This window comes from Aquarana catesbeiana, linkage group LG01, assembly GCF_042186555.1.
Source record: "Aquarana catesbeiana isolate 2022-GZ linkage group LG01, ASM4218655v1, whole genome shotgun sequence".
Taxonomy (NCBI): Eukaryota; Metazoa; Chordata; class Amphibia; order Anura; family Ranidae; genus Aquarana; species Aquarana catesbeiana.
In genome coordinates, this window is record NC_133324.1 from 1,572,707 (window position 1) to 1,644,795 (window position 72,089).

A 72,089-nucleotide genomic window follows, 5' to 3' on the forward strand; every position below is an offset into this window, starting at 1 on the left:
CCCGCTCATCACACAGGAAGAGGATGAGGAGGAGGAGGATTGTGTCAGTATGGACACTCAGTATCGGCACTCAGCATCAGCAGCAGTCTTTAAGGGATCAGTCCGAAGAAACCCATGGACTTGTACGTGGCTGGGAGGAGGTGGCTGTGGACCATGTCGTCCTTAGTGACCCAGAGGACTCCGGACCGAATGCTTCAGCAAACCTATGCTGCATGGCCTCCCTGATCCTGCAAAGCCTGTGGAAGGATCCTCGTATTCGTGGTATCAAGGAGAAGGACCAATGCTGGCTGGCAACCCTCCATGATCCACGTTACAAGGGTAAGGTTGCGGACCTTATCTTGCCGTCGCAGAGGGAGCAGAGGATGAAACATCTTCGGGAGGCCTTGCAGAAAGGTCTGTGCAAGGCGTTCCCAGAGACTGGGAGGTTACAAACTCCTGTTTATAGACAACGTGTTGCTGAGGCTTCGGTCAGTCAAAGAAGGAGCGGTGGAGAAGGTGGCCGTCTGACCGATACGTTCAGACAATTCTTTGGTCCGCAGCCCCAAGGTATGATCAGTTCCAGCAACCATCGCCAGCGTCTGTTTTACATGGTGCAGGAATACCTAGGGGCAAGATCTGACTTGGACACCTTTCCCACCGAAAATCCTCTGGGTTACTGGGTCTTGAGGATGGATCACTGGCCAGAGCTTGAACAGTATGCAATTGAGCTACTGGCCTGTCCTGCATCCAACGTTCTTTCGGAACGCACATTCAGTGCTGCTGGAGGCTTTGTAACCGATCACAGGGTGCGTCTGTCCACCGACTCGGTTGATCGACTGACCTTCATAAAAATGAATCAGTCTTGGATCACCACCAGTTACCAAGCACCTGATGCTGATGTAACCAAATAATTTTTTTTGAAATCTCAGATCCCTTCAAAGACTGCCTATGCTGATGCTGAGTGACTATCCTGAGTAATTATCCTCTTCCTCCTCAATCATCACGCTGATAGCTTGTAAGAACATTTTTGGTTCTGGGCGCCGCCACCAGTGCCTAAGGCCCAATTTTTCAGCCCCTGTTTAACAGGGGCGTGTAATTACAATTTTTGATGCAATACTTTGCAGAAGGGCTCGTTTCTGCGCCCACCAAGAGCGAGTGAGGACTTACAGTGTTGTGGCACCACCACCACCAAAGGCCAATTTTTCTGCCCCTGTTCAACAGGGGCGTGTAATTACAATTCTTGATCTAATATTTCACAGCAGGGCCCTGTGAGGGCTTACAGTGTTGAGGCCACAGCAACACCTAAGGCCCAAATTTCTGCTGAGTATATAGGGCAGGCCCCTACTTTCAAACATCTAACTTACAAATGACTCCTACTTGCAAACGGAAGGAGACAACAGGAAGTGAGATGAAATCTACCCCTAGGAAGGGAAATTCTCTCCTGTAAGAGTTAATATGGGAAAAACATTTCTCCTTTCCACTGATGCTTTATCACCAATCCTTGTTTCACTAAAAACCCAAAATTTTCAAAAAACATTTGTCATTGGGACAGAAAGTGAGGTGAAATCTTCTGAAGAGGAGCACAGACCACAAAACAAATGTCACAGGGGTGATAACCCTTCCCTATGTTTTCCAAAAAGCTTAAAAAAGATTTTTTGGCTGGAGCTAAACACGTTAAAAATGTACCCGTTCAAAATGACAAACAGATTCTACTTAACAACAAACCTACAGTCCCTGTCTTGTTTGCACCGCCTGTATACTGCTGTTCAGAGTATATAGGGCCTGGTGGCCCCACACCTTTCCTTATTTTAATTTGGGTGCGGGGGTTCCCCTTAATATCCATACAAGACCCAAAGGGCCTGGTAATGGACTGGGGGGTACCCATGCCGTTTGTCTCACTGATTTTCATCCATATTGCCAGGACCCGACATTACATTAAACCCGCAAGCAGTTTTAAATGACTTTTTCTCCTTTAAAAATGACATTTTGTGCAGGGACTGTTCTAAGCACGGGAAACACACAGGCATACCATAGACATCCCCCAGGTACGATATTTAAAGGGATATTTCACTTTTATTTTTACTTTAAGCATCATTAAAATCACTGCTCCCGAAAAAACGGCCGTTTTTACAACTTTTTTTTGCATTGATACATGTCCCCTGGGGTAGGACCCGGGTCCCCAAACCCTTCTTAGGACAATACCATGAAAATTAGCCTTTAAAATGAGCACTTTGATTTCGAACGTTCGAGTCCCATAGACATCAATGGGGTTCTAACGTTCGTGCGAATTTTCTGTCTGTTCGCAGGTTCTGGTGCGAACAGAACCGGGGGGTGTTTGGCTCATTCCTAGTTGTGGCTATGCTATCCCTTTTGGATACATATCTGCTTTTATAAGAGGACATTGATATCTGCCTTGTTGCTATACTCGTACCGTATATTGACAACAGCAGTAGCAATGTCCCCGCAGATCTTCTCAAGCCTGTAATAACAAGTAGAATGATCTTACTAGATACTGGTTACTCTGAGCAGTATTGAGTGGGCTCCATACTGACCAAGATGGTGGATGTGCATGCATGTGGCTGGGTGGGGGGCAGTGTACATGCCTCAAGTGGGTGGGACATGGGCACTCCCCCCCACTCCTGTGAAAGCCCTCCCCTTTATTGTTGATATTTCCTGTGTGGTCATTTCCTGTGTTGTCATTTCCTGTGTGGTCATTTCCTGTGCTGTCATTTCTCATGGAGGAAGCGATTGGCTGTTGGGGCCATGACTTCCTGTTTGTCATTCCTTTTGTTGCAGATAAATAAAAACGAAGGGCTGGGCTCGTGAAGGCAGACAAGTGAGCTGTGGAGCTGAGGATGTAAGAATGGTGGTCATGTCTGTGTTACTTGGGAAGAAGCGGGAAACAAGGTCGTATTAAGATGCATTATACCATAAGGCTGAAAGTGACATGGATTTGCAGCGGATAGCAAATTTTCCACATCAGTGATGGCGGGCCAGGATATTATGGAGCGAACAGGACCTCCTTCTCGCCGGAAGAGGAGGGGGGAGAGCGGATCCCAGTCCAGGACATCAAACCATTTGAAATACGTTGTTGTCGTGGGCAAGGGTGTGTTAGGGAGGTTCTGCTTTACAAAAGAACTCATTTTTCATCTTTTGGTATAATGGCGGGATTTTAGTTGTATGTTTGTCAGCATTTTTTGGGATACTTACCTCCTCTAAAGGACCTATTTAATACAACCTAAAATGTTTATGTAAGAAACTGTATGTTGTATATGACTGAGCAGGTTGGTAAGTAGGGATGAGTTTCGAGTTCGAGTCGAACTCATGTTCGACTCGAACATTGGCTGTTCGCCATTTCACCGAACAGCGAACAATTTGGGGTGTTCGCGGCAAATTCGAATGCCGCGGAACACCCTTTAAAAGTCTATGGGAGAAATCAAAAGTGCTAATTTTAAAGGCTAATATGCAAGTTATTGTCATAAAAAGTGTTTGGGGACCCGGGTCCTGCCCCAGGGGACATGGATCAATGCAAATAAAAGTTTTAAAAACGGCCGTTTTTTCAGGAGCAGTGATTTTAATAATGCTTAAAGTCAATCAATAAAAGTGTAATATCCCTTTAAATTTCGTACCTGGGGGGTGTCTATAGTATGCCTGTAAAGGGGCGCATGTTTCCCGTGTTTAGAACAGTCTGACAGCAAAATGACATTTCAAAGGAAAAAAAGTCATTTAAAACTACAATTAATGAATTGCCGGTCCGACAATACACATAAAAATTCATTGATAAAAACGGCATGGGATTTCCCCACAGAGGATCCCCGCGCCAAAATAAAAAAAAGGTGTGAGGTCCCCCCAAAAATACCAGACCCTTATCCGAGCACGCAACCTGGCAGGCCGCAGGAAAAGAGGTGGGGACGAGAGGGCATCCCCCCTCCTGAACTGTACCAGGCCACATGCCCTCAACATTGGGAGGGTGCTTTGGGGTAGCCCCCAAAGCACCTTGTCCCCATGTTGATGGGGACAAGAGCCTCATCCCCACAACCCTTGCCCGGTGGTTGTGGGGGTCTGTGGGCGGGGGGCTTATCGGAATCTGGAAGCCCCCTTTAACAAGGGGACCCCCAGATCCCGGCCCCCCCTGTGTGAAATGGTAAGGGGGTACAAAAGTACCCCTACCATTTCACAAAAAACTGTCAGAGGTTAAAAATGACAAGACAGTTTTGACAATTCCTTTATTTAACGTCTTCTTTTTTCCATCTTCTTTCTTCTATCCTCTTTCTTCTATCTTTTATCTGCGTCAGAGGGGGCAGGGTCACCAGGTGGCCCCGCCCTCCATTATTTAAGAACCGTCAGAACACAAGAAGCGTCACATAGCAGGAGCCTCCCGTCATGGATGCGGAGCGGCCCGAGAGGAAGGGAAGAAGAGGCCGCAGAGGAAGATGCCGGACGAGAACACCGGAGGAAGAACCAGAAGAAGAAGAAGAGGGAGGAAGAAACCGAAGGAAGATAGAAGATAGAAGAAAGAAGATGGAAAAAAGAAGACTTTAAATAAAGAAATTGTCAAAAACTGTCTCTTGTCATTTTTAACATTTTTGACAGTTTTTTTGTGAAATGGAAGTACCCCCTTACCATTTCACACAGGGGGGGCTGGAATCTGGGGGTCCCCTTGTTAAAGGGGGCTTCCAGATTCCAATAAGCCCCCCACCCGCAGACCCCGACAACCACCGGCCAAGGGTTGTGGGGATGAGGCCCTTGTTCTCATCAACATGGGGACAAGATGTTTTGGGGGACTACCCCAAAGCACCCTCCCAATGTTGAGGGCATGTGGCCTGGTACGGTTCAGGAGGGGGGGGCGCTCTCTCGTCCCCTCTCTTTTCCTTCGGCCTGCCAGGTTGTGTGCTCAGATAAGGGTCTGGTATGTATTTTTGGGGGGACCCCATGCCATTTTTTTTTCAGTTTGGCATGGGGTTCCCCTTAAAATCCATACTAGACCTTAAGTGTCTGGTATAGATTTTGAGGGGGACCCCCACGCCATTTTTTTTTAAATTTTGGTTCGGGGTTCCCCTGTGGGGGAATTCCCATGCCGTTTTTATCAATGAACTTTTATGTGTATTGTCGGACCGGCAATTCATTAATAGCCGCGGGTAGTTTTAAATGACTTTTTTTCCTTTGAAATGTCATTTTCCTGTCAGACTGTTCTAAACACGGGAAACATGCGCCCCTTTACATACTATAGACACCCCCCAGGTATGAAATTTAAAGGGATATTACACTTTTATTGTTTCACTTTAAGCATTATTAAAATCACTGCTCCTGAAAAAACGGACGTTTTTAAAACTTTTCTTTGCATTGATCCATGTCCCCTGGGGCAGGACCCAGGTCCCCAAACACTTTTTATGACAATAACTTGCATATAAGCCTTTAAAATGAGCACTTTTGATTATTCATGTTCGTGTCCCATAGACTTTAACGGTGTTCGCGTGTTTAAACAAACTTTTTTCTTGTTCGCATGTTCTGGTGCGAACCGAACAGGGGGCGTGTTCGGCTCATCCCTACTGGTAAGTAACTTTATGTTGTTGTGTATTAAGTTTGTGATGTATATATGAGAAATAGAAACGTATAAATTGTGATTTTTACCTTTGTATGGGGCCAAGCCAGTAGATTGTTTAACTGATGCAAGACACAGGTCCACATAAATGTAATAATATTTTTCACCTACAAATGATTTAGTGAACTTTGTGTTTGAAGTTGCTTTTGAAAATGGCTGCCGCATATTCAAGTGGCCATGTGGCTGAGGGGGGAAGGGCGGCCATGCATTGCTGGGACATCACTTACAATAGGAGCTGTTTCTTGAAATGACTACGCCCTGTGGGTGGTCTCAGGTTTATGGACATAGCATGGGGGAACAATAGTATATGTTTGAGCCGTATTATTTTGTGTTTTATGTAACTTTGGCATTTTCGGATGTGTTGTTTGGTTGGAGAGCCTGTGTTTTAAGCCTTCTATGGGCCCTAGTTCATGTGGCCTAAAGTGTTTGGCTACGGTTGATGCCGTGTACACACGAGCGGAATGTCCGATAGAAAAAGTCCGGAGTCTTTTCATCGTACAATCCGGTCGTGTGTAGGCCTCATCGGACCTTTTTTTTTTTTCGAAAATTCTGACGGACCTAGAAATAGAACTAAATCTTTCCTATCGGGAAAACTGCTCATCTGTATGCCGTCTGTATGCTGTTCCGACAGACCAAAAACGACGCATGCTCTGAAGCAAGTACGAGACGGAAGCTATTGGCTACTTGCGTGTTGTACGTGTTACGTGTTGTACGTCACCGCGTTCTGGACGGTCGGACTTTGGTTGGACTTTGGTTTGACCGTGTGTAGGCAAGGCCGCTTGAATGGAATTCCGTTGGAGTTCTGTCGGAGAAACCTTTGGAGTTTAGTCCACCAGCAAAACAGGTTGTGTGTACGCGGCATAAGTGTTCATTTGGTGTCTCAATTGTGTAGTCAGTAGTAATCACCGTGGACCTCTTGGCTCTTCTCTGATGAATGCTCTCCTTGCCCGGCCGGTCAGTTTAGGTGGACGGCCATGTCTTGGTAGGTTTGCAGTTGCGCCATACTCTTTACGATGATGGATTGAACAGAGCTCCGTGAGATGTTCAAAGATTTGGAGATTTTTTTTTATAACGTAACCCTGCTTTATACTTCTCCACAACTTTATCCCTGACCTGTCTGGTGTGTTCCTTGGCCTTCATGATGCTGTTTGTTCACTAAGGTTCTCTAATAAACCTCTGAGGGCTTCACAGAACAGCTGTATTTATACTGAGATTAAATGACACACAGGTGGAATCTATTTACTAATCAGGTGACTTCTGACATGGGTTCCCCCCCAGGGGCATACCAGGCCCTTAGGTCTGGTATGGATTTTAAGGGGAACCCTCTACGTCGAAAAAAAAGGGATGGGGTCCCCCCAAAATCCATACCAGACCCTTATCTGAGCACGCAGCCCGGCCAGTCAGGAAAGGGGGCGGGGACGAGCGAGCGCCCCCCCTCCTGAACCATACCAGGCTGCATGTCCTCAACATGGGGGGTGGGCACTTTGGGGCAGGGGGCGCCTTGCGGCCCCCCCACCCCAAAGCACTTTGTCCCCATGTTGATGAGGACAAGGGCCTCTTCCCGACAACCCTGGCCGTTGGTTGTCGGGGTCTGCGGGCGGAGGGCTTATCGGAATCCGGGAGCCCCCTTCAATAAGGGGGCCCCCAGATCTCGGCCCCCCACCCTATGTGAATGAGCATGGGGTACATCGTACCCCTACCCATTCACCTGGGGAAAAAAGTGTCAATAAAAAAACACACTAGACAGGTTTTTAAAATAAATTATTAGGCAGCTCCGGGGGTCTTCTTCTGACTTTGGGGGTCTTTTTCCGACTTCTCCGCTCTCTCTGGCCTCTTCTCCCGATGTCTGGTTCTTCTCCCATTCTCCGGCCTCTTCTCCCGTTGTCCAGTTCTTCTCCCGCTCTCCGGCCTCTTCTCCCGGTGTCCGGTTCTTCTCCCGCTCTCCGGCCTCTTCTCCTGGTGTCCGGTTCTTCTCCAGCTCTCCGGCCTCTTCTCCTGGTGTCCGGTTCTTCTTCCATTCTACGGCCTCTTCTCCCAGTGTCAGGTTCTTCTCCTGCTCTCCTGCCTCTTCTCCCGGGGTCTGGTTCTTCTCCCGCTCTCCGGCCTCTTCTCCCAGTGTGCGGTTCTTCTCCTGCTCTTCGGCCTCTTCTCCCGGTGTCCAGTTCTTCTCCCGCTCTCCGGCCTCTTCTCCCGGTGTCCAGTTCTTCTCCCGCTCTCTGGCCTCTTCTCCCGGTGTCCGGTTCTTCTCCCGCTCTCCGGCCTCTTCTCCCGGTGTCCGGTTCTTCTCCCGCTCTCTGGCCTCTTCTCCCGGTGTCCGGTTCTTCTCCCGCTCTCCGGCCTCTTCTCCCGGTGTCCGGTTCTTCTCCCGCTCTCCGGCCTCTTCTCCCAGTGTCTGGTTCTTCTCCCGCTCTCCGGCCTCTTCTCCTGGTGTCTGGTTCTTCTCCCGCTCTCCGGCCTCTTCTTCCGGTCTCCGGTTCTTCTCCCGCTCTCTGGCTCTTCTCCCGCTCTCTGGCTCTTCTCCCACTCTCTGGCTCTTCTCCCGCTCTCTGGCTCTTCTCCCACTCTCTGGCTCTTCTCCCGCTCTCTGGCTCTTCTCCCGCTCTCTGGCTCTTCTCCCGCTCTCTGGATCTTCTCCCGCCCTCCGGTTCTTCTCCCGCTGTCTGGTTCTTCTCCCGCTCTCTGGTTCTCCTCCCGCTCTCTGGTTCTTCTGCTGGGCTCCTCCACTGTCTTCTGCTCTTTTGCCGCTCTTTTGCTAGCGGTGGCCCGGTCTTCTCCGTCATCTTCTTCCGATGTTGACACAACGCTCTCTCCCGCTCTAATGCTGTGCGAGGTGCGCAACGACTTATATAGGCATGGGGTGACCACGCCCCTTATGACGTCACAGTCCCATCATGCCCCTGGAGGGGAACCCATGCCAGTTTTTTATTTACAATTTGGCGCGGTGTTCCCCCTCAGCAATGCTTGTCGATTGTCGGGAAAGGAAAAAACACAGTTTTCCTTTCCCGATGAGCGAGCCAGCGTGAGATGTACAGTACCCTGTCGCCGAGAACCAGCGCGATGGGATCGCGCTGGAAACACATTCTCGCGGTCAGGTACTGTATGTGCCACTTTGTGTCCATCACATAAAATCCCAATAAAATACATTTACGTTTTTGATTGTAACATGAAAAAAATGTGGGGAATTTCAAGGGGTATGAATACTTTTTCCAGGCACTGTAGAAGTGTGTATATATATATATATATATATATATATATTATATATATACATATACATATATATAATGTATTGTGGTGGTGAAGTGGGCGGAGTAGTCTCTCGGCAGTAATGGAGAAGCTCCAATCACAGAAGGTGGGTGTGTCCACGCATGCTAATTATATAAAAAAAGGAACTAACCACTTCTGTGTGAAAATCCATTTTTTTTTTTGCTATAAAATGACTTTGAACCCACAGACATTATTATTATTTTTTAAAGCAGAGACCCCGGAGAATAAATTGGTGGATTTTTCTATTTTTTATGTCTCACGGTTTATGGGCTGCGGTTAAAACGCCATTTTTGGGGGGTGAAAAAAAAATATATACTTTTTTTTTTTTAAACTTTAATGCAAAAACATAAAACAAAACAAAAAAAAACCACACACAATGAGTGACCCAATTTTTTTTGTAAAGTATAAAAGATGATGTCACAGCGAGTAAATAGATACCGAACATTATTGTCACTCTGACAACATGTGACATGTGTGGTGCGATCACCGGACACATATGTGTGCGATGGCACACGAGACCACTGGGGGGAGGGGCTCTAAAAATTTTTTTTTTTTTTTAGCTTAGCTTTATAGCTATCACAAGGAGTGAACAGCGCCCCTTGTGGTGGCTTTGGGTCGGGACAGGTCCGCTTTATATAGAGATCAGAGGAGATCTACACAACGGAAACATTCGCTCATTAAATGAATCATTTCCCTTCATATTCGTTATGTTGGAATCATTCGATCTGCCAAAGGTCAGGGTCACAAGCAGACAGGGATAGTCGAGAACAGGCCAAGATTGGTAACTGGAATCAGATGTAGGAGACACAGCAAGTAGCACACGAAAGCTAACACACAATGGTTGATCAGCCAGGTTGGCTTGCACTGCACAGGTTAATATAGTGTTCCTAATTAGAGGCTGAGGTGGAGCTATGCTGAGGGAAGGTTATATAAGCAGTCAGGTGAGGGTGGCTGGTCTCTAAAGGTGAACACATGGAGAAGAGGTAAGCCGACAGACAAAGATTACTGCATAACCATTACTTTGGGCTGAAGCCCCCCCTTTTTGCCACCTAGCAACGCCCCTGTCGTTAAAGTCTATGGGACACGAACATGAATAATCAAAAGTGCTAATTTTAAAGGCTTATATGCAAGTTATTGTCATAAAAAGTGTTTGGGGACCTGGGTCCTGCCCTAGGGGACATGGATCAATGCAAAAAAAAGTTTTAAAAACGGCCGTTTTTTCAGGAGCAGTGATTTTAATAATGCTTAAAGTGAAACAATAAAAGTGTAATATCCCTTTAAATTTCGTAGCTGGGGGGTGTCTATAGTATGCCTGTAAAGGGGCGCATGTTTCCTGTGTTTAGAACAGTCTGACAGAAAAATGACATTTCAAAGGAAAAAAAGTCATTTAAAACTACTCGCGGCTATTAATGAATTGTCGGGTGCTGGTAATATAGACAAAACTCATTGAAAAAAATGGCATGTGATCCCCCCCAGTCCATTACCAGGCCCTTTGGGTCTGGTATGAATATTAAGGGGAACCCCGAACCAAAAATTAAAAAATAAAAATGCTCAGGGGTCTCCCTAAAATTCATACCAGGCCCTTCAGATCTGATATGGAAATTAAAGAGAACCCTCCGCCAAATTAAAAAAAAAATGGCATAGGGGTCCCCCCAAAATCCATACCAGACCCTTATCCGAGCACGCAACCTGGCAGGCCGCAGGAAAAGAGGGGGTGATGAGAGAGCACCCCCCCCTCCTGAACCATACCAGGCCACATGCCCTCAACATGGGGAGGGTGCTTTTGGGGTCTGACCCCAAAGCACCTTGTCCCCATGTTGATGGGGAGAAGGGCCTCATCCCCCAACTCTTGCCCGGTGGTTGTGGGGATCTGCGAGCGGGGGGCTTATCGGAATCTGGAAGCCCCCTTTAACAAGGGGACCCCCAGATCCCGGCCTCCTCCCCGTGTGAATTGGTAATGGGGTACATTGTACCCCTAACATTTCACAAAAAAAGTGCAAAAAATGGTAAAAAAGACAGGAGACAGCTTGGGACAATTCCATTATTAAAAAATAAAAAAACAAAAATGTCCAGCGATGTACATTCACGCCGCCTGACTGACCAAAAAAGAAAATAAAAAAAGCCACAACGGATCCGCCTCCATGGGAGGCTCCCACCGACTGACGCATCTTCTCTGTGACAGTTCTTATATAGCTGAGGGTGGGGCCACCCAGTGACGTAAATGGGTGACCCCGCCTCCTTCTGACGCCACGGGGGCTTCCCCATGGCATCAGAGGGGGGGCGGGGTCACCTCTACGCCATTTTCTTTTAAATTTCGGCACAGGGTTCCTCTTAAAATCCATACCAGACCTGAAGGGTCTGGTATGGATTTTGGGGGGACCCCCATGCCATTTTTTTTTAATTTGGCGTAGGGTTCCCCTTAATTTCCATATCAGATCTGAAGGGCCTGGTATTGATTTTAGGGAGACCCCCCCCCCCCACACAATTTTTTTTTTTAAATTTTGGTTCGGGGTTCCCCTTAATATTCATACCAGACCCAAAGGGCCCGGTATTGGCCTTGGGGGGGACCCCATGCTGTTTTTTTCAATGAGTTTTATCCGTATTGCCGGGACCTGACAATTCATTACAGCCGTGATCAGTTTTAAATTACTTTTTTTCCTTTAGAAATGTCATTTTGCTCTCGGACTGTTCTAAACACGGGAAACATGCGCCCCCTTACAGGCATACTATAGACACCCCCCAGCTATGAAATTTAAAGGAATATATCATTTTTATTCACTGTAAGCATTAAAAAAAATCACTGCTCCCGAAAAAACGGCCGTTTAAAAAAAAAAAAATTGCATTGATCCATGTCCCCTGGGGCAGGACCCAGGTACCCAAACACTTTTTATGACAATAACTTGCATATAAGCCTTTAAAATTAACACTTTCAATTTTTTACGTTCGTGTCCCATAGACTTTAAAGGTGTTCTGGCAGCTTTCGAATTTGCCGCAAACACCGCATATTGTTCGCTGTTCAGCGAGCAGACGAACACCCGATGTTTGAGTTGAACTTACGTTCAACTCGAACATTGGGCTCATCCCTAGTCGCCACCTTTAGTGGAGTGGGAACCGCCATCAGGATGATTGAGGTATATACGTTTCTTAGCCTGCTTACCCCCCTTCCTTCACGCTTTAATGTTCCTTGTGATTCCTCCTCCATAGAAATCACTGACTCACCACCAGAAGAACTTCCACCCTCCACCTCAGAAAACACCTCAAAAGTATTTGCCACCTCCGCCCTCCCAGGTTCAGGAGCACTGACATCCTTCTTCCTCCTCCGCCTCTTACCCTTTTTCCTTTTAGCCTCCAACTATTCCATATCCTCATTCAACAATCCTGGCGGCAGAAATCCCCCCACCCCCCAGGACATCCTCATCCCTCCGCCCCGCCCCCCAGGACATCCTCATCCCTCCGCCCCGCCCCCCAGGACATCCTCATCCCTCCGTCCCGCCCCCCAGGACATCCTCCGCCCCACCCCCCAGGACATCCTCATCCCCCCGCCCCACAGGACATCCTCATCCCTCCGGCCCCAGGACATCCTCATCCCTCCGCCCCGCCCCCCAGGACCTCCTCATCCCTCCCCCTCACCCCCCAGCAGCACCTTGCAGAACAGCACCACCTGGTGGAGAAGCTCCTCTGGTGCAGAGACTGTTGTGACTGGCTCAGTGATCTCTGTACAGCACTGCGGTATATGTCAGAGCTATATAAAATGTATAAAAATAATAGTGTGTGACACTGGGGGAGGGGACATTAGAGTGTAAGCTCCTCTGTATAGAGACTGATGTGACTGGAGTATAAAGTTCATTTTGCTTATTTTTAAACTTGAGTACTAAATTTGAAATATCACTATACTTATTTTATGCTCTTTCTCTCTTTTTTTAATCTTCTTCCAGCTGTGATCACCTGATGAAACCAAAATGTGGAAGTGTTATACAAACACGTTCTGTGCACTGTCCATATTTATTTGCGTTGTCATTACTTTCTCCTACTTCTACCATGTACAATTCAGACATTTGAAGATGAGATCTCATGGACTTCCCATTGCCACAGACACCATTACAGCTCTGGATAATCGAACATTTATCATCTCTCCGTATTATGAGCCTAGACTTGGCCAATCAGTCCGGGTCATCGCCATCATCCATGAATCTGTGAAAGAACTCTACTGTATCTTCCATTGTTCCTCTAATCAGATTGTATTTGTCAGGGCAGAAATAGATCTTCACAGTGACAGATTTGGGTTCCCATATGGAACAGCAGATCTTCTATGTGCAGAACCTTCTGGGTGTAATTACACTTATATGTCTTTCTCTAATTCCACAAATACATTTCAGGACCTCCTGTTTGAAGTCAAGAACCGTCCACCACAACCCATCTCATTCAATTTCACTGTCTGTATTTCTACTTTATATGGAAACTACAACAATGTCCTCCAGATGATCCAGAGTATTGAGATGTACAAGATTCTGGGGGCCTCTAGAGTGACTATCTATAACACCAACTGTTCCCAGGATGTAGAAAAGGTGTTACGTCATTACATTGATGAAGGAACTCTAGAGGTGGTGCCATGGCCAATAGACCGCCATCTTCAGACATCAAAAGGATGGAGTTATTCCAAAGTACCCACCGCTGAGATTGGATATTTTGGACAAACTGCAACCTTAAATGATTGTCTATACAGGAACATGTACAAAAGTAAGTTCGTTCTCTTCAATGACATTGATGAAATTATTCTTCCAGTCAAGGACTGGGACTGGTCATCACTGATGGAGAGGCTCCAGAATAAACATCCAGATACAAGTGTCTTCCGCATTGAGAATCACATCTTCCCGAATTCAGTCAAAATCTCTGGATTTGACTTGTGGTCTCATATTCCCGGGGTCAATATTCTCCATCATTCTGTCCGGGAACCTATGGACTGGAAACTCTTCAATGGCCGCAAATTGATTGTGAATCCTCGAGATGTATTTCAGACCTCCGTACACTCAGCTCTGAAACAAAGAGGACACTGGAAGAATATAGAATCAGATATGGTCCTCACCTTCCACTGTACACATAAATATAGAAGGGACATCACCGCAAAGGACCTCATTCCAGATGATGTACTGAGGAGACACAACATGTCCTTAGTGCCCAATGTAGATAAGGTCATTCAGAGACTTTTCCCTCAGCAATAGATCCCCCCTGTATGTCCTGTAATGTAGAGTGAAGACTAAAATTCTGTGTGTTCACGATTTAAAAACTCAAGTTTATCAGTTTACTAATTAATAAAGACTGCTTGGAACGTGGGTGCTCAACCTATGGTCCTCCAGCTGATGCAGAACTCCAAGTCCCATCATGCCTCTGCCTTTGGGAGTCATGCTTGTAACTGTCAGCCTTGCAATTCCTCATAGGACTTGTAGTTCCTCAACAGCTCGATGGCTGCATGTTGAGCACCCATGGCTTAGAATAGCCTTGTTCTCGGGGCTGTTCTTCAGCTGTAACTTGGAGCTAAGTTCCACCACTTTTGTCTGAGGCTCTCTGCTCCCCGCTTACCACTATCACTTCTAAACACAGAAGTTCAGCCTCCGTGTGACAGCTTGTCTACCAACAGCTCCCACAGATCTGATCTCCTGAGCGGCTCCCACTGAGTGCAAGATGGGGACAAGGAAGATGCAGGCATCTAGGGTGCAGTGCGGATGCCGACACCCCCACTGGAAATTTCCTCCTAAAGGGTGCTGGGAGGTACTAAAGCCGACTGGGTGGGTTCCACCACATCCCAAAGGTGCTCTATTGGATTGAGATCTGGTGAGCGTGGAGGTCATTGGAGGACAGTGATCTCATTGTCCAGTGGTGAGATGATTGGAGCTTTGTGACATGGTGCATTATCCTGCTGGAAGGAGCCATCAGAAGATGGGGACACTGTAGTCATAAAGGGATGGACATGGTCAGCAACAATACTCAGGTAGGCCATGGTGTTGAAACAATACTCAGTTGGTACTAAGGGGTCAAAAGTGCACCAAAAAAATATCCCCCACACCATTACACCCCCACCACCATCCTGAACCGGTGATATCCCATCCCCCACACCATTACACCCCCACCACCATCCTGAACCGGTGATATCCCATCCCCCACACCATTACACCCCCACCACCAGCCTGAACCGGTGATATCCCATCCCCCACACCATTACACCCCCACCACCAGTCTGAACCGGTGATATCCCATCCCCCACACCATTACACCCCCACCACCAGCCTGAACCGGTGATATCCCATCCCCCACACCATTACACCCCCCACCACCAGCCTGAACCGGTGATACCCCATCCCCCACACCATTACACCCCCACCACCAGCCTGAACCAGTGATATCCCATCCCCCACACCATTACACCCCCACCACCAGCCTGAACCAGTGATACCCCATCCCCCACACCATTACACCCCCACCACCAACCTGAACCGGTGATATCCCATCCCCCACACCATTACACCCCCACCACCAGTCTGAACCGGTGATATCCCCATCCCCCACACCATTACACCATCTCAACCAGCCTGAACCGGTGATATCCCATCCCCCCACACCATTACACCCCCACCACCAGCCTGAACCGGTGATATCCCATCCCCCACACCATTACACCCCCACCACCAGCCTGAACCGGTGATATCCCCATCCCCCACACCATTACACCCCACCACCAGCCTGAACCGGTGATACCCCATCCCCCACACCATTACACCCCCCACCACCAGCCTGAACCGGTGATATCCCACCCCCCACACCATTACACCCCCACCACCAGCCTGAACCAGTGATATCCCACCCCCCACACCATTACACCCCCCACCACCAGCCTGAACCGGTGATATCCCATCCCCCACACCATTATACCCCACCACCAGCCTGAACCGGTGATATCCCATCCCCCACACCATTACACCCCCACCACCAGCCTGAACCGGTGATATCCCATCCCCCACACCATTACACCTCCACCACCAGCCTGAACCGGTGATATCCCATCCCCCACACCATTACACCCCCACCACCAGCCTGAACCGGTGATACCCCATCCCCCCACACCATTACACCCCCACCACCAGCCTGAACCGGTGATATCCCATCCCCCACACCATTACACCCCCACCACCAGCCTGAACCGGTGATACCCCATCCCCCCACACCATTACACCCCCACCACCAGCCTGAACCGGTGATATCCCATCCCCCACACCATTACACCCCCACCACCAGCCTGAACCGGTGATATCCCATCCCCCACACCATTACACCCCCACCACCAGCCTGAACTGGTGATATCCCATCCCCCACACCATTACACCCCCCACCACCAGCCTGAACCGGTGATATCCCATCCCCCACACCATTACACCCCCACCACCAGCCTGAACCGGTGATATCCCATCCCCCACACCATTACACCCCCACCACCAGCCTGAACCGGTGATATCCCATCCCCCACACCATTACACCCCCACCACCAGCCTGAACCGGTGATATCCCATCCCCCACACCATTACACCCCCACCACCAGCCTGAACCGGTGATACCCCATCCCCCACACCATTACACCCCCACCACCAGCCTGAACCGGTGATACAAGGCAGGATGGATCCATGCGCCAAATTCTGACCCCACCATCAGAATGTCGCAACTGAAATCCAGACTTATCAGACCAGGCAACATTTTTCCAATCTTCTATTGTCCAATGTTGGTGATCCTGTGCCAATTGTAACCTCAGTTTCCTGTTCTTATCTGACAGGAGTGGCACCCGGTGTGGTCTTCTGCTGCTGTAGCCCATCAGCTTCAAGGTTGGATGTGTTGTCTGTTCAGAGACGGTAACTTGTTATTTGAGTTACTGTTGTCTTTCTATCATCTGGAACCAGGCTGCCCATTCTCCTCTGACCTCAACAAGGCATTTTCCTCCACACAACTGCCGCTCACTGGATATTTTCTCCTCTTCCCACCATTCTCTGTAATCCTGGGAGATGGTTGTGTGTGAAAATCCCAGAAATGCAGTACCTGACCGCGAGATTGTGTTTCCAGCGCGATACCATCGTGCTGGTTCTTTGCGACAGGGTACTGTGCATGTCACGCTGGCTCACTCATCGGGAAAGGAAAACTTTTGCGATGAGTGACAGGCAGTGCTGACAGGTGTCTGGTATGAATCCTGAGGGGGAACGCCGCGACAAATTTCAAATAAAAAAGGCGTGGGTTCCCCCCGGGGGCATACCAGGCCCTTAGGTCTGGTATGGATTGTAGGGGAACCCCCTACGCCCCCCAAAATCCATACCAGACCCTTATCCGAACACGCAGCCCGGCCGGCCAGGAAGGGGGGTGGGGATGAGCGAGCGCACCCCCTCCTGAACCGTACCAGGCCGCATGCCCTCAACATGGGGGGGGTGGGTGCCTTGGGGGAGGGGGCACCCTGCGGCCCCCCCACCCCAAAGCACCTTGTCCCCATGTTGATGAGGACAAGGGCCTCTTCCCGACAACCCTGGCCGTTGGTTGTCGGTGTTTGCAGGCGGGGGGCTTATCGGAATCCGGGAGCCCCCTTTAATAAGGGGGCCCCCAGATCCCGGCCCCCCACCCTATGTGAATGAGTATGGGGTACATCGTACCCCTACCCATTCACCTAGGGAAAAGTGTCAATAAAAAAAAAACACAGTACACAGATTTTAAGAGTAATTTATTAGGCAGCTCCGGGGTCTTCTTCTGACTTCGGGGGTCTTCTTCTGACTTCTCCTGGTGTTCGGCCTTTTCTCCCGGGCCCCTCCGCTATCTTCTTTCAGCTCTTTTGCCAGCGGGGGCCCCGGTCTGCTGCCGCTGTCTTGTCGCCGCTGTCTCGTCGCTTCTTCTCTTCTTCCGATGTCCCTGCGCATGCTGGGACAGTGACGTCACAAGGGGGCGGGGTCACCGCCTATATAAATGGCTCCGCAGCTCACACACAGCATTCCAGCAGGAGAGAGCGTTGTGTCAACATCGGAAGAAGAGAAGAAGCGACAAGACAGCGGCAGCAGACCGGGCCCCCCGCTGGCAAAAGAGCTGGAAGAAGGTAGCGGAGGGGCCCGGGAGAAGAGGCCGAACACCGGGAGAAGTCGGAAGGAGACCCCCGAAGTCAGAAGAAGACCCCGGAGCTGCCTAATAAATTACTCTTAAAACCTGTGTACTGTATGTTTTTTTTTTTATTGACACTTTTTCCCCCATGTGAATGGGTAGGGGTACCATATACTCATTGACATAGGGTGGGGGTCCGGGATCTGGGGGCCCCCTTATTAAAGGGGGCTCCCAGATTCCGATAAGCCCCGCGCCCACAGACCCCGACAACCAACGACCAGGGTTGTCGGGAAGAGGCCTTTGTCCTCATTAACATGGGGGGTCCTCATTAACATGGTCCTCATTAACATGGGGACAAGGTGCTTTGGGGTGGGGGGGGTGCAGGGCGCCCCCCTCCCCCAAGGCACCCACCCCCCATGTTAAGGGAATGCGGCCTGGTACGGTTCAGGAGGGGGGGGGGGCGCTCGCTCGTCCCCACCCCCCTTCCTGGCCGGCCGGGCTGCGTGCTCGGATAAGGGTCTGGTATGGATTTTGGGGGGGACCCCACGCCGATTTTTCAGCGTAGGGGGTTCCCCTTACAATCCATACCTGGGGGGAACCCACGCCAGTTTTTTATTTAAACTTGGCGCGGTGTCCCCCCTCATGAATCATACCAGACAGCTGTCAGCACTGCCTGGCGCTCATCGCGAAAGGAAAAAAAAAAAGTTTTCCTTTCCCGATGAGTGAGCCATCTTGGCGCTGGCTCCCGCGACGGGGCTCGCAGGTGTCAAATCTCACTGAGAAATGCGGCGAGATTGACACAATATCGCGGTCACCTACTGTACTCAGATCGGCCCGTCTGCCACCAACCACCATGCCATGTTCAGAGTCACTTCAGTCCCCTTTCTTCCCCATTCTGATGCTCGGTTTGAACTTCAGCAAGTCACGCATTGAGTTGCTGCCATGTGATTGGCTGATTAGAAATTTGTGTTACCAGGCAATAAAGTGTCCGGTGGATGTATATTCTATAGTCTCCTGTTAGAATTTCTATGAAGAAAAAAAATTATTTAATGTTATATTTTCATAATTTTCCTGGTTTGAACCATGGAAGAGTTTAAAGCAAATAAGCCCCAAGAGAGCAATCGATTATTATTTGGACGCACATGATCTACTGTAATATTGTAATCATACAGAATGATAATAGGTACTTATTGTGGTTATATGTGATATTATGTGAATACTTACATTGTCAATACAGAGCCTGGAAAAAGTATTCATACCCCTTGAAATCTTCCACATTTTGTTACAACCAAAAACCATAAATGTATTTTATTGGGATTTTATGTGATAGACCAACACAAAGTGTCACATAATTGTGAAGTGGAAGGAAAATGATAAATGATACAAATAAATATGTGAAAAGTGTGGGGGGAGGGACATTTGTATGGCGCCCCCCGGAGTCAATACTTTGTAGAACCCCCTTTCTCTACAAGTCTTTTTGGGGATGTCTCTACCAGCTTTGCACATCTAGAGAGGACATTTCTGCCCATTCTTCTTTGTAAAATATCTCAAGTTCTGTCAGATTGGATGGAGAGCGTCTGTGAACAGCAATTTTCAAGTCTTGCCACAGATTCTCGATGTGATTTAGGTCTGGACTGTGACTGGGCCATTCTAACACATGAATATGCTTTGATCTAAACCATTCCATTGTAGCTCTGGCTGGATGTTTCGGGTCGTTGTCCTGCTGGAAGGTGAACCTCCCCCCACCGGTCTCAAGTCTTGAAAAGTGGGTGGAAATGAGGCGCCAACTATAATAGTGAGCAGCCAACGTAACAATTAGACGGATTGCGAAGTGACAAATGAAACGAAGAGTGTGGCGCTAGGTGTTGTCTGTTTATTGTACGAAAAAAACCTAACCAGGACGGAAATCTGGAGGTAAGCTGCACTATAAAAGTTTTACTGAAAGACTCGAATGAACGGGTGTAGAATAGTTCTGAAGAAACGGAAAACTAGGAGATACGTAAATAGCCGTGTACACTTAACACTTATATGGCATAAACCATCAAATGTGTTAGGAACACGCATTATAGAAATGTAAAAAGGTAAATGGGAGTATTAAACACCTATCCGGTAATATGTGGCGCTAGACACAAAGATGAAAATAGGTGGCTACTAACCGACGAACACAAAAGAAAATGTATCTCCTGTGAAGGTGCACAAACCACGTGTAATAACCAGTATAAGATAAACTGAGTGCTACTAAAAAGTGAGACATATGTATACAACCCCTGGCAAAAATGATGGAATCACCAGTCCCCGAGGACGTCCCTTCACTTGTTTATTGTTGTAGAAAAAAAAGCAGATCACAGACATGGCCAAAAACTAAAGGCATTTCAAATGTCAACTTTCTGGCTTTAAGAAACACTAAAAGAAATCAAGAAAAACAATGGTGGTGGCCAGTAACAGTTAGATTTATAGAACAAGCACAGGGAATAAATTATGGAATCACTCAACTCTGAGGAAAAAATGATGGAATCCTGAAAAACAAACAAAGAAAATAAATAAATAAATAAGACTCCGACACATCACTAGAACTTTGTTGCACCACCTCTGGATTTTATAACTGAGGCATTGACTTCATCATGAGTGATAAACAGAACTCTTCATCAATCTGGCTCCAGCCTTCTCTGATTACAAATCATCTTTGCAGGTTGGAGCCTCGTCATGGACCATTCTCTTTCACTTCCACCACAGATTTTCAATTGGATTGAGATCCGGACTGTTTGCAGGCCATGACATTGACCTTATGTGTCTTTCTTCAAGGAATTTTTTTCACAGTTTTTGCTCTATGGGAAGATGCATTATCATCTTGATAAATGATTTCATCATCCCCCAAACATCCTTTCAATAGATGGGATAAGAAAAGTGTCCAAAATTTCAGTGTAAACCTGTGCATTTATTGAAGATTTAATGACAGCCGTCTCCCCAGTGCCTTTACCTGACATGCAGCCCCTTATCATAACTGACTGTGGAAATTTGCATGTTTTCTTCAGACAGTCGTCTGCATAAATCTCATTGGAACGGCACCAAACAAAAGTTCCAGAATCATCACCTTCCCAATGCAGATTGGAGATTCATCACTGAATAGGACTTTCATCCAATCATCCACAGTCCACGATTGCCTTTCCTTAGCCCATTGAAACCTTGTTTTTTTGTGTTTAGGTGTTAGAGATGATTTCTTTTAGCTCTTCTGTATGTAGATCCCATTTCCTTTAGGCGGTTTCTTACAGTTCGGTCACAGATGATGACTTCAGTTTCCTCCCATTTGTTCCTCATTTGTTTTGTTGTACATTTTCTGTTTTCAAGGCATATCGCTTCAAGTTTGCTGTCTTGACACTTTGATATCTTCCTTGGTCTACCAGTATGCTTGCCTTTAACCACCTTCCCATGTTGTTTGTATTTGGTCCATGTTTTAGACACAGCCGACTGTGAACAACCAACATCTTGTGCAACACTGCGTGATGATTGACCCTCTTTACCTTCATACTAACAAGCAGATTTCATCTCATGCAGGTGTTCGTGTTTGTAATGAAAATTTACAGGGCGATTCCATCATTTTTTCCTCAGAATTGAGTGATTCCATAATTTATTCCCTGTGCTTGTTCTATAAATCTAATGCCGCGTACACACGAGCGGACTTTCTATCCTACTTGGTCCGGCACACTTTCCGACGGACTTTGTCCGCCAGGTGCGCCGGACTTTAAAACGGACGGACTTGCCCACACACGCCGGGACTTTCCGGCGGGCTAAGTCCGCCCGTCTTTCCGACGGACTTTCGCCGGAGTTCCGGCGGACTTTCAGAATGAACGGACTTGCCCACACACGGACAAGTCCGTTCATTTTGAACGTGACTCAGGTGCGACGGGACTAGAAAAGGATGTCAATCTTGCCGCTTTTATCGGCGAGATTGACACCTTATACTAGCCCCGTCGCGGGGCATACCAGGCCCTTAGGTCTGGTATGGATTATAAAGGGGAACCCCGCTACGCCGAAAAAACGGCGTGGGGTCCCCCTAAAATCCATACCAGACCCCGATCCGAGCACGCAGCCTGGCCGGTCAGGAAAGGGGGTGGGGACGAGCGAGCGCCCCCCCCCCTCCTGAACCGTACCAGGCCGCATGCCCTCAACATGGGGGTGGGTGCTTTGGGGGAGGGGGGCGCCCTGCGCCCCCCCCCCCAAAGCACCTTGTCCCCATGTTGATGAGGACAAGGGCCTCTTCCCGACAACCCTGGCCGTTGGTTGTCGGGGTCTGCGGGCGGGGGCTTATCGGAATCTGGGAGCCCCCTTTAATAAGGGGGCCCCCAGATCCCGGCCCCCCACCCTATGTAAATGAGTATGGGGTACATGGTACCCCTACCCATTTACCTAGGAAAAAAGTGTAAGTAATAAAACACACTACACAGGTTTTTAAAATATTTTATTAAACAGCTCCGGGGGGGGATCTTCCTCCGGCTTCGGGGGTCTTCTTCCGGCTTCGGGGGTCCCTCCGCTTCATCTTCTCCCGGCGTCCGGTTGGTTCTTCTCCGCTCTCTTCTCCCGGTGTTCCTGTTCTTCGGCCGGCTCCTCTGCTGTCTTCAAGTAGCTCTCTTGCCAGCAGAGGTCCGGACTTCTGGGCTTCTGGGCTTCTGGGCTTCTGGGCTTCTCTTCCCCAGATGTTGACACGACGCTCTCTCCTGCTGGACTGCTCTCCGAGGGCTGCGTTGTGACTTATATAGGTGGAGACCCCGCCCCCTTTTGATGTCACAGTCCCTGGGCATGCTGGGACTGTGACGTTTTAGGGGGCGTGGTCACTGGGTGATGTTACACTTTTTTCCTAGGTAAATGGGTAGGGGTACCATGTACCCCATACTCATTTACATAGGGTGGGGGGCCGGGATCTGGGGGCCCCCTTATTAAAGGGGGCTCCCAGATTCCGATAAGCCCCCGCCCGCAGACCCCGACAACCAACGGCCAGGGTTGTCGGGAAGAGGCCCTTGTCCTCATCAACATGGGGACAAGGTGCTTTGGGGGGGGGGGGCGCAGGGCGCCCCCCTCCCCCAAAGCACCCACCCCCATGTTGAGGGCATGCGGCCTGGTACGGTTCAGGAGGGGGGGGGGCGCTCGCTCGTCCCCACCCCCTTTCCTGACCGGCCAGGCTGCGTGCTCGGATCGGGGTCTGGTATGGATTTTAGGGGGACCCCACGCCGTTTTTTCGGCGTAGCGGGGTTCCCCTTTATAATCCATACCAGACCTAAGGGCCTGGTATGCCCCGCGCTCGCCGCAATAGGAAAATGTGTTTTTCCTATTGCAGCGAGCGTGAGATGCAATACCCTGCCCTCGTGTTGTATTTGGTCTGTCGGACCAGCCTACACACGAGCGGGCTTTCCGTCGGACCAGCACACACACGAGCGGACTTTCCGTCGGACCAGCACACACACGAGCGGACTTTCCGCCCGAAACTGAGTCCGGCGGAAAGATTTAGAACTTTCTTCAAATCTAGGTCCGGCGGGCTTTTGGGAAAAAGTCCGCCGGAAAAGTCCGCCGGTGCCTACACACGGGCGGATTGTCCGGCACACTCTGGTCCGCCGGACCAAGTATGCCGGAAAGTCCGACCGTGTGTACGCGGCATAACTGTTACCGGCCACCACCATTCTTTTTCTTGATTTCTTTTAGTGTTTCTTAAAGCCAGAAAGTTGCCATTTGAAATACCTTTAGTTTTTGGCCATGTCTGTGATCTGCTTTTTTTTCTACAACAATAAACAAGTGAAGGAACATCCTCAGGGACTGGTGATTCCATCATTTTTGCCAGGGGTTGTAGATGTGTAGGGTAATGATGGTATTATACAGCTGTGAAGAGGCGTTGCCTCTAACAGAAACCCGGCATAATCTGTACCCAGTGTCCGTGTAAAAACTATGTGACTATAAAAAAATCAATAATAAGTACAGTCAGGTCCATAAATATTGGGACATGGACACAATTCTAATCTTTTTGGCTCTATACACCACAATGGATTTGAAATGAAATGAACAAGATGTACTTTAACTGCAGACTTTCAGCTTTAATTTGAGGGGATTTACATCCAAATCAGGTGAACGGTGTAGGAATTACAACAGTTTGTATTTGTGCCTCCCACCTTTTAAAGGACCAAAAGTAATGGGACAGATTAACAATCATCCATCAAACTTTCACTTTTTAATACTTGGTTGCAAATCCTTTGCAGCCAATTACAGCCTGAAGTCTGGAACACATAGACATCACCAGACGTTGGGTTTCATCCCTGGTGATGCTCTGCCAGGCCTCTACTACAACTGTCTTCAGTTCCTGCTTGTTCTTGGGGCATTTCCCCTTCAGTTTTGTCTTCAGTAAGTGAAATGCATGCTCAATCGGATTCAGGTCAGGTGATTGACTTGGCCATTGCATAACATTCCACTTCTTTCCCTTAAAAAACTCTTTGGTTGCTTTCGCAGTATGCTTCGGGTCATTGTCCATCTGCACTGTGAAGCGCCGTCCAATGAGTTCTGAAGCATTTTGCTGAATATGAGCAGATAATATTGTCCGAAACACTTCAGAATTCATCCTGCTGCTTTTGTCAGCAGTCACATCATCAATAAATACAAGAGAACCAGTTCCATTGGCAGCCATACATGCCCACGCCATGACACTACCACCACCATGCTTCACTGATGAGGTGGTATGCTTTGGATCATGAGCAGTTCCTTTCCTTCTCCATACTCTTCTCTTCCCATCACTCTGGTACAAGTTGATCTTGGTCTCATCTGTCCATAGGATGTTGTTCCAGAACTGTGAAGGCTTTTTTAGATGTTGTTTGGCAAACTCTAATCTGGCCTTCCTGTTTTTGAGGCTCACCAATGGTTTACATCTTGTGGTGAACCCTCTGTATTCACTCTGGTGAAGTCTTCTCTTGATTGTTGACTTTGACACACATACACCTACCTCCTGGAGAGTGTTCTTCATCTGGCCAACTGTTGTGAAGGGTGTTTTCTTCACCAGGGAAAGAATTCTTCGGTCATCCACCACAGTTGCTTTCCGTGGTCTTCCAGTGTTGCTGAGCTCACCGGTGCGTTCTTTCTTTTTAAGGATGTTCCAAACAGTTGATTTGGCCACACCTAATGTTTTTGCTATCTCTCTGATGGGTTTGTTTTGTTTCTTCAGCCTAATGATGGCTTGCTTCACTGATAGTGACAGCTCTTTGGATCTCATATTGAGAGTTGGCAGCAACAGATTCCAAATGCAAATAGCACACTCGAAATGAACTCTGGACCTTTTATCTGCTCCTTGTAAATAGGATAATGATAGAATAACACACACCTGGCCATGGAACAGCTGAGCAGCCAATTGTCCCATTACTTTTGATCCCTTAAAAAGTGGGAGGCACATATACAAACTGTTGTAATTCCTACACTGTTCACCTGATTTGGATGTAAATCCCTCAAATTAAAGATGGAAGTCTGCAGGTAAAGCACATCTTGTTCGTTTCATTTCAAATCCATTGTGGTGGTGTATAGAGCCAAAAAGATTAGAATTGTGTCCATGTCCCAATATTTATGGACCTGACTGTATCACCCTTAAAAGGGTACCCCAACCTCTCCTCTACCATTTTAAAGTTTTGACCAGTATTACTTAAGTGCCTATCCCAACACTGAATACACTGATCAGATAAACTTTAGATGGATGTAGAAGGCATTGAAGCCATTTATACGAACGTTTGATATACGTTCATGGAGACTCAATGCCTTCCCTTTTAAGGGTGATACTTATTGATTTTTTATAGTCGCATAGTTTTTACACGGACACTGGGTACAGATTATGCTGAGTTTCTGTTAGAGGCAACGCCTATTCACAGCTGTATAATACCATCATTAACCTACACAATTTTCAAGTCTTGCCACAGATTCTCAATGTGATTTAGGTCTGGACTGTGACTGGGCCATTCTAACACATGAATATGCTTTGATCTAAACCATTCCATTGTAGCTCTGGCTGGATGTTTCGGGTCGTTGTCCTGCTGGAAGGTGAACCTCCGCCCCAGTCTCAAGTCTTTTTCAAGTCTCGTCCACATCAGTGCCTGACCTCACAAATGAGACACCCTCCTAAACCTTGTGGACGGCCTTCCCAGAAGAGGTGAAGCTGTAATAGCTGCAAAGGGGCGGAGCCAACTCAATATTGAACCCTCCGGACTAAGACTGGGATGCCATTAAACTTCATGTGTGTGTAAAGGCAGGTGTCCCAATACTTTTGGTAATATAGCATATGTGTGTGTGTGATATCGTAGCCATACTTAAGTAAGAAGTTTATAGGGGTTGTAAACCCTCGAGGTTTGCATTCTATGCATTCACGTGAAAAACCTTCTGTAGTGCAGCAGCCCCCCCAGAGCCCCCTTTTTACTTACCTGAATCTGATCGTTCCATCGACGGGAGTGAGCACAGCAGCTCCAGCCGCTGTCTCGGGTCCTCATTGGATAGATTGATAACAGAGCAGCTATTGGTTCCCACTGCTGTCAATCAAATCCAGTGAGACGGGAGCCAAGGGGGGGCGGGGCCGAGTCCTGCTGTCTGTGTCAATGGACGCACCCGCGCAGGTGTCTCCTTGGAATTTCGGGTCTCCGAGGGGGGCATTCGATGTGGGGAGGAGCCAGGAGCTCCACTGAGGGACCCCAGAAAAGGAGGATCGGCGGCCACTCTGTGCAAAACCCTTGTACAGAGGAGGTAAGTATAATATGTTTGTTATTTTAAAAAAAAAACAAAGTGAACCTTTTGAACCCCTTTAAGTACGCAAGTTATTATTATATATATATTTTTTTTCTCTCTTACTTTTATGTGTAGAACTAATAGGTGGAGCTCTGCAGTCCACAATCGCTCCAGCCCTCGATCCGGGTTCTTCACCTGTCAGCCGGCTCTACCGTCCAGACGAGAGGCAGCTGAGTAATGAGAGCTTCTTGTCATGATTCCCCACCGGTGATGGTTCAGGAGATGCCTTCCTTTTATCTACTCCATAAGAGTTACTGATTGTTAACAATGTTACAATAAATGTTATCATTAGGGATGAGCTTTCTGTTCGACTCGAACATCGGCTGTTCGATCGTTCAATGAAGATCGAACATTATGGGGCATTCGCGCCAAATTCGAGCAACGCGTCACGCCCCATAATGCACTGCGTCATCACAGTGGATTGCTGGCTGATGATTGGCCATGCATGCACTATGACCCGCATGCGTGGGCCAATCACAGCGCCATAAGCAAAGAGAGCCATAATTGGCTAAAGGGAGCTAGTTACATATATATATATATATATATATATATATATATATATATATATATATACACTGTATCCTGTATAGCTAGATCTGACTGCAGGCCATTCCTGGTGTACGTTTTCTAATACACTTTCAGGCAGGCAGGTGATTCAGTGATCTGCAGTGCATAAAGATGTATATACACAGTCTCCTACATATATATATCCACTGCATTTTAGTCTACCCAAGCCTATATCTGACTGCAGGTAGTTCCTGGTGTACGTTTTCAAATACACTTTCAGGCAGGCAGGCAGGCAGGCAGGTGATTCAGTTATCCGCAGTGCATAAAATATATATACTGTCTCCTACATATATATATATCCACTGCCTTCAAGTCTAGCCAGGCCTATATCTGACTGCAGGCCATTGCTGATGTACGTTTTCAAATACACTTTCAGGCAGGCAGGCAAGTGATTCAGTGATCTGCAGTTTATTAAATGTATATACTGTCTCCTACATATATATATATCCACTGCATTCTAGTCTAGCCAAGCCTATATCTGACTGCAGGTAGTTCCTGGTGTACTTTTTCAAATTCACTTTCAGGCAGGCAGGTGATTCAGTGATCTGCAGTGCATAAAGTATATATACTGTCTCCTACATATATGTAGCACTAACTCCCTAAGGAGCTGCTGATTTAAATTGGGTCTTTGCTGCTACCCCTTACTCACAGTTCACAGTTCACCGTACCAGAAACTTAGAGTCTGTACTGGGGCTCGCGCCCACCGATGTATGCACAAGTCATTCATAGTTGCCAACATTGTAAAAATATTTTTAGGGACACTTTTTTGGCTGTAGGCAGAGTCACATTATAATGAGGGTTGCGGGGCATGCATTTGTGGGCGTGACATAACTGTAATAAAATGGGTGTGGTTTACAATGAAAAGTAGGCGTGGCTTAAATGGCTGTGACTCAAATGGGGTGTGGTTAGAGTCTGAGATGAATGAGGGATGGAGAAGAAAAGGGGAAGGGGGGGCAGGGAGGGGGGGAGAGGGATGGAGGGACAGCAGCCCCAGATCCTACACCACAATAGCAATATGTGTATTCCAGAGTTTAACAATCAGCAGGTAAAGATACTCCAAACACCTGGTGTTAGCACTTCAATCATGCCGGCGCCATGATTGTTATGGTGTCAGGATGACTGAAGCGCATTATTTCTATTATTACATTGTAATATAAAATGAAATCATTCAACTCACCATAATGCAGAATCAGTGGGAGCCCTGAGCGTGTCACCTGCCACGTCGCCTGCCACCAGATGCCATCAGGTGCTCCATCAGCAGAGTCCTCCTTACATCTCTGTCCCCATCAGCAGAGTCCTCCTTACATCTGTGTCCCCATCAGTCCTCCTTACATCTGGTGCCCCCCTGTGACATCCAGACTATACAGCCCCCCCTGTGACATCCAGACTATACAGCCCCCCCCTGTGACATCCAGACTATACAGCCCCTCTGTGACATCCAGACTATACGCCCCCCCCGTGACATCCAGATTGGCCCCCCGTGACATCCAAACTATACGCCCCCCATGACATCCAGACTATACAGCCCCCCCTGTGACATCCAGACTATACAGCCCCCCCTGTGACATCCAGACTGCCCCCCCTGTGACATCCAGACTATACAGCCCCCCCTGTGACTTCCAGACTGCCCCCCCGTGACATCCAGACTATACAGCCCCCCCGTGACATCCAACTGCCCCCCTGTGACATCCAGACTATACAGCCCCCCCTGTGACATCCAGACTGCCCCCCTGTGACATCCAGACTATACAGCCCCCCTGTGACATCCAGACTATACAGCCCCCCCGTGACATCAAGACTATACGCCCCCCCATGACATCCAGACTGGCCCCCCTGTGACATCCAGACTATACAGCCCCCCATGACATCCAGACTATAACGCCCCCGTGACATCCAGACTATACGCCCCCCGTGAAATCCAGACTGGCCCCCCCTGTGACATCCAGACTGGCCCCCCATGTGACATCCAGACTATACAGCCCCCCCGTGACATCAAGACTATATGCCCCCCCATGACATCCAGACTGGCCCCCATGTGACATCAAGACTGCCCCCCCTGTGACATCCAGACTATACAGCCCCCCATGACATCCAGACTATAACGCCCCCCGTGACATCCAGACTATAACGCCCCCCGTGACATCCAGACTATACGCCCCCCGTGAAATCCAGACTGGCCCCCCCTGTGACATCCAGACTGGCCCCCCCTGTGACATCCAGACTATACGCCCCCCCTTACATCCAGACTATACAGCCCCCCCTGTGACATCCAGACTATACAGCCCCCCGTGAAATCCAGACTGGCCCCTCTGTGACATCCAGACTGGCCCCCCATGACATCCAAATTATACAGCCCCCATGACATCCAGACTGGCCCCTCCCTGTGACATCTAGACTGCCCCCCTGTGACATCCAGACTATACGGCCCCCCCTGTGACATCCATACTGCCCCCCCTGTGACATCCAGACCGGACCCCCCATGACATCCAGACTGGCCTCCCCTTGTAACATCCAGACTGGCCCCCCCCATGGCATCCAGACTGCCCCCCGTGACATCCAGACTATACAGCCCCCCCTGTGACATCCAGACTGCCCCCTGTGACATCCAGACTGCCCCCCTGTGACATCCATACTGCCCCCCCGTGACATCCAGACTGCCCCCCCTGTGACATCCAGACTGCCCCCCCGGTGACATCCAGACTATACAGCCCCCCCGTGACATCCAGACTATACGCCCCCCCATGACATCCAGACTGGCCCCCCTGTGACATCCAGACTGCCCCCCCTGTGACATCCAGACTGGCCCCCCCCTGTGACATCCAGACTGGCCCCCCTGTGACATCCAGACTATACAGCCCCCCCGTGACATCCAGACTATGCGCCCCCCGTGAAATCCAGACTGGCCCCCCCCTGTGACATCCAGACTATACGCCCCCCCTTACATCCAGACTATATGCCCCCCTCGTGAAATCGAGACTGGCCCCCCCGTCACATCCAGACTGGCCCCCCCCGTGACATCCAGACTGGCGCCCCATTGTAACATCCAGACTGGTCCCTCCCTGTGACATCCAGACTGCCCCCCCTGTGACATTCAGACTATACGGCCCCCCCGTGACATCCATACTGGCCCCCCTGTGACATCCAGACCGGACCCTCGTGACATCTAGACTGGCCTCCCCTTGTAACATCCAGACTGGCCCCCCTGTGACATCCAGACTGTCCCCCCGTGACATCCAGATTATACGTCCCCCCAGTGACATCCATACTGGCCCCCCCGTGACATCCAGACTGCCCCCCCGTGACATCCAGACTATACAGCCCTCCTCTGTGACATCCAGGCTATACGGCCCCAAAGTTGGTCAAGCGGAGCCGCATGGTTACAGTAGAGATTGAGCTGCGGCGCCACCCATCCCCCGCCCCTTTCCATAACAGGTCACAGAGACTGGCAGGGGGGCGGAGCGGGCCGGGGGGTGGGCGGCGCCGCAGCTCAATCTCTATTGTAGCCATCTGGCCAGCCTACTTCTACGGTCTTCTTGAAAATGGCAGCCGGCGGAGACCTCTAGCAGCCGGCGGCACGAACCTCGGAAGCGAAAATCGGGAAAAAACTAATTTCCCGGGAAACGATTAAATCGGGAAAAGGGTCTAAATCCCGGGAATGTCCCGGGAAATTTGGGACAGTTGGCAAGTATGGTCATTTAGTTCTTTTTCCAATGCTTTTTATTAAACAACTTGAGCAGTAGAGGGATGGAGGGTTTAAGGGGAAGTTCAGATACCTTGTGCAGATCACTGAGGAACGTTTAGATCCCGTAGACAAGTACTCCTTCAGTCAACTGATCTTGCTCACCCGGATAGGCCTCTCTCGCTGACCTAGCAGCCGGAATGATGCACGGACAAAAGTCCCTGGCACAGACTTTATAGGAACAATAATGGTTGAACAATCCTCTGCCACAGGATTTAGTATTAGTTGGGCGATCCTCTGCCACAGGATTTAGTATTAGTTGGGCGATCCTCTGCCACAGGATTTAGTATTAGTTGGGCGATCCTCTGCCACAGGATTTAGTATTAGTTGGGCGAATACAGCAACACAGTACCAAAACCTTTAAGCCGAGCCGGCAGTACTGTGAGGTACTGTAGATCTGGTTAGGATGCATCCTCCAATTGAGTCACCAGGCTCTTCTTGAGATACCAGCCTTTCGCACGGTCCTCTCCAAGATGAGTCCTTCCCCGGATCTTTCAATTGCTTGGCTTCTTCCCGCAGAACAGACAGCACAGGACCACCTCTGAACCAGTAGGCCCCAGATAGCTTCTGGGCCTACTTGCGGTCACATAGCCTCTGGCCAGCAGGGCCCTGAGACAGAAAAAGAGTTGTCACATACCTTAGGCCAGGAGGGCCAGGAGGTGAGAGAGAGAAAAATATGGCATTTCCCCCTTAAGTATCCTTTCCTAGAATGCATAGCGGTGAACCACTCCCACTGGGCTGTTTTTAGAAAAGGAGGACACTCAATACACCTTAGCCTGTTGCCCTTCCATCACTGGCCTGTGGCAACAATGACACCGACTGACAACAGTGTGGAACTGCACGCAACACAGCCAATGCTGGAACAGAGGCTAATTTAGCCATAATATTAAATCTGAACTATATACAGAACAGACACCCACTAAACTTACATACGAGCGCCTGGTCAATAGGGGCAGGGCGCTACATATATATTCACTGCAGTCTAGTCTAGCCAAGCATATACCTGACTATAGGTCATTCCTGGTGTACGTATTCAAATATACTTTCAGGCAGGCAGGCCAGGCAGGTGGTTCAGTGATCTGCAGTGCATAAATATATATATACAGTCTCCTACATATATATCCACTGCATTCTAGTCTAGCCAAGCCTATACCTGACTATAGGCCATTCCTGGTGTATGTTTTCAATGACACTTTCAGGCAGGCAGGTCATTCAGTGATCTGCAGTGCATAAAGATATATATATAGTCTCCTACATATATATCCACTGCAGTCTAGCCAAGCCTATACCTGACTGCAGGCCATTCCTGGTGTAATTTTTCGAGTAAACTTCAACCTGTGTTTTGCTTATCCAATTCTACAGCATGTCTGGAAGGCCACCAAGGAAAGGCAGATGCTCACAGGCCACTAAAAGAGGGAAAGCAGGCAATGTGTCTACAGTCAACAGTGTTGGTTGTGGACACGGTGCATCCTCAGAACGTGGCCATGGGGCATGCCATGGGGCACGCTTGTCCTTTTTTTCGACAGCTGGCCATGTTGAGCCACAACATGCAGAAGAGTTGGTAGGGTGGATCACAAAGCCGTCCTCATCCTCCTTATCCTCTGTCACCCAGGCTAAGAGAAGTTTGGTTGCCAATGCAGCTGCCAAAGCGGCCTATTTCATTGGCTCATTGGCATCAGTCACTCCTTCCCTAACCCCACCATCATGTCCTGAGGAGTACCCCAAACTGTTCAACCACAGTGTCGGGTACATGCTGCAGGAGGATGCGCAGCATTTTAAGGGCTTAGATGATGGTACCCAGGTTGAGGATATAGGCAGTAACGTGAGCCCAGAGAGAGGGGGTGTCCAAGAAGGACAAGAAACTGGCAGTTCCCCCAGCTGCAGCATACTGCCAAGTTTGCTCCAGTGACGAGGAGGGAGGGGATGATGAGGTCACTGACTCTATGTGGGTGCCTGATGGAAGAGAGGAGGAGGAGGAGGCACATCTCCAATGAGGCAGGATGCTCTCCAGGGGCCAGCTTAAGGACAGCCAACCAACTGCATTACACCGCAGAGTTCTGCATGTGCAGGGCGCTGCTGACTCTGCACGTTTTTCAAAAGTTCTTTTTGAGACGTGTGCAGCAGATCGCACCGTTGCTGTTTGCAACATATTTCTGAAGCGTATCAAGCGTGGCCAAAACAGCAGCCGCTTGGGCACCACATGCTTGACCAGACATATATCGAGCTCCCCCGCAGTCCGTTGGCAACAGTACTTAAAAGACCCACACTAAAGAACAAGGCAGACCTCTCCTTGCTCCTCATCAGCTGGGATCTCCAACCCCACTATACCTTCAGTCCTCTCAGAAACCTGCACTGAGAGGAATGAAGGTATAGAATTAAGTGTCTCAAGCATCTAAATCCGATTGTAGCAGGCAAATTTCCCTACCCCAGTTGCTAAATCATCAAAAGAAATTCGGTCCCAGCCATTCACATGCTCAGCGGCTGAATGCTAGTTTGGCTAAATTGCTAGCACTCCAACTGCTGCCTTTTCAGCTGGTAGACTCTGCCCCCTTTTGAGAATTTGTGGAATGTGCGGTACCTCAGTGGCAGGTTCCCAAATGCCATTTTTTTTCTCGGAAGGCCATTCCGGCTCTCTACTGGCATGTGGAAGACAATGTCTTGGCCTCGTTGGACAGGGCGGTCAGCGGTAAGGTGCATATTACTGCTGACTCATGGTCCAGCAGGCATGGACAGGGGCGTTACCTTTCTTTCACAGCGCACTGGGTAACTCTGCTGGCAGCTGGGAAGGATGCAGGACAGGGTGGAGCTTGTTTCACCACCATGCCTCCAAAATGCTGGTAGTGGTGATTCTGCCACACCTCTCTCCTCCACCCCCCTCCTCTTCTTCTTCCTCTATGGCCTCTCCCTGTACAGATTTGTTCTCTGAACCAGCAGTGCTCCGTAGGCGTTCAAGCACAAAAAGATGCCATGCGGTGCTTGAGTTGGTCTGCTTAGGGGACAGGAGCCACACTGGGCACAGATTCTGGCAGCTCTGCAGGGGCAGGTTCATAAGTGGTTGATGCAACGCCAGCTTCAGCCAGTAATGCTGGTTTGCGACAATGGCACCAACCTCCTCTCCGCCCTCTGACAGGGACACTTCACCCATGTTCCCTGCTTGGCTCACGTCCTTAATTTGGTGGTGCAGCGGTTCTTGTGCAGGTACCCGGGCTTACAGGACCTCCTGAGGCAGGCCAGGAAAGTCTGTGGGCATTTCCGCCAGTATTATAATGCCAGTGCTTGGCTGGCTGACCTTCAAAGGGATTGCAACCTGCCCAAGAACTGCCTCATCTGTGACATGCCCACCAGGTGGAACTCAATGTTGGCAATGCTGCAGCAGCTGTACATGCAGCAGAGGGCCCTCAATGAGTACCTGTGTGACTATGGCACCAGGACAGGGTCAGGGGAGCTTGGCTTTTTTTTGCCACGCCAGTGGCTAATGATCAAGGATGCATGCACTGTCCTGTCACCATTTAAGGAGGCCACGAGGATGGTGAGCAGTGACAGTGCATGCATCAGTGATACTGTCCCTCTTGTCTTCCTGTTGGAGCACACGCTGCGTGGAATAATGGACAGGGCACTTGAGGCAGAACAGAAGGATGAAGAGGAGGACTTCCTTACCTCTCAAGGCCCCCTTTATCCAGACAGTGTTCCTGCAGGCCCGCCTATCACAAAGGAAGAGGAGGAGGACGAGGATTGTGTCAGCATGGAGGTGGAGCCTAGCACTCAGCAGCAGTCTTCAAGGGATCGTTTTCAGTCCCCAGAAACCCATGGACTTGTACGTGGCTGGGAGGAGGTGGCTGAGGATCATGTCGTCCTTAGTGACCCAGAGGACTCCGGACTGAATGCCTCAGCAAACCTACGCTGCATGGCCTCCCTGATCCTGCAAAGCCTGCAAAAGGACCCTCAGATTCGTGGTATCAAGGAGAGGGATCATTACTGGCTGGCAACCCTCCTTGATCCACGTTACAAGGGTAAGGTTGCAGAACTTATCCAGCCTTCGCAGAGGGAGCAGAGGATGAAACATCTTTGGGAGGCCTTATAGAAAGGTTTGTTTAAAGCGTTTCCAGAGCCTGGGAGGTTACAATTTCCTGGTCCTCCTGGACAACGTGTTGCTGAGGCTTCGGTCAGTCACAGAAGGAGCGGTGGAGAAGGTGGCCATCTGACTGATGCCTTCAGACAATTTTTTAGTCCGCAGCCCCAAGGTATGATCGGTTCCAGCAACCATTGCCAGTGTCTGATTTACATGGTGCAGGAATACCTTGGGGCAAGATCAGACTTGGACACCTTTCCCACCGAAAATCCTCTGGGTTACTGGGTCTTCAGGATGGATCACTGGCCAGAGCTTGCACAGTATGCAATTGAGCTACTGGCCTGTCCTGCATCCAGCGTTCTTTCTGAACGCACATTCAGTGCTGCTGGAGGCTTTGTAACCGATCACAGAGTGCAGTCTTGGATCACCAGCTACCAAGCACCTGATGCTGTTTTAACCGATTCATTTTTGTATGAATGTGAGATCCCTTGAAGACTGCCTATGCTGATGCTGAGTGACTATCCTGTTATGCTGAGTGACTATCCTGTTATGCTGAGTGACTATTCTATTCCTTCTCAATGTTCATGTTGATAGCTTCTAAGAACATTTTTGGTTCCGGGCACCACCTAAAGCCCAATTTTTCTGCCCCTGTTTAACAGGGGCATGTAATTACAATTTTTGCTGTAATATTTTGCAGTAGGGCTCGTTCATGCGCTGAACTACAGTATCAGTGAGGGGTTGTAGTGTTGTTGCACCAGCACCAGTGCCTAAGTCCCAATTTTTCTGCCTCTGTTTAACAGGGACATGTAATTACAATTTTTGGTCTAATATTTCACAGCAGGTCTCGTTCCTGTGCCCACCAAGATTAACTATGAGGGCTTACAGTGTTGTGGCACCACCACCACCAAAGGCCCAATCTGACCCTGTTCAACAGGGGCATGTAATTAGAGTGTATAGGGCAGACCGTATAGTATATACGGGCGGTCCCCTATTTTCAAGGAGGGAGACAACAGGAAGTGAGAGGAAATCTAAAATTCTCTCCTGTAAGAGTTAATATGGGAAAAAGGTGTCTCCTCTCCACTGATGCTTTATCACTAATAACCCAAAATGTTCAAAATCCAATTGTCATTGGGACAGAAAGTGAGGTGAAATCTTCTGAAGAGGAGCACAGACAGCAAAACAAATGTCACAGGGGTGATAACCCTTCCCTAGGTTTTCCAAAAAGATTAAAATAGATTTTTTGGCTGGAGATAAACACGTTAAAAATGTACCAGTTCAAAATTACTAACAGATTCTACTTAACAACAAACCTACAGTCCCTGTCTTGTTTGCACCGCCTGTATACTGCTGTTCAGAGTATATAGGGCCTGGTGGCCCCACACCTTTCCTTATTTTAATTTGGGTGCGGGGTTCCCCTTAATATCCATACAAGACCCAAAGGGCCTGGTAATGGACTGGGGGGTACCCATGCCGTTTTTCTCAATAATTTTCATCCATATTGCCAGGACCCGACATTACATTAAAGCCGCAAGCAGTTTTAAATGACTTTTATTCCTTTCAAAATGACATTTTGTGCAGGGACTGTTCTAAACACGGGAAACACGCGTCACTTTACAGGCATACTATAGACACCCCCCAGGTATGAAATTTAAAGGAATATTACACTTTTATTGTTTCACTTTAAGCATTATTAAAATCACTGCTCCTGAAAAAACGTCCGTTTTTAAAACTTTTTTTTGCATTGATCCATGTCCCCTGGGGCAGGACCCAGGTCCCCAAACACTTTTTAGGACAATAACTTGCATATTAGCCTTTAAAATTCACTTTTGCTTTCTCACGTTCGAGTCTCATAGACTTTAACGGTGTTCGAATGTTCGTGCAAACTTTCGGTCCATTCGCATGTTCTGGATGCGTACCGAACCGGGGGGTGTTCGGCTCATCCCTAGTGACAAATTACTCGTGGCTTGCGGTTTCCTAGACCATAGAGATGATGGGGGATGTTCCAGATCATCTCTATGATCAGCTGTAGATTTCTCCCAATCTTTTTTTTTACAGATGAATTGATCAGCATCCCTGTACCTGGAGGCACGGTGGGGAGTGTCCGTTGCCTACACACTTTATGGAATGAAGTCAGTCCAGTCCAGTAATTTAGGAGATGTCAGTCCAGTCATTTGGGATTTATGGTAACACAAACAAGAACCCTTGGAAGCCGGCAGAAGTACACGGAGACAGACCTACGGGGAGACCCTGACGGCAGACTAGGACAGGTACTGAGGGGGGAACGGAAGGGTGGGACTTCACTTCTGAAGTTTGAGGTCTTCTACAGAGGCCACCACATCTCCATCCCAACCCACTAAAAAATGGACCAATAGTTTGGTGTGAACGTTCTGATGGAACTTACAGGGATGCAGGAAGGCTGAAAGGTCCAGGAGGTAACGAGCCACCAGGGCATTGGAGTGCTCAGAGGGTACAACAGGGGCAAGCAGGACAAGGGATGGGCAGGAGGGGCACTGTGGTATCATGTGAGGTGGGGGGTGCCGTGAGGAGATGGGGGCAGGGATTTGGAGGGGTAAGAATTGTTGGGGGAACTTATAGAGGATGTGCTAGGCTAGTGAGTGGTGATTTAGGCGACATTCACACCTGAGTTTTTTTTGTGTGCGTTTTTATGCGCAATTTGCGCATTTTGATACAGCGTTGCGTCATTATTACTCATCAATTTTTTTTTTGTTAGTGTAAAGGGTTAGATTGAAGGTTAGGTTACTTCTTAATGGGCACCCCAATCACAGCAAATCTCAACGCGCGGCGCTCTCGCTCAAAAGAAGCTCCTGCTCCTTTTTGAGCTGCAAGCAGTCGCGATTGCAGCGCGATTTATCGCGCGGCAAAATCACGCCACAAATGGGGTGCCATTAAGAAGTAACCTAACCTTCACTCTAACCCCTTACCCTAACAAAAAATAAAATAATAATAAATGAATAATAATAATAATAATTAAAAAAAAGCAAAAAGTAATGGCATCGCACAAACGTCCCGCGATTTGCCGCAAATTTCGATTTGGATCACTCAGGTGTCAACAGAGCCTAAGTATTAGGATTTGGGGGTTAGGGTTATTTTTTTTATTATTATTGTTAGGGTTAGGGTGCTAATACTACTACTACTACTAATATTAATAATAATAATAAAAAAAAAGAATAAATAAATGTAAAATAAATACACAAATAAATAAAAATTATCATAAATAAATACAATAAATCAAAAGTATGTAATAATAAAGAAAATAATTAACTCCTAAACTTAACCCTTAAAAAAAAAAAAAGACTAAAAAATATATAAAAAATAACTAAACACCCTACGGCCAGGTGAACATATGTGTAGCCACGGGTTTTTGTGCCTGGGGTCCGGTGCGTGTCTGTTCACCGCTTCAGGTCTGAATTTTTGCCTGACTAGTCACACCTAAACCGGACCCAAACACGCACAGGACCCTTTTGCGATTGGGAACCCTCATCCAATTTGCACATATGTGAACGCAGCCTAACCCAAAATAAATAAATAATTAATAATAATACTTTTTAAAATTATTATTATTATTAATAATGATAATATTTTTTTGTTCAGGTGTTTATTATCATTATTATTAACAATAATAATAAAAATAAAATATATATTAAATATATTATTATTTGTAATAATAATAATAATAATAATAATAATAATAATAATATATTTAGTATAGTTTATTAAGGGTGGGGGTTAATTATTTTTTATGTATGTATTATTACATATGATTAATTTATTTTATTTATTTATTATTTATTTATGATGATTTTTAGTTATTTGTGTATTTATTTTATATTTATTTATTCATATATTTTTACTGTTTTTTTTTTTACATTTTTTTCACTTGAGCAGAAAATTGCGCTAAAACGCACAAATCGCGCATTTCCATTCATTACTAAGGGGAACAAAAATGCACCAAAAACACGCAAATCTGCCCAATTTGAGCTCCAGAACATTTTTTTGGGGTTTTAGAGGGATTTGTGTGGGGGAGGGGATGGGGGAAGAGGATTTGTGCCAGAAGGGGGGATTTTTTTTAGGGGGGGAGATATGTGCGCATAGGGATGATTGGGGGATATTTGTGCTAGGAGGGGAAATTATGGAGGGAGGATTTGTAATAGGTGGGGGGATTTGGGGGGGTAAGAATTTGTGCTAGAAGGGGACTTTTTTTAGGGGGGTGGTGTTGTACTAATAGGGATAATTGGGGGGGTATTTGTGCTAGGAGAAGAAAATTGGGAGGGGGCATGGGGGGGGTGTTTGTGCTTGTAGGGATGAATGGGGGGTATTTGTGCTTGTAGGGATGAATGGGGGGGTATTTGTGCTAGGAGGGGACATTTGGGAGGGAGGATTTGTACTAAGAGGGGGTATTTGTGCTATGAGAAGAAAATTGGGAAGGGGCATGGGGGTATTTGTGCTTGTAGGGATGAATGGGGGGTATTTGTGCTTGTAGGGATGAATGGGGGGGTATTTGTGCTTGTAGGGATGAATGGGGGGTATTTGTGCTTGTAGGGATGAATGGGGGGGTATTTGTGCTTGTAGGGATGAATGGGGGGGTATTTGTGCTTGTAGGAATGAATGGGGGGGTATTTGTGCTTGTAGGGATGAATGGGGGGGGTATTTGTGCTTGTAGGGATGAATGGGGGGTATGTGTGCTTGTAGGGATGAATGGGGGTATTTGTGCTTGTAGGGATGAATGGGGGTATTTGTGCTTGTAGGGATGAATGGGGGTGTATTTGTGCTTGTAGGGATGAATGGGGGGGTATTTGTGCTTGTAGGGATGAATGGGGGGGTATTTGTGCTTGTAGGGATGAATGGGGGGTAATTGTGCTTGTAGGGATGAATGGGGGGGGTATTTGTGCTTGTAGGGATGAATGGGGGGTATTTGTGCTTGTAGGGATGAATGGGGTGTATGTGTGCTTGTAGGGATGAATGGGGGGTATTTGTGCTTGTAGGGATGAATGGGGGTGTATTTGTGCTTGTAGGGATGAATGGGGGGTATTTGTGCTTGTAGGGATGAATGGGGGGTATTTGTGCTTGTAGGGATGAATGGGGGGGTATTTGTGCTTGTAGGGATGAATGGGGGGTATTTGTGCTTGTAGGGATGAATGGGGGGTATTTGTGCTTGTAGGAATGAATGGGGGGGGTATTTGTGCTTGTAGGGATGAATGGGGGGTATGTGTGCTTGTAGGGATGAATGGGGGTATTTGTGCTTGTAGGGATGAATGGGGGGTATGTGTGCTTGTAGGGATGAATGGGGGGGTATTTGTGCTTGTAGGGATGAATGGGGGGGTATTTGTGCTTGTAGGAATGAATGGGGGGGTATTTGTGCTTGTAGGGATGAATGGGGGGGGTATTTGTGCTTGTAGGGATGAATGGGGGGTATGTGTGCTTGTAGGGATGAATGGGGGTATTTGTGCTTGTAGGGATGAATGGGGGTATTTGTGCTTGTAGGGATGAATGGGGGTGTATTTGTGCTTGTAGGGATGAATGGGGGGGTATTTGTGCTTGTAGGGATGAATGGGGGGGTATTTGTGCTTGTAGGGATGAATGGGGGGTAATTGTGCTTGTAGGGATGAATGGGGGGGGTATTTGTGCTTGTAGGGATGAATGGGGGGTATTTGTGCTTGTAGGGATGAATGGGGTGTATGTGTGCTTGTAGGGATGAATGGGGGGTATTTGTGCTTGTAGGGATGAATGGGGGTGTATTTGTGCTTGTAGGGATGAATGGGGGGGTATTTGTGCTTGTAGGGATGAATGGGGGGTATTTGTGCTTGTAGGGATGAATGGGGGGTATGTGTGCTTGTAGGGATGAATGGGGGGTATTTGTGCTTGTAGGGATGAATGGGGGGGGTATTTGTGCTTGTAGGGATGAATGGGGGGGGGTATTTGTGCTTGTAGGGATGAATGGGGGGTATGTGTGCTTGTAGGGATGAATGGGGGTATTTGTGCTTGTAGGGATGAATGGGGGGTATGTGTGCTTGTAGGGATGAATGGGGGGGTATTTGTGCTTGTAGGGATGAATGGGGGGGTATTTGTGCTTGTAGGGATGAATGGGGGGTAATTGTGCTTGTAGGGATGAATGGGGGGTATTTGTGCTTGTAGGGATGAATGGGGGTGTATGTGTGCTTGTAGGGATGAATGGGGGGTATTTGTGCTTGTAGGGATGAATGGGGGGGGTATTTGTGCTTGTAGGGATGAATGGGGGGTATTTGTGCTTGTAGGGATGAATAGGGGGTAATTGTGCTTGTAGGGATGAATGGGGGGTATTTGTGCTTGTAGGGATGAATGGGGGGTAATTGTGCTTGTAGGGATGAATGGGGGGGGGGTATTTGTGCTTGTAGGGATGAATGGGGGTATTTGTGCTTGTAGGGATGAATGGGGGTGTATGTGTGCTTGTAGGGATGAATGGGGGGGTATTTGTGCTTGTAGGGATGAATGGGGGGGGTATTTGTGCTTGTAGGGATGAATGGGGGGTAATTGTGCTTGTAGGGATGAATGGGGGGTATTTGTGCTTGTAGGGATGAATGGGGGGTATTTGTGCTTGTAGGGATGAATAGGGGGTAATTGTGCTTGTAGGGATGAATGGGGGGTATTTGTGCTTGTAGGGATGAATGGGGAGGGTATTTTTGCTTGCAGGGATGAATGGGGGGTATTTGTGCTTGTAGGGATGAATGGGGGGGATATTTTTGCTTGTAGGGATGAATGGGGGGTATTTGTGCTTGTAGGGATGAATGGGGGGGTATTTTTGCTTGTAGGGATGAATGGGGGGTATTTGTGCTTGTAGGGATGAATGGGGGGGTATTTGTGCTTGTAGGGATGAATGGGGGTGTATTTGTGCTTGTAGGGATGAATGGGGGGGTATTTTTGCTTGTAGGGATGAATGGGGGGTATTTGTGCTTGTAGGGATGAATGGGGGGTAATTGTGCTTGTAGGGATGAATGGGGGTGTATTTGTGCTTGTAGGGATGAATGGGGGGTAATTGTGCTTGTAGGGATGAATGGGGGGGGTATTTGTGCTTGTAGGGATGAATGGGGGGTATTTGTGCTTGTAGGGATGAATGGGGGGTATGTGTGCTTGTAGGGATGAATGGGGGGTATTTGTGCTTGTAGGGATGAATGGGGGGGTATTTGTGCTTGTAGGGATGAATGGGGGGTAATTGTGCTTGTAGGGATGAATGGGGGGTAATTGTGCTTGTAGGGATGAATGGGGGGGGGTATTTGTGCTTGTAGGGATGAATGGGGGTATTTGTGCTTGTAGAGATGAATGGGGGGTATTTGTGCTTGTAGGGATGAATGGGGGGTAATTGTGCTTGTAGGGATGAATGGGGGGTATTTGTGCTTGTAGGGATGAATGGGGAGGGTATTTTTGCTTGTAGGGATGAATGGGGGGTATTTGTGCTTGTAGGGATGAATGGGGGGGTATTTTTGCTTGTAGGGATGAATGGGGGGTATTTGTGCTTGTAGGGATGAATGGGGGGGTATTTGTGCTTGTAGGGATGAATGGGGGTGTATTTGTGCTTGTAGGGATGAATGGGGGGGTATTTTTGCTTGTAGGGATGAATGGGGGGTATTTGTGCTTGTAGGGATGAATGGGGGGTAATTCTGCTTGTAGGGATGAATGGGGGTGTATTTGTGCTTGTAGGGATGAATGGGGGGTAATTGTGCTTGTAGGGATGAATGGGGGGGGGTATTTGTGCTTGTAGGGATGAATGGGGGGTATTTGTGCTTGTAGGGATGAATGGGGGGTATGTGTGCTTGTAGGGATGAATGGGGGGTATTTGTGCTTGTAGGGATGAATGGGGGGGTATTTGTGCTTGTAGGGATGAATGGGGGGTAATTGTGCTTGTAGGGATGAATGGGGGGTAATTGTGCTTGTAGGGATGAATGGGGGGGGTATTTGTGCTTGTAGGGATGAATGGGGGTATTTGTGCTTGTAGAGATGAATGGGGGGTATTTGTGCTTGTAGGGATGAATGGGGGGTAATTGTGCTTGTAGGGATGAATGGGGGGTATTTGTGCTTGTAGGGATGAATGGGGAGGGTATTTTTGCTTGTAGGGATGAATGGGGGGTATTTGTGCTTGTAGGGATGAATGGGGGGTATTTTTGCTTGTAGGGATGAATGGGGGGTATTTGTGCTTGTAGGGATGAATGGGGGTGTATGTGTGCTTGTAGGGATGAATGGGGGGTATTTGTGCTTGTAGGGATGAATGGGGGGGTATTTGTGCTTGTAGGGATGAATGGGGGGTATTTGTGCTTGTAGGGATGAATGGGGGGTATTTGTGCTTGTAGGGATGAATGGGGGGTATTTGTGCTTGTAGGGATGAATGGGGGGGTATTTGTGCTTGTAGGGATGAATGGGGGGTAATTGTGCTTGTAGGGATGAATGGGGGGGTATTTGTGCTTGTAGGGATGAATGGGGGTATTTGTGCTTGTAGGGATGAATGGGGGGTATTTGTGATTGTAGGGATGAATGGGGGTATTTGTGCTTGTAGGGATGAATAGGGGGTAATTGTGCTTGTAGGGATGAATGGGGGGTATTTGTGCTTGTAGGGATGAATGGGGAGGGTATTTTTGCTTGCAGGGATGAATAGGGGGTATTTGTGCTTGTAGGGATGAATGGGGGGGTATTTTTGCTTGTAGGGATGAATGGGGGGTATTTGTGCTTGTAGGGATGAATGGGGGGGTATTTTTGCTTGTAGGGATGAATGGGGGGTATTTGTGCTTGTAGGGATGAATGGGGGGGTATTTGTGCTTGTAGGGATGAATGGGGGGTAATTGTGCTTGTAGGGATGAATGGGGGGGGTATTTGTGCTTGTAGGGATGAATGGGGGGTATGTGTGCTTGTAGGGATGAATGGGGGGGGTATTTGTGCTTGTAGGGATGAATGGGGGTATTTGTGCTTGTAGGGATGAATGGGGGGGTATTTGTGCTTGTAGGGATGAATGGGGGGTATTTGTGCTTGTAGGGATGAATGGGGGGTATTTGTGCTTGTAGGGATGAATGGGGGGGTATTTGTGCTTGTAGGGATGAATGGGGGGTATTTGTGCTTGTAGGGATGAATGGGGGTGTATTTGTGCTTGTAGGGATGAATGGGGGGGTATTTGTGCTTGTAGGGATGAATGGGGGGGTATTTGTGCTTGTAGGGATGAATGGGGGGTAATTGTGCTTGTAGGGATGAATGGGGGGGGTATTTGTGCTTGTAGGGATGAATGGGGGGTATTTGTGCTTGTAGGGATGAATGGGGTGTATGTGTGCTTGTAGGGATGAATGGGGGGTATTTGTGCTTGTAGGGATGAATGGGGGTGTATTTGTGCTTGTAGGGATGAATGGGGGGTATTTGTGCTTGTAGGGATGAATGGGGGGTATTTGTGCTTGTAGGGATGAATGGGGGGGTATTTGTGCTTGTAGGGATGAATGGGGGGTATTTGTGCTTGTAGGGATGAATGGGGGGTATTTGTGCTTGTAGGAATGAATGGGGGGGGTATTTGTGCTTGTAGGGATGAATGGGGGGTATGTGTGCTTGTAGGGATGAATGGGGGTATTTGTGCTTGTAGGGATGAATGGGGGGTATGTGTGCTTGTAGGGATGAATGGGGGGGGTATTTGTGCTTGTAGGGATGAATGGGGGGGTATTTGTGCTTGTAGGAATGAATGGGGGGGTATTTGTGCTTGTAGGGATGAATGGGGGGGGTATTTGTGCTTGTAGGGATGAATGGGGGGTATGTGTGCTTGTAGGGATGAATGGGGGTATTTGTGCTTGTAGGGATGAATGGGGGTATTTGTGCTTGTAGGGATGAATGGGGGTGTATTTGTGCTTGTAGGGATGAATGGGGGGGTATTTGTGCTTGTAGGGATGAATGGGGGGGTATTTGTGCTTGTAGGGATGAATGGGGGGTAATTGTGCTTGTAGGGATGAATGGGGGGGGTATTTGTGCTTGTAGGGATGAATGGGGGGTATTTGTGCTTGTAGGGATGAATGGGGTGTATGTGTGCTTGTAGGGATGAATGGGGGGTATTTGTGCTTGTAGGGATGAATGGGGGTGTATTTGTGCTTGTAGGGATGAATGGGGGGGTATTTGTGCTTGTAGGGATGAATGGGGGGTATTTGTGCTTGTAGGGATGAATGGGGGGTATGTGTGCTTGTAGGGATGAATGGGGGGTATTTGTGCTTGTAGGGATGAATGGGGGGGGGTATTTGTGCTTGTAGGGATGAATGGGGGGGGTATTTGTGCTTGTAGGGATGAATGGGGGGTATGTGTGCTTGTAGGGATGAATGGGGGTATTTGTGCTTGTAGGGATGAATGGGGGGTATGTGTGCTTGTAGGGATGAATGGGGGGGTATTTGTGCTTGTAGGGATGAATGGGGGGGTATTTGTGCTTGTAGGGATGAATGGGGGGTAATTGTGCTTGTAGGGATGAATGGGGGGTATTTGTGCTTGTAGGGATGAATGGGGGTGTATGTGTGCTTGTAGGGATGAATGGGGGGTATTTGTGCTTGTAGGGATGAATGGGGGGGGTATTTGTGCTTGTAGGGATGAATGGGGGGTATTTGTGCTTGTAGGGATGAATAGGGGGTAATTGTGCTTGTAGGGATGAATGGGGGGTATTTGTGCTTGTAGGGATGAATGGGGGGTAATTGTGCTTGTAGGGATGAATGGGGGGGGGGTATTTGTGCTTGTAGGGATGAATGGGGGTATTTGTGCTTGTAGGGATGAATGGGGGTGTATGTGTGCTTGTAGGGATGAATGGGGGGGTATTTGTGCTTGTAGGGATGAATGGGGGGGGGTATTTGTGCTTGTAGGGATGAATGGGGGGTAATTGTGCTTGTAGGGATGAATGGGGGGTATTTGTGCTTGTAGGGATGAATGGGGGGTATTTGTGCTTGTAGGGATGAATAGGGGGTAATTGTGCTTGTAGGGATGAATGGGGGGTATTTGTGCTTGTAGGGATGAATGGGGAGGGTATTTTTGCTTGCAGGGATGAATGGGGGGTATTTGTGCTTGTAGGGATGAATGGGGGGGATATTTTTGCTTGTAGGGATGAATGGGGGGTATTTGTGCTTGTAGGGATGAATGGGGGGGTATTTTTGCTTGTAGGGATGAATGGGGGGTATTTGTGCTTGTAGGGATGAATGGGGGGGTATTTGTGCTTGTAGGGATGAATGGGGGTGTATTTGTGCTTGTAGGGATGAATGGGGGGGTATTTTTGCTTGTAGGGATGAATGGGGGGTATTTGTGCTTGTAGGGATGAATGGGGGGTAATTGTGCTTGTAGGGATGAATGGGGGTGTATTTGTGCTTGTAGGGATGAATGGGGGGTAATTGTGCTTGTAGGGATGAATGGGGGGGGGTATTTGTGCTTGTAGGGATGAATGGGGGGTATTTGTGCTTGTAGGGATGAATGGGGGGTATGTGTGCTTGTAGGGATGAATGGGGGGTATTTGTGCTTGTAGGGATGAATGGGGGGGTATTTGTGCTTGTAGGGATGAATGGGGGGTAATTGTGCTTGTAGGGATGAATGGGGGGTAATTGTGCTTGTAGGGATGAATGGGGGGGGGTATTTGTGCTTGTAGGGATGAATGGGGGTATTTGTGCTTGTAGAGATGAATGGGGGGTATTTGTGCTTGTAGGGATGAATGGGGGGTAATTGTGCTTGTAGGGATGAATGGGGGGTATTTGTGCTTGTAGGGATGAATGGGGAGGGTATTTTTGCTTGTAGGGATGAATGGGGGGTATTTGTGCTTGTAGGGATGAATGGGGGGGTATTTTTGCTTGTAGGGATGAATGGGGGGTATTTGTGCTTGTAGGGATGAATGGGGGGGTATTTGTGCTTGTAGGGATGAATGGGGGTGTATTTGTGCTTGTAGGGATGAATGGGGGGGTATTTTTGCTTGTAGGGATGAATGGGGGGTATTTGTGCTTGTAGGGATGAATGGGGGGTAATTCTGCTTGTAGGGATGAATGGGGGTGTATTTGTGCTTGTAGGGATGAATGGGGGGTAATTGTGCTTGTAGGGATGAATGGGGGGGGGTATTTGTGCTTGTAGGGATGAATGGGGGGTATTTGTGCTTGTAGGGATGAATGGGGGGTATGTGTGCTTGTAGGGATGAATGGGGGGTATTTGTGCTTGTAGGGATGAATGGGGGGGTATTTGTGCTTGTAGGGATGAATGGGGGGTAATTGTGCTTGTAGGGATGAATGGGGGGTAATTGTGCTTGTAGGGATGAATGGGGGGGGTATTTGTGCTTGTAGGGATGAATGGGGGTATTTGTGCTTGTAGAGATGAATGGGGGGTATTTGTGCTTGTAGGGATGAATGGGGGGTAATTGTGCTTGTAGGGATGAATGGGGGGTATTTGTGCTTGTAGGGATGAATGGGGAGGGTATTTTTGCTTGTAGGGATGAATGGGGGGTATTTGTGCTTGTAGGGATGAATGGGGGGTATTTTTGCTTGTAGGGATGAATGGGGGGTATTTGTGCTTGTAGGGATGAATGGGGGTGTATGTGTGCTTGTAGGGATGAATGGGGGGTATTTGTGCTTGTAGGGATGAATGGGGGGGTATTTGTGCTTGTAGGGATGAATGGGGGGTATTTGTGCTTGTAGGGATGAATGGGGGGTATTTGTGCTTGTAGGGATGAATGGGGGGTATTTGTGCTTGTAGGGATGAATGGGGGGGTATTTGTGCTTGTAGGGATGAATGGGGGGTAATTGTGCTTGTAGGGATGAATGGGGGGGTATTTGTGCTTGTAGGGATGAATGGGGGTATTTGTGCTTGTAGGGATGAATGGGGGGTATTTGTGATTGTAGGGATGAATGGGGGGTATTTGTGCTTGTAGGGATGAATAGGGGGTAATTGTGCTTGTAGGGATGAATGGGGGGTATTTGTGCTTGTAGGGATGAATGGGGAGGGTATTTTTGCTTGCAGGGATGAATAGGGGGTATTTGTGCTTGTAGGGATGAATGGGGGGGTATTTTTGCTTGTAGGGATGAATGGGGGGTATTTGTGCTTGTAGGGATGAATGGGGGGGTATTTTTGCTTGTAGGGATGAATGGGGGGTATTTGTGCTTGTAGGGATGAATGGGGGGGTATTTGTGCTTGTAGGGATGAATGGGGGGTAATTGTGCTTGTAGGGATGAATGGGGGGGGGTATTTGTGCTTGTAGGGATGAATGGGGGGTATGTGTGCTTGTAGGGATGAATGGGGGGTATTTGTGCTTGTAGGGATGAATGGGGTGTATGTGTGCTTGTAGGGATGAATGGGGGGTATTTGTGCTTGTAGGGATGAATGGGGGGTATTTGTGCTTGTAGGGATGAATGGGGGGTATTTGTGCTTGTAGGAATGAATGGGGGGGGGGTATTTGTGCTTGTAGGGATGAATGGGGGGGGGTATTTGTGCTTGTAGGGATGAATGGGGGGTATGTGTGCTTGTAGGGATGAATGGGGGTATTTGTGCTTGTAGGGATGAATGGGGGTGTATTTGTGCTTGTAGGGATGAATGGGGGGTATGTGTGCTTGTAGGGATGAATGGGGGGGTATTTGTGCTTGTAGGGATGAATGGGGGGGGTATTTGTGCTTGTAGGGATGAATGGGGGGTAATTGTGCTTGTAGGGATGAATGGGGGGTATTTGTGCTTGTAGGGATGAATGGGGGTGTATGTGTGCTTGTAGGGATGAATGGGGGGGGGTATTTGTGCTTGTAGGGATGAATGGGGGTATTTGTGCTTGTAGGGATGAATGGGGGGTATTTGTGCTTGTAGGGATGAATGGGGGGTATTTGTGCTTGTAAGGATGAATAGGGGGTAATTGTGCTTGTAGGGATGAATGGGGGGTATGTGTGCTTGTAGGGATGAATGGGGGGTATTTGTGCTTGTAGGGATGAATGGGGAGGGTTTTTTTGCTTGCAGGGATGAATGGGGGGTATTTGTGCTTGTAGGGATGAATGGGGGGGATATTTTTGCTTGTAGGGATGAATGGGGGGTATTTGTGCTTGTAGGGATGAATGGGGGTGTATGTGTGCTTGTAGGGATGAATGGGGGGTATTTGTGCTTGTAGGGATGAATGGGGGGGTATTTGTGCTTGTAGGGATGAATGGGGGGTATTTGTGCTTGTAGGGATGAATGGGGGGTATTTGTGCTTGTAGGGATGAATGGGGGGTATTTGTGCTTGTAGGGATGAATGGGGGGGTATTTGTGCTTGTAGGGATGAATGGGGGGTAATTGTGCTTGTAGGGATGAATGGGGGGGTATTTGTGCTTGTAGGGATGAATGGGGGTATTTGTGCTTGTAGGGATGAATGGGGGGTATTTGTGATTGTAGGGATGAATGGGGGGTATTTGTGCTTGTAGGGATGAATAGGGGGTAATTGTGCTTGTAGGGATGAATGGGGGGTATTTGTGCTTGTAGGGATGAATGGGGAGGGTATTTTTGCTTGCAGGGATGAATAGGGGGTATTTGTGCTTGTAGGGATGAATGGGGGGGTATTTTTGCTTGTAGGGATGAATGGGGGGTATTTGTGCTTGTAGGGATGAATGGGGGGGTATTTGTGCTTGTAGGGATGAATGGGGGGGTATTTGTGCTTGTAGGGATGAATGGGGGGTAATTGTGCTTGTAGGGATGAATGGGGGGGGGTATTTGTGCTTGTAGGGATGAATGGGGGGTATGTGTGCTTGTAGGGATGAATGGGGGGTATTTGTGCTTGTAGGGATGAATGGGGTGTATGTGTGCTTGTAGGGATGAATGGGGGGTATTTGTGCTTGTAGGGATGAATGGGGGGTATTTGTGCTTGTAGGGATGAATGGGGGGTATTTGTGCTTGTAGGAATGAATGGGGGGGGTATTTGTGCTTGTAGGGATGAATGGGGGGGGGTATTTGTGCTTGTAGGGATGAATGGGGGGTATGTGTGCTTGTAGGGATGAATGGGGGTATTTGTGCTTGTAGGGATGAATGGGGGTGTATTTGTGCTTGTAGGGATGAATGGGGGGTATGTGTGCTTGTAGGGATGAATGGGGGGGTATTTGTGCTTGTAGGGATGAATGGGGGGGGGTATTTGTGCTTGTAGGGATGAATGGGGGGTAATTGTGCTTGTAGGGATGAATGGGGGGTATTTGTGCTTGTAGGGATGAATGGGGGTGTATGTGTGCTTGTAGGGATGAATGGGGGGGGGTATTTGTGCTTGTAGGAATGAATGGGGGTATTTGTGCTTGTAGGGATGAATGGGGGGTATTTGTGCTTGTAGGGATGAATGGGGGGTATTTGTGCTTGTAAGGATGAATAGGGGGTAATTGTGCTTGTAGGGATGAATGGGGGGTATTTGTGCTTGTAGGGATGAATGGGGAGGGTTTTTTTGCTTGCAGGGATGAATGGGGGGTATTTGTGCTTGTAGGGATGAATGGGGGGGATATTTTTGCTTGTAGGGATGAATGGGGGGTATTTGTGCTTGTATGGATGAATGGGGGGGGGTATTTTTGCTTGTAGGGATGAATGGGGGGTATTTGTGCTTGTAGGGATGAATGGGGGGGTATTTGTGCTTGTAGGGATGAATGGGGGTGTATTTGTGCTTGTAGGGATGAATGGGGGGGTATTTTTGCTTGTAGGGATGAATGGGGGGTTTTTGTGCTTGTAGGGATGAATGGGGGGTAATTGTGCTTGTAGGGATGAATGGGGGTGTATTTGTGCTTGTAGGGATGAATGGGGGGTAATTGTGCTTGTAGGGATGAATGGGGGGGGGTATTTGTGCTTGTAGGGATGAATGGGGGGTATTTGTGCTTGTAGGGATGAATGGGGTGTATGTGTGCTTGTAGGGATGAATGGGGGGTATTTGTGCTTGTAGGGATGAATGGGGGGGTATTTGTGCTTGTAGGGATGAATGGGGGGTAATTGTACTTGTAGGGATGAATGGGGGGTAATTGTGCTTGTAGGGATGAATGGGGGGGGGGGGGTATTTGTGCTTGTAGGGATGAATGGGGGTATTTGTGCTTGTAGAGATGAATGGGGGGTATTTGTGCTTGTAGGGATGAATGGGGGGTAATTGTGCTTGTAGGGATGAATGGGGGGTATTTGTGCTTGTAGGGATGAATGGGGAGGGTATTTTTGCTTGTAGGGATGAATGGGGGGTATTTGTGCTTGTAGGGATGAATGGGGGGGTATTTTTGCTTGTAGGGATGAATGGGGGGTATTTGTGCTTGTAGGGATGAATGGGGGTGTATGTGTGCTTGTAGGGATGAATGGGGGGGTATTTGTGCTTGTAGGGATGAATGGGGGGTATTTGTGCTTGTAGGGATGAATGGGGGGGTATTTGTGCTTGTAGGGATGAATGGGGGGTATTTGTGCTTGTAGGGATGAATGGGGGTGTATGTGTGCTTGTAGGGATGAATGGGGGGGTATTTGTGCTTGTAGGGATGAATGGGGGGTATTTGTGCTTGTAGGGATGAATGGGGGGGTATTTGTGCTTGTAGGGATGAATGGGGGGTAATTGTGCTTGTAGGGATGAATGGGGGGGTATTTGTGCTTGTAGGGATGAATGGGGGTATTTTTGCTTGTAGGAATGAATGGGGGGTATTTGTGATTGTAGGGATGAATGGGGGGTATTTGTGCTTGTAGGGATGAATAGGGGGTAATTGTGCTTGTAGGGATGAATGGGGGGTATTTGTGCTTGTAGGGATGAATGGGGGGGTATTTTTGCTTGTAGGGATGAATGGGGGGTATTTGTGCTTGTAGGGATGAATGGGGGGGTATTTTTGCTTGTAGGGATGAATGGGGGGTATTTGTGCTTGTAGGGATGAATGGGGGGGTATTTGTGCTTGTAGGGATGAATGGGGGTGTATTTGTGCTTGTAGGGATGAATGGGGGGTAATTGTGCTTGTAGGGATGAATGGGGGGGGGGGTATTTGTGCTTGTAGGGATGAATGGGGGGTATTTGTGCTTGTAGGGATGAATGGGGGTGTATGTGTGCTTGTAGGGATGAATGGGGGGTATTTGTGCTTGTAGGGATGAATGGGGGGTATTTGTGCTTGTAGGGATGAATGGGGGGTAATTGTGCTTGTAGGGATGAATGGGGGGTAATTGTGCTTGTAGGGATGAATGGGGGGGGGGTATTTGTGCTTGTAGGGATGAATGGGGAGGGTATTTTTGCTTGCAGGGATGAATGGGGGGTATTTGTGCTTGTAGGGATGAATGGGGGGTATTTGTGCTTGTAGGGATGAATGGGGGTTATTTGTGCTTGTAGGGATGAATGGGGGGTATTTGTGCTTGTAGGGATGAATGGGGAGGGTATTTTTGCTTGCAGGGATGAATGGGGGGTATTTGTGCTTGTAGGGATGAATGGGGGGGGGGTATTTTTGCTTGTAGGGATGAATGGGGGGTATTTGTGCTTGTAGGGATGAATGGGGGGTATTTGTGCTTGTAGGGATGAATGGGGAGGGTATTTTTGCTTGTAGGGATGAATGGGGGGTATTTGTGCTTGTAGGGATGAATGGGGGGGTATTTTTGCTTGTAGGGATGAATGGGGGGTATTTGTGCTTGTAGGGATGAATGGGGGGGTATTTGTGCTTTTAGGGATGAATGGGGGTGTATTTGTGTTGTAGGGATGAATGGGGGGGTATTTGTGCTTGTAGGGATGAATGGGGGGGTATTTGTGCTTGTAGGGATGAATGGGGGTGTATTTGTGCTTGTAGGGATGAATGGGGGGGTATTTGTGCTTGTAGGGATGAATGGGGGTGTATTTGTGCTTGTAGGGATGAATGGGGGGGTAGTTGTGCTTGTAGGGATGAATGGGGGGTAATTGTGCTTGTAGGGATGAATGGGGGGTATTTGTGCTTGTAGGGATGAATGGGGAGGGTATTTTTGCTTGTAGGGATGAATGGGGGGTATTTGTGCTTGTAGGGATGAATGGGGGGGTATTTTTGCTTGTAGGGATGAATGGGGGGTATTTGTGCTTGTAGGGATGAATGGGGGTGTATGTGTGCTTGTAGGGATGAATGGGGGGGTATTTGTGCTTGTAGGGATGAATGGGGGGTATTTGTGCTTGTAGGGATGAATGGGGGGGTATTTGTGCTTGTAGGGATGAATGGGGGGTATTTGTGCTTGTAGGGATGAATGGGGGTGTATGTGTGCTTGTAGGGATGAATGGGGGGGTATTTGTGCTTGTAGGGATGAATGGGGGGTATTTGTGCTTGTAGGGATGAATGGGGGGGTATTTGTGCTTGTAGGGATGAATGGGGGGTAATTGTGCTTGTAGGGATGAATGGGGGGGGTATTTGTGCTTGTAGGGATGAATGGGGGTATTTTTGCTTGTAGGGATGAATGGGGGGTATTTGTGATTGTAGGGATGAATGGGGGGTATTTGTGCTTGTAGGGATGAATAGGGGGTAATTGTGCTTGTAGGGATGAATGGGGGGTATTTGTGCTTGTAGGGATGAATGGGGAGGGTATTTTTGCTTGCAGGGATGAATAGGGGGTATTTGTGCTTGTAGGGATGAATGGGGGGGTATTTTTGCTTGTAGGGATGAATGGGGGGTATTTGTGCTTGTAGGGATGAATGGGGGGGTATTTTTGCTTGTAGGGATGAATGGGGGGTATTTGTGCTTGTAGGGATGAATGGGGGGGTATTTGTGCTTGTAGGGATGAATGGGGGTGTATTTGTGCTTGTAGGGATGAATGGGGGTAATTGTGCTTGTAGGGATGAATGGGGGGGGGGGTATTTGTGCTTGTAGGGATGAATGGGGGGTATTTGTGCTTGTAGGGATGAATGGGGGTGTATGTGTGCTTGTAGGGATGAATGGGGGGTATTTGTGCTTGTAGGGATGAATGGGGGGTATTTGTGCTTGTAGGGATGAATGGGGGGTAATTGTGCTTGTAGGGATGAATGGGGGGTAATTGTGCTTGTAGGGATGAATGGGGGGGGGGTATTTGTGCTTGTAGGGATGAATGGGGAGGGTATTTTTGCTTGCAGGGATGAATGGGGGGTATTTGTGCTTGTAGGGATGAATGGGGGGTATTTGTGCTTGTAGGGATGAATGGGGGGTATTTGTGCTTGTAGGGATGAATGGGGGGTATTTGTGCTTGTAGGGATGAATGGGGAGGGTATTTTTGCTTGCAGGGATGAATGGGGGGTATTTGTGCTTGTAGGGATGAATGGGGGGGGGGGTATTTTTGCTTGTAGGGATGAATGGGGGGTATTTGTGCTTGTAGGGATGAATGGGGGGTATTTGTGCTTGTAGGGATGAATGGGGAGGGTATTTTTGCTTGTAGGGATGAATGGGGGGTATTTGTGCTTGTAGGGATGAATGGGGGGGTATTTTTGCTTGTAGGGATGAATGGGGGGTATTTGTGCTTGTAGGGATGAATGGGGGGGTATTTGTGCTTTTAGGGATGAATGGGGGGGTATTTTTGCTTGTAGGGATGAATGGGGGGGTATTTGTGCTTGTAGGGATGAATGGGGGGGCATTTGTGCTTGTAGGGATGAATGGGGGTGTATTTGTGCTTGTAGGGATGAATGGGGGGGTATTTGTGCTTGTAGGGATGAATGGGGGGTATTTGTGCTTGTAGGGATGAATGGGGGGGTATTTGTGCTTGTAGGGATGAATGGGGGTGTATTTGTGCTTGTAGGGATGAATGGGGGGGTAGTTGTGCTTGTAGGGATGAATGGGGGGTATTTGTGGTAGGAGGGGAAATTTGGAAAAGAGAATTTGTACTAAGAGGGGGGAGGTTTGAGAGGGGGGAGGATTTCTTTTTTTTGTGGAGGTGGGGCACAATTACAATGTAACAAGGTGCCAGAGGCAGGAATATCCAGTACAACGGGTTTAACAACAGAGCTGAACGGCATTAATTGTGGACAATCCTTGTAGTAAAAAGTTCCAGGTTAAGTCAACAGAGTGTGTAATGAAGAAGACATTCGGTCGGTTTGGTGGTCGTTATTTCGCTAGGTGGCAATGCTTATCCCAATATCAGTTCTTCTACTTAGTCCTAATTAGGGATGAGCCGAACACCCCCCTGTTCGGTTCGCATCCAGAACATGTGAACAGGTAAAAAGTTCGTTCGAACATGCGAACACCGTTAAAGTCTATGGGACACGAACATGAATAATCAAAAGTGCTAATTTTAAAGGCTTATATGCAAGTTATTGTCATAAAAAGTGTTTGGGGACCTGGGTCCTGCCCCAGGGGACATGGATCAATGCAAAAAAAAGTTTTAAAAACGGCCGTTTTTTCAGGAGCAGTGATTTTAATAATGCTTAAAGTGAAACAATAAAAGTGTAATATCCCTTTAAATTTCGTACCTGGGGGTGTCTATAGTATGCCTGTAAAGGGGCGCATGTTTCCTGTGTTTAGAACAGTCTGACAGCAAAATGACATTTCTAAAGAAAAAAAAAGTCATTTAAAACTACTCGCGGCTATTAATGAATTGCACTACACTACAATACACATAAAAGTTCATTGATAAAAATGAATTTAAAAAAATGGCGTGGGGGTCCCCCTCAAAATCCGTACCAGGCCCTTCAGGTCTGGTATGGATTTTTTTTTTTTTTTTTTTTTTTTTTTTTTTTAGAATTTTAAATACTGTTTATTGAAAAATAAATAACAGTACAAAAATATCAAACTGGCATAGACCACCAGGCGATACAAAGCAATGTAAGTTACCATAGTGTCAAGCTGTACATGTACCTCCTCTTGATTCATGAACGAGAGAGGAGTGTAGACCTATGAGGACTCAAGGTCAACATTCAATATTCTATTTCCTAGTGTAAGGCCGCCAGAGCTCAGGTCAGGGAACCTATAGTTCGCGGGTACCAGAGCTCCTCCAGGGTCGGCCGCGAACCCCGAATGGGAACCAGCTGTACGCGAACCTTCCCAGAGGGAACCCGGGAGAGCCTAATGGCATTTTCTGAACCTGTCCTGAGCTCACGGACCGCCCATGGTTGAGCCATTGAGAGCTCTATTGTTTCAAAGAAGGAATAAGAAACAGACTATGAGCCTAACTTTAGCAAAAAAAGAAAGTATCACTTCTACAGGGGACTAACCCCAAAACTTAGAGTAGGTACCTGCTAGGTCACTATTATGTGACTTATCCCCTTTTTTAAATTGTATAGCCCTAATATATCTATTGAGGAATAATATACAGTTAAGGGGGTTTCTGCCAGGTACTCTATGCTCAACGTTTGCTCAACTTAATTAGAATAAGTTTAGACGTAAGACATTAGGGTTAAAGAGAAAAGAGGAAGAAGAAAGGGGAAAAGGGTGGGGAAGGAAGGAAGAGAGATGGGGTGAGAAGGTTAGGGACAGGAATCCTCGAGGAGAAGGGGTCAGACCTGGATCCGACCTGGACCCGGGGGGCTTCCAGCCCATATACTGATTCAAGTTAGCGGTGGTAGACCCAGGAAGCGGGCCCAGGGTTCCCAAATCAGTCTGAATTTATCAGAGGTGTCTAAAATGCTGCTCGATACCTTTTCCTGTGTCATAATCCAGGAAATTTTTTGTTTGGCCTGGCGAAGGGAAACCGAAGGTTTTTTCCAAGCATGAGCCAATGTAATCTTGGCCCCAAGTAGAATGAAATGAATCAGAGATCGTGACAGCCTAGGTACCCTCGGGATGTTATAATTTAGCAAAGCTATTGTGGGGTTTTGTTGGATTGCATATCCTGTGGTTTTGCGTATGATATGAAATATTCCATTCCAAAACCCTCTAATTTTGGGACATTCCCAAAACGTGTGAAGAAGAGAACCTACATGGCCACAACCCCTGAAGCAGAGGGGCGAAGAGTTTGGGTAGAATTTGGTGATTCGGGTTGGTACCAGGTACCACCTGGTTATGACTTTGAGATCTGCTTCCATCAGAGAGGAGCTGAGCATGCCCTTAAAGGAACGGGAAACACAAGTATGCCAAGTGTCCATGTCCCAATCGAGTTGCAGATCCCGCTCCCATTGCAGCATATAATTCGCTTTCTCCCGGGGTTCCGCTAGTGCGGAGTATATAAGGGAAATTCCACCCCTTACACCCATGGCTGAGGAGCACCAGAGTTCGTATGGGGTAACCGATAGTGGGGTTGACGAGCTTTTCCAGATCCCTCGTAAGAAATGTGAAAGTTGATAGTAACGGAAGGTCTCTGATGTTGGCATCTCCAATTTAGAGATGCAGTACTTGAGCGATATGGGACCGGAGTTAGTGAAAAATTGACCTATTCTGTAAAGGCCCTTGTCGAGCCACCACCTAAAGGCCTCGATGTTCATACCCGGTTGAAATTGAGGATTGTGAAAAATGTGTGCCAGGGGTGACCATTCGGAAGTGATGTAATGTTTTTTATAAAGTGTGTCACACAGGGCCATGGAATGAGACAAGGATGGGGAAAGGATCGGGGGTCTATCTTTTTGTGGTCTCCAAGCTAGGAAGTCCAGAGTGTGGTTAGGAGTGGCCTGGCGTTCAATATCAACCCAGTCAGGCTTAGGGCCTTTAGAATATATGGCTGAGAATTGGCAGAGTTGTGCCGCCTGATAATACCACCATAAATTAGGTAGGCCTAGTCCTCCTTTCTTCTTAGGTCGGTATAGTATCAGCTTAGAAAAACGGTGTCCCTTCCCCCCCCAGATAAATCTGGTAATTAAAGCCTGGAGTTTGTCTAGTGTGTGTTTTCGAATGGGGATAGGTAGGGAGCGGAAGAGATACAAGATTTTAGGGAGTAAAGTCATTTTGACTGAGTTAATTCTACCAAGCCAGGACATTTTATAACGGGCCCAATGCAAGAGATCTTCTGAAAGTTTTTTGATCATTGGAGGGTAATTGTGGTGATAGAGCCGATCTATTTTTGCTGATAAAGAAATTCCTAAGTATGGTAGGGCTGAGTCACACCAAGTGAAGGGGAAATGGGTCTTGAGCCGCTCCACCAGCTCATGTGGGGAGGAGATATTTAACGCCATTGATTTGGTCATGTTGACCTTAAGTCCCGATATGCCGCCAAATGAGGTAAGTAGTTTGAGAATGTTAGGGGTGGAAATAAGGGGGGATGTGACAAAAAGGAGAACGTCATCAGCGAATAGTGCGCATTTATGGGTTTTTTGGCCACATTGCACTCCGTGTATGTTAGGGTTTTGTCTTATGGCCAGAGCTAAGGTTTCTATCGCTATTGCGAATAGAATCGGTGAGAGAGGGCAGCCTTGTCTAGTCCCTTTTAGAATGCAAAGTTCATCGGAGAGATGGCCTTGTATTTTGATACGTGCTTTAGGGGAGGAATAGAGGGAGGATATAGTAGTAATAAACTCCGGACCAAAGCCCCATTTCCGCAATACAGTAAAGAGGTATGGCCAGGTGACCGTGTCGAAGGCCTTTTGGAGATCTATCGATAGGACATATCCTGGCTGAGAGGGCCTTCCATCCCATGACGATTGCATGAGGGAAATCAAATCTACCGCTCTCCTAATCTGGTCCGGCCCCTGTCTTCCGGGGATAAACCCCACCTGGTCCTTGTGGATATAGTCAGCTATGAAGGAAGTCAGTCTATTGGCTAGGATTTTCGTCATAATTTTTAAATCATTGTTTATCAATGAGATTGGTCTGTAATTGCTTACGTCGCTAGGGTCTTTGCCCGGTTTGGGGATTACTGATACGTATGCCAGGTTGGCTGAAGGTTCCAAGGGGGACCCCGCACGAAGAGAATTATATAGGCGGGCCAGATAGGGAGAGAGGACAGCCGAAAAAGCTTTGTAGTAGTGTGCCGAAAAGCCGTCAGGGCCAGGGGCTGAGTCTTTTTTGAGGTTCTTTATTACTTCCTGAATTTCCTCAACCCTGAAGGGGGAATCCATAATGGACCTATGGGAGTCCGAAATTGTGGGAATATCGAGGCTATTCAGGAAGGAATCGATACAGTCTGAGTTGTTTGAGTTGTTAGGGACAGGGGCTGAGTATAGCTTAGAATAAAAGTCCTGGAAGGTTTCCAAGATTTTTTGGGGATTTTGGGTGAGAGTTCCCGAATGGGTTCTGATCTTGGGAAGTGAGAATGTTTTAATTTTGGGTGATAATTTAGCAGCCAGCTGGGGGCCTATTTTATTTGCCTGGATATAAAATCTGCCGCTTAGCCATTCAAGATGCTTGTCTGCATAAGATGTAAGGGCCATATTAAGTGCTACTCGGGCTGCTTCTAGTTTGGACAGGGTTGAGGAAGATGGGTTAGCTTTATGGGACTTACTGAGGGACTGGAAATCCCTTTCCATTTGCAGAATATCCGCTTTCCTTTCCCTTTTGAGTTTAGACGCCATTTGTATCATTTTCCCTCTGAGGACTGCCTTGTGAGCTCCCCAGAGCACACTAGGAGAAACGTCCTCCGTATCATTATTACGAAAGAATTCCTTAATATCTTTTTCTAGAATTATGCAGTGGACGGGGTTAGCTAGTAGGGATTTGCTTATGCGCCATTGTGGAGGCCCAGAGGGAGAAAGAGAGCATGAGATTGTAAGTGTCACTAGGGAGTGGTCTGACCATGGTACTTCCTGTATGGAGGCCTTGGATGCTGTGTGTATATCTGAATTTGGGAGAAATATATGATCAATTCTGGCATAGGTGTTGTGTGGAGCCGAGAAATGGGTGTAGTCTTTTGCTTTGGGGTTCAGTTCCCTCCAGACGTCTATCAGGCCCATATCATGGAGAAGGCGGGCTATTTTGAGGCTTTGAGTGGGTGGGTTTTTAAGACGAGCTCTCCCCTGAGAAGACTTGTCGAGCATTTGATCAAAAGCGATGTTAGAGTCACCGCCCATGATCACTCTGCCTTCCAAGTGAGGGGCTAGAATCGAAAGCATGGAAGTGAAGAACCTTGCCTGTCGTTGGTTAGGGGCGTAATAGGAGATAATGGAGTATAGAATACCCCCTATTGTTCCTTTTATTAAAATATACCTGCCCTCTGGGTCTTTGATTGTGTGTGTAAGTGTAAAGGGAGTATCTTTGGACAGGAGAATGGCGACACCCCTTTTTTTGGTGTCGGCATTCGCCAGGAAAAAAGTCGGGAAGGAACGGTGTAGAAAGGTGGGATTATAACTGGTTGGAAAATGGGTTTCCTGAAGTAGGACAACATCGAGGCCCCTAGCGTGGTAGCTTTGAAATGCCTTGCGGCGTTTAGAGGGGGAGTTGAGTCCCTGAACATTGTGCGAAGCTATTTTTAACGAGTGTGCCTGGGTATTAGGGTCAGCCATGGGTGTAGGGGGTGCGAAGCGATATGAGGCACATGGAGCTTACCAGGACCGCCCGGGAATGGGAGTGGACACGAAGAGGAATGGATCCATCCGTTTTCCTGAAGGCTGGGTTTGTAGTTATGTTCCTCGAGGATTCCTGGGGGGAGTGTGGAAAAGAGGGGGAGGGGAGGGGGGAAGACAAAGGAGGGGAGAGAGAGGTAAAATTAGAGAGAAAGAAGGAGAGAAAGAAATGTAGGACAATAAGATTAATCAGGTATAAAAATACTTCAAACATTAAGTGCAAAATCAACAATAAGTGAGATCAAACTAGGAACAAGTGAATAAAGGCTATAATGAAAACTCGGACTAGTGTTACTAGTCCTAGTCCGGATTCCCCTAAACGGAGGAGTCCGGAGAAAAAAGGGGTGGGAGGGAGCAACCTCAATATGGGTTGTCTACCTGATGTCACCGGGGAGGTACCGAGACCCCTCAAGTCACAACAGAGAGGGTGGCATGCAGGGCCGCTCCGGCCGTCTGGATCCCCCAAAGAAAGGTGAAAAAATAAAAAAATTTATGGGAAAGGTCACCAGGAGAGAGAGCAATTTAAATTGCGTGTCGGCCATAAGATCTTAGGTACAAACAACAAAAAAAAAAAAAAAAAAAAAAAAGGGGGGGAAAAACTGGAGGAGACCGGGATTAATAGTGAACGAGGGTAGCCATAGTATTGTCCACCTGGCAATGCCTATAAGTATATCTCCTCGTCAAGAGGATACGTTTTAGCCCGTACTGGGGCCCCCAGTCGCCATTGTTAAGGCACGGGGGGGTCCAGTTGTGGGCAAAAGCTGGTAGGAGAGGAGAACAGCGGTGTGTTTGGTATAGGGATGTCCTTAATCTGAATAATACACGTTGTCCTCAGTCCAGCAGGTCGATCGGAAGAAGAGAGTCCAATTCCGGCTTGAGGAGGGGTGTTCATCTTGTGGAGCGAGAGTCCCGATGCCGCTTTGGTAGTTGCTTGTTCCATAGTGGAGTAAGGGGGCTGCCCGGGGGGGGTCTCTTGGAGGACCCCGGGTTGGGTGTTCCGTGCAGGGATTCCAGGGATTGTGAGATCAGGCCTAGTTGCAGGAGCAAATGTTCCCCTTCTTGGAAGTTGGAGAATTGGTAGGGAACATCTTTGTAATGGAATTGAAGGCGAAAGGGGAACGACCAGCGATATTTGATGGAATTTTGGGCCAGTATTACCAGCAATGGCTTGAGCGCTCTTCTCTTTTGTACCGTAGCTGGCGAAATGTCAGCAAAGATTTGAATCTTGTGACCTTGAAATGACAGGTTCTCTATGTTGCGAGATCTTCTCATAACTTCCTCCTTCACGCCGTAGTAATGTGTCTTGACCACGATGTCCCTCGGGAGGCCATCTTGGCGGGGAAGCTGGAGGGCTCTGTGCGCTCTGTCCAGTTCGAGACTGTGGTTTTGGATGTCTGGTATGAGGTCTTTGATGAATGATTGGACAGTTTTTGGTATATCTGTAAATGTTTCGGGTATCCCGCGAATACGGAAGTTGTAACGTCTATTTCTGTTCTCCAAATCGTCTATTTTGGATAGGGCCGTATCTAGCTGGTCTTGAAGTGATTGAATACAAACTGTGTGCTGGTTTGTGCGTGCAGCTGTGTTGTCCACCACCTTCTCCATTGCATCTATCCGGGAGCCCAAGTTTTGTAGGTCAGCCTTAATGGTGGCTGTAATCTGGGTGGCATTCTGAGCCAATCCTGCTGCCAGCATGTCTGAAAAGCTCTGTAGCAAGAGCTGCATGTCCTGTGGCTGAGTCTGCTGTGAGGCCGGGGGATGGGCGGGCCCTGTTAGGCCTAAGGGAGCCTGGAGCCTGGGAGGGAGTATCATGTCACCCCGGGATTTAATGTGTAGGGAGTCTGTGTTAGCCGGGGGGGACCCTTGAGCGGTGCTGAGACTTACTGTTGCCGCCAGTATGTCAGCGCTCTGCTGGGTGAGGGAAGATCGATCCGTGGTGTCCATGCTGTCTCTCTGTGAGGTAGCGGTCGCCATCTTGGACGGGTCAGGGGCCGCCTGATTGAATAGTAGTTGACGGCTCACCTCGCTCTTTTTTGTTCCGCTCGGCATGTGATGATGAGCTGGGGAGGTTCGGTGAGTCCCGGGGGAAGTCTGGTGCCGTTTCCGCTCGTTTTGATAGCTCTGGGGGAGGAGAAGGGCCGGAGCGGTGCGGAGCTCTCGATTAGAGCGTCTCCTCGGGAGTCCCGCGCATGCGCACTCTTGTCTGGTATGGATTTTAAGGGGAACCCCGCTCCAAAATTTTAAAAGAAATGGCGTGGGGTCCCCCCAAAAATCCAGATCCCGGTCCCCCCCGTGTGAATTGTAATGGGGTACAAATGTACCCCTACCATTTCACACAAAAAAGTGCCAAAAAGGTTAAAAACCACAAGAGACAGTTTTTGACAAGTCCTTTATTAATTTCTTCTTCTTCTCCATCTTCTTCTTCTCCATCTTCTTCTTCCTCCTCTCTTCTCATCCCACATCTTCCTCCGGGAGGGGGTGGATAAAAAAAGGGGGGGTGGATTGAGGTGGGGGGGGCTGATGGGTCGGGTTGGGATGGGGGGAAGGGAAATGGGATGTTAACTCACCTCCCAGTCTCCGCCATCATTCCCGAAGGGTTAGTGTAGGATGGGTGAAAAAGCCGGGTCTGGAGACAGTGTTGCCGACCCCCTGAAGTGAAATTTACTGGCAGGATGCCACAATTTACAAATGGCAACAATTTTTTTTACTGCCACAAACCATCAAAATTACTGGCTGAGCCGCATTTTTTACTCACGATGCAAAAAAACTACCTAAAATTACTGTTTTCAGTGCTAAGCAGTGCAAAGATCAATATTTGAACTAGAAACATATATCTAGTGCTATTAGTAATGTGTTTAAGTTACACAAAATAAAAAACCATATTTCTCCATTGACATGAAGGTCAGGTTACTATAACCCGGCCAGCACTGGGTTCCCCCTTACATCAGAGTCTGCAGGGACCCCCCTCACAGTGAAAGGGAACTCTTATGTAAAGGGGAACGCTGCAGATCATGATCTAAGGGGGAACTCTGATGGAAGGGGAGGCTCTGGTGACCAGAGACCACCTTATATCAGAGTCCATCGTGTTCCCTTTACATCAGAGTTCCCACTTACATCGGGGTCTGCAACATTACCCTTTCACTGTAAGGGGCAATCCTGCAGACTCTGATGTAAAGGGGAATGCCAGGAACTCTGATGTGGGGGGCACTCTGGTGACTAGAGACCACCTTCCGTAGAGTGAATACACTGAGGTAAGGGGAGTTTCTAATATAGGGAGGAACCTTTATATCAGTGCCCCTTACATTATTGTATTCACTCCCCCCTTACATCAGCAACCCCCCCCAAGACTGGCCTGGCGGCGCTGTCACTGACCTCCTCTCAGGTGCACTGTGCAGGGCTCAGTCAGTTGGCTCTAGCTTGGCAGCTCTGGTTTTCCTATGGTCTCCTCTCCACAGTCCACACATGTCTGACTTCTCCCGTGACCCCCATGATCCCGGCGGCGCTCCCACTCATGACTCCTCTCCCGACTCCCCCTCAGAGACTGCAGACATGATGTAGGAAATGGTCAGAGACTGCAGACAGGATACAGGAACAGGAGGTGGTCAGAGGCTGCAGGCAGGAGATGGTCAGAGGCTGCGGGCAGGAGATGGTCAGAGGCTGCGGGCAGTAGATGGTCAGAGGCTGCAGGCAGGAGATGGTCAGAGGCTGCGGGCAGAAGATTGTTAAAGGCTGCAGGCAGGAGATGGTCAGAGGCTGCAGTCAGGAGATTGTTAAAGGCTGTGGACATGGTAGTTTACTCCACTGTCCCCCTTCATATTACTATACCTGTCTGCACATCAGTCAGTGACAGTGTCCACCTTCTGTCACTGACTCACTGTGACTGTGTCCCTTTCATCCCTCCAGTCACAGTCAGGCACAGTGTCCTCCTCTACCGGGCCGGCTTCACCCCCCCCGTAATGTCCTTCTGTGGCCCGTCACGTGGCTCCTCTCTGCACCGTTGCGCTCCACCCTGCTGAATCGCCAAGAAGAAGGAGTGGCGGCTTCCGTTTAAAAATGGCACCAGGCAGCGACATTCCATTACTGCGCATGCGCCACCCAGCCGAGCTTGTACGATCTTTCCCAAGTCCTGCAGGCTTCGGAACAGCGCATGCGCAGTTGCATGGCCGGCCTACACCCATCTTTTTTAGGGGCACCGGCTGCCCATAACGGACATTCACGGACACCCCGAAAATGGGGTGAAATTTACGGGCTGCCCGAAAATTAACGGGCGGTTGGCAACACTGTCTGGAGATATTAGGGTGCTTGCTTATAAAGATCGAGAATGGTCCTCCCTCATTCTTCCCTTGTGTAGGGGAGAGAGGCCAGTCCTCTCATGTTTTGATGGGGGGTCAGCTTTTGGACTATAAGAGTAGAGTCATTAAGGAGTGCAATTGTCTTGGGGTGTTTGGTTTGTCGGGGCTTGGTTTGTCAATAGTTTGAATTTGGCTGTGGTGCGAAAGTGGGTCCAACAGGCCCATTTATGTGAAAATTTGGTTGGACAGTCTTTGGCTATGAAGATTAGTTCTTCCATTTATGCAATTTTTTCTACTCGTCTGAGCCTTTCAGGGATGGTTGGAACCTGGGTTGTACCCCAATATAGAGGGATAGACATTTTGGATGCATTTAACAGAGGTGGTATTAGCATTTTGCGGTAGTGATGTGTGGGTAGTTATGAATGGTGAAGGAGGAGTTGAGTTGGGGTGTGTTCTAGGGTCTAGGTAGAAATTTGTGACATCAGTTCTCGGACTTGTGTCCAGAACGGCTGGATTAAGGGGCAGGAACATCATATGTGTGCTAGAGTACCTGTTTCCTTGGAACATCTCCAGCATTTTTCAGAGAGGGCAGGATTATATTTGTTGAGAATTACTGGGGTTCTATACCAGCGCATTAGGATTTTATAATTGTTTTCCTGGATCGAGACATTGAGGGAGCCCTTATGTGTTATTGTAGATATGTGTTCCCATTGTGCCTCTGTCATCTCTATTTGCAGGTCTCTTTCCCAGCTTAAACATGCTTTGTTAGTTTTCATCAAGCTTTCAGAGGAGAGTGAGTTATAAATGATTGAGATCACATGCTGTTGGGGTGTAGAGCGAGAGCATAGCTGTTCGAAAGTATTGAGCGGGCGAGAGACGGAGGAGGCACGATCAGCTTCTTTTAGGAAATGTCTGACCTGGAAATACGTCCAGAGAGGAAAGGGAATGTTATCCATATTAGCTGGTAGGGAGGAGCGCTCTAGAAGTAGTCCCAGTCAGAAGAAGTGGTAGGCTAGAACCTCTGAGTGTTGACAGATGTCTGCTAGGAAGTGTGTGGACATACCAGGTGGAAATGCCGGATTGAGTCTTACAGATGTAAGGGGTTCAGGGTTAGAGGAGATGTGTAGTTTTCGACAGGCGTCTTTGAAACACCGGAGTTTCGGGTCAATGAGCAGGTGATTCTTCAGGATCTGTGGGGTATGTCGGGTCGAGGTCCAAGGCAGAGATCATAGTGGTAGAGTGGAGAATGTGTATTCGAGAGCAACCCAGTCTTTACAGTGGCCATGTAATGACCAGTCTGCAATTCTAGAGAGGTGACAGGCCCAATAGTATTTCTGAAGGTCTGGGAGACCAAGGCCTCCTTTTGTCTTAGGTTTCGTTAGTTGCTCATATGCTAGGAGGGGACATTTGGGAGGGAGGATTTGTACTAGGAGGGGGTATTTGTGCTAGGAGAAGAAAATTGGGAGGGGGCATGGGGGGGGGGGGTATTTGTGCTTGTAGGGATTTTAGCAGGGGCACTTTTTTTACTGGAAGGAGGGGGGATTTTTTTTTTTCCATAGAATTTTATTGATAAGTAAAAAGAAGCTTTACATTACAATGTAACAAGGTGCCAGAGGCAGGAATATCCAGTACAACGGGTTTAACAACAGAGCTGAACGGCATTAATTGTGGACAATCGTTGTAGTAAAAAGTTCCAGGTTAAGTCAACAGAGTGTGTAATGAAGAAGACATTCGGTCGGTTTGGTGGTCGTTATTTCGCTAGGTGGCAATGCTTATCCCAATATCAGTTCTTCTACTTAGTGCTAATTAGGGATGAGCCGAACACCCCCCAGTTCGGTTCGCATCCAGAACATGTGAACAGGCAAAAAATTTGTTCGAACACGCGAACACCATTAAAATCTATGGGACTCGAACATGAAAAATCAAAAGTGCTAATTTTAAAGGCTTATATGCAAATTATTGTCATAAAAAGTGTTTGGGGACCCGGGTCCTGCCCCAGGGGACATGGATCAATGCAAAAAAAGTTTTAAAAACGGCCGTTTTTTTTCGGGAGCAGTGATTTTAATAATGCTTAAAGTGAAACAATAAAAGTGTAATATCCCTTTAAATTTCATACCTGGGGGGTGTCTATAGTGTGCCTGTAAAGGGGCGCATGTGTCCCGTGTTTAGAACAGTCTGACAGCAAAATAACATTTCTAAAGGAAAAAAAGTCATTTAAAACTACTATCGCTAGCGCCGGCTATAATGAATTCTCGGTCCGACAATACACATAAAAGTTAATTGATAAAAACGGCATGGAATCTCCCCACAGGGGAACCCCGAACCAAAATTTAAAAAAAATGCGTGGGGGCCCCTTAAATTCCATACCAGGCCCTTTAGGTCTGGTATGGGTGTTAAGGGAAACCCCGCTCCAAAATATAAAAAAAAAAATGGCATGGGGCCCCCCAAAAATCCATACCAGACCCTTATCTGAGCATGCAACCCTGCAGGAAAAGAGGGGGGGATGAGAGAGTGCCCCCCCTCCTGAACCGTACCAGGCCACACGCCTTTATTAATTTCTTCTTCTTCCATCTTCTTTCTTCTGGTCCTCCTTCGGTGTTCTTCTTCTTCCTCCATCTTCTTCTTCTCCATCTTCTTCTTCCTCCACTCTTCTCGTCCTGCATCTTCCTCCGGCTTCCTCTCTCTGCTCCGTCCGCAGGATCGGGTTCAGTGGGAGTCTTCCGCCGTGTGCCGCTTTGGTTCTTCTGACACTTCTTATATAATGGAGGGTGGGGCCACCCGGTGACCCCATTCTTCTCTGACACACGGGGACTTCACGGGGACTTCCCTGTGGCTTTCCCCGTGTTGTCAGGGGGGGCGGGGTCACCTGGTTGCGGTTAAGAAAATTAATAAAGGACTTGTTAAAAACCGTCTCTTGTGTTTTTTAACACTTTTTTTGTAAAATGGTAGGGGTACATTTGTACCCCATTACCAATTCACATGGTGGGGGGGCTGGGATCTGGGCGGTCCCCTTGTTAAAGGGGGCTTCCAGATTCCGATAAGCCCCCTACCCGCAGACTCCCACAACCACCAAGCAAGGGTTGTGGGGATGAGGCCCTTCTCCCCATCAACATGGGGACAAGGTGCTTTGGGGGGGCTACCCCAAAGCACCCTCCCAATGTTGAGGGCATGTGGCCTGGTACGGTTCAGGAGGGGGGGCCACTTTCTCATCCCCCCTCTTTTCCTGTGGCCTGCCAGGTTGTGTAATTGGATAAGGGTCTGGTATGGATTTTTGGGGGACCCCACACCATTTAAAAAAAAAAAAATTGGCGTGGAGTTCCTCTTAAAATCCATACCAGACCTGAAAGGTCTGGTATGGATTTTGAGGGGGACCCCCACGCCATTTTTTTTTCAATTTTTTGCGGGGTTCCCCTTAATATTCATACCAGACATGAAGGACCTGGTATGGAATTTAGGGGGAACCCCACGCATTTTTTTTTTTAATTTTGGTTCGGGGTTCCCCTGTGGGGAATTCCCATGCTGTTTTTATCAATGAACTTTTATGTGTATTGTTGGACCGACAATTTATTATAGCTGGCGCTAGCGATAGTAGTTTTACATGACTTTTTTTTCCTTTAGAAATGTTATTTTGCACTCGGACTGTTTTAAACACGGGAAATATTGCGCCCCTTTACAGGCATACTATAGACACCCCCAGGTACGAAATTTAAAGGAATATTACACTTTTATTGTTTGACTTTAAGCATTATTATAATCACTGATCCTGAAAAAACGGCCATTTTTAAAACTTTTTTTTGCATTGATCCATGTCCCCTGGGGCAGGACCCGGGTCCCCAAACCCTTTTTATGACAATAACTTGCATATAAGCCTTTAAAATTAACACTTTTGATTTCTCCCATAGAATTTTAAAGGGTGTTCCTCGGCTTTCGAATTTGCCGCGAACACCCCAAATTGTTCGCTGTTGGGCGAACGGGCGAACAGCCAATGTTCGAGTCGAACTCATATTCGACCCGAACTTAAAGCCCATCCCTAGGGCTAATATAGGTTTGAGGCTGTTTCATAGATAAAAACGGGGGGTTTGCTTGCTTCTGAGGAAATTACCAACTCTGAGCGATTAAAACCTTCTAACAACTACAGGACCAAAGTCAGCTAAATACCCCAAATGTTCGATGGGGTAGAGTTCTAAAGGATATAGGGAGTGGACTGAGTTGTAAACCCACGAAGGGGGGGGTGGATAAAAAAAAAGGGGGGTGGATTGAGGTGGGGGGGGGCTGATGGGTCGGGTTGGGATGGGGGGAAGGGAAATGGGATGTTAACTCACCTCCCAGTCTCCGCCATCATTCCCGAAGGGTTAGTGTAGGATGGGTGAAAAAGCCGGGTCTGGAGACAGTGTTGCCGACCCCCTGAAGTGAAATTTACTGGCAGGATGCCAAAATTTACAATTTTTTTTTACTGCCACAAACCATCAAAATTACTGGCAGAGCCGCATTTTTTACTCACGATGCAAAAAACTACTTAAAATTACTGTTTTCACTGCTAAGCAGTGCACGGATCAATACTTGAACTATAAACATATATCTAGTGCTATTAGTAATGTGTTTAAGTTAAACAAAAGTTAAAAAACATATTTCTCCATTGACATGAAGGTCAGGTTACTATAACCCGGCCAACACTGGGTTCCCCCCTTACATCAGAGTCTGCAGGGACCCCCCTCACAGTGAAAGGGAACTCTTATGTAAAGGGGAACGCTGCAGATCATGATCTAAGGGGGAACTCTGATGGAAGGGGAGGCTCTGGTGACCAGAGACCACCTTATATCAGAGTCCACCGTGTTCCCTTTACATCAGAGTTCCCACTTACATCTGGGTCTGCAACATTACCTTTTTACTGTAAGGGGCAATCCTGCAGACTCTGATGTAAAGGGGAATGCCAGGAACTCAGATGTGGGGGGCACTCTGGTGACCAGAGACCACCTTCCGTAGAGTGAATACACTGAGGTAAGGGGAGTTTCTAATATAGGGAGGAACCTTTATATCAGTGCCCCTTACATTATTGTATTCACTCCCCCCTTACATCAGCAACCCCCCCCAAGACTGGCCTGGCGGCGCTGTCACTGACCTCCTCTCAGGTGCACTGTGCAGGGCTCAGTCAGTTGGCTCTAGCTTGGCAGCTCTGGTTTTCCTATGGTCTCCTCTCCACAGTCCACACATGTCTGACTTCTCCCGTGACCCCCATGATCCCGGCGGCGCTCCCACTCATGACTCCTCTCCCGACTCCCCCTCAGAGACTGCAGACATGATGTAGGAAATAGTCAGAGGCTGCGGACAGGATACAGGAACAGGAAATGGTCAGAGGCTGCGGGCAGGAGATGGTCAGAGGCTGCAGGCAGGAGATGGTCAGAGGCTGCGGGCAGGAGATAGTCAGAGGCTGCAGGCAGGAGATGGTCAGAGGCTGCAAGCAGGAGATGGTCAGAGGCTGCAGGCAGGAGATGGTCAGAGGCTGCAAGCAGGAGGTGGTCAGAGGCTGCAGGCAGGAGATGGTCAGAAGCTGCGGGCAGGAGATGGTCAGAGGCTGCGGGCAGGAGATGGTCAGAGGCTGTGGACAGGATACAGGAACAGGAGATGGTCAGAGGCTGCGGACAGGAGATGGTCAGAGGCTGCAGACAGGAGATGGTCAGAGGCTGCGGGCAGGAGATTGTCAGAGGCTGCAGGCAGGAGATGGTCAGAAGCTGCGGGCAGGAGATGGTCAGAGGCTGCAGGCAGGAGATGGTCAGAGGCTGCGGGCAGGAGATGGTCAGAGGCTGTGGACAGGATACAGGAACAGGAGATGGTCAGAGACTGCGGGCAGGAGATGGTCAGAGGCTGCAGGCAGGAGATGGTCAGAGGCTGCGGACAGGATACAGGAACAGGAGGTGGTCAGAGGCTGCAGACAGGAGATGGTCAGAGGCTGCGGGCAGGAGATTGTCAGAGGCTGCAGGCAGGAGATGGTCAGAAGCTGCGGGCAGGAGATGGTCAGAAGCTGCGGGCAGGAGATGGTCAGAGGCTGCAGGCAGGAGATGGTCAGAGGCTGTGGGCAGGAGATGGTCAGAGGTTGCGGGCAGGAGATGGTCAGAAGCTGCGGGCAGGAGATGGTCAGAGGCTGCAGGCAGGAGATGGTCAGAGGCTGTGGGCAGGAGATGGTCAGAGGTTGCGGGCAGGAGATGGTCAGAGGCTGCAAGCAGGAGATGGTCAGAGGCTGCGGGCAGGAGATTGTTAAAGGCTGCAGGCAGTAGATGGTCAGAGGCTGCAAGCAGGAGATGGTCAGAGGCTGCAGGCAGGAGATTGTTAAAGGCTGCAGGCAGTAGATGGTCAGAGGCTGCAAGCAGGAGATGGTCAGAGGTTGCAAGCAGGAGATGGTCAGAGGCTGTGGGCAGGAGATGGTCAGAGGCTGCAAGCAGGAGATGGTCAGAGGCTGCGGGCAGGAGATGGTCAGAGGTTGCAGGCAGGAGATGGTCAGAGGCTGCAAGCAGGAGATGGTCAGAGGCTGCGGGCAGGAGATTGTTAAAGGCTGTGGACATGGTAGTTTACTCCACTGTCCCCCTTCATATTACTATACCTGTCTGCACATCAGTCAGTGACAGTGTCCACCTTCTGTCACTGACTCACTGTGACCGTGTCCCTTTCATCCCTCCAGTCACAGTCAGGCACAGTGTCCTCCTCTACCGGGCCGGCTTCACCCCCCCAGTAACTTCCTTCTGTGGCCCATCACGTGGCCCCTCTCTGCACCGTTGCGCTCCACCCCGCTGAACCGCCGAGAACAAGTAGCGGCTTCCGTTTAAAAATGGCGCCAGGCAGCGACATTACATTACTGCACATGCGCCGCCCAACCAAGCTTGTACAATCTTTCCTGAGTCCTGCAGGCTTCGGAAAGGCGCATGCCCGCAACCATCTTGTTTACGGGTACCGGCTGCCCATAACGGACATTCACGGGCACCCCGAAAATGGGGTGAAATTTACGGGCTGCCCGTAAATTAACAGGCTGTTGACAACACTGTCTGGAGATATTAGGGTGCTTGCTTATAAATATCGAGAATAGTCATCCCTCAATCTTCCCTTGTGTAGGGGAGGGAGTCCAGTCCTCTCATGTTTTGATGGGGCTCAGCTTTTGGACTATAAGAGTAGAGTTACATAGTAGGTGAGGTTGAAAAAAGACACAAGTCCATCAAGTCCAACCTATGTGTGTGATTATGTGTCAGTATTACATTACATATCCCTGTATATTGCGGTCATTCAGGTGATTATCTAATAGTTTCTTGAAGCTATCAATGCTCCCCGCTGAGACCACCGCCTGTGGAAGGGAATTCCACATCCTTACCGCTCTTACAGTAAAGAACCCTCTACGTAGTTTAAGGTTAAACCTCCTTTCT

General features: G+C 48.3%; 1 protein-coding gene across 1 annotated transcript; it reads left to right on the top strand.

Moving 5' to 3' along the window:
* The first annotated feature begins 12,804 nt into the window (after positions 1–12,804).
* LOC141124105 (uncharacterized) lies at positions 12,805–14,064 on the top strand. The gene has a single exon (XM_073612189.1). The coding sequence runs from the start codon at positions 12,805–12,807 to the stop codon at positions 14,062–14,064; it is 1,260 nt and encodes a 419-aa protein (XP_073468290.1).
* Positions 14,065–72,089: the final 58,025 nt, after the last annotated feature.

Bases quoted from the DNA above. Each gene is read 5' to 3' on its own strand.
- LOC141124105 (XM_073612189.1), top strand. From the start codon at position 12,805: ATGTGGAAGTGTTATACAAACACGTTCTGTGCACTGTCCATATTTATT.